This window comes from Salvelinus alpinus, chromosome 6, assembly GCF_045679555.1.
Source record: "Salvelinus alpinus chromosome 6, SLU_Salpinus.1, whole genome shotgun sequence".
Lineage (NCBI taxonomy): Eukaryota > Metazoa > Chordata > Actinopteri > Salmoniformes > Salmonidae > Salvelinus > Salvelinus alpinus.
In genome coordinates this window covers 62,219,829-62,281,228 of record NC_092091.1, presented here as the reverse complement: position 1 = coordinate 62,281,228, position 61,400 = coordinate 62,219,829, and the positions used below count along the sequence as shown (strand labels likewise).

Genomic DNA, 61,400 nt, shown 5'->3' with positions numbered 1-61,400 from the left:
CTGGTATAATCAAGCGCTTCCTGTAGCCATCGATGAGCTTCCTGCACCTCTGTACTGGCAGTTTGGCCCACTCCTCTTGCGTGCCATCGCCCAACTGCTGTTTTCAGGTCTCCACAAGTTTTCAATGGGATTTAGTTCTGTACTCATTGCTGGCCACTTTAGAACAGTCCAGCGTTTTTTCTTGAACCATTCCTGGGTGCTTTTTGAAGTGTGTTTAAGGTCATTGTCCTGCTGGAAGACCTTTGACGGAGACCCAGCTTTCTGGCACTGTGTCTGACATTGCGCTCTAAAATGCCTTGGTATTTTCCTGATTTCATGATGCCATGTACACGTTCAAGGCACCCAGTGCCAGAGACAGCAAAGCAACCCCAAAACATCACTGAACCTCCTACAGTTTGACTGTAGGGAAGGTGTTCTTTTCTTTGAAGGCTTAATTTTGTTCTCTGTAAACAGAGATGGTGTGCTTTACCAAGAATATCTAATTTGTTCTAATCTGCCGACAGTACATTCTCCCAGAAGGATTTTGGCATGTTATGGTGTTAGTGCAAATTGCAGTCAGGCTTTCTTATGTCTCTCTCTCAGCAGTTGGGTCCTCTGCGAGTTGAAACTGTTATACCTTGTGTCTGAAGGTCAGCTTGAAACTGTGTGGCAGTTTATCGAGGTGCTTTCTCCACCATTGAAACAATCCTTCGCTGAAATCTTCAAAGTTCTCTTGCGGCCCCTTCCAGGGAAGTTGGCTACAGCGGCATGGGCCTTAAACTTCTTGATAACGTTACATACGGTGGAAACAGGAACTCTGGAGATGGACTTGTAGCCTTGATTGTCCATGCTTGGCTACAATCTTGTGTCTGACCTCCTCAGACAATTCTCTGGTTTTCTTTATTTTCTCCATGCTCATTGCGGTACACACAGTGACAAAACAGGATACTGAGTCCTTTTCTCTATTCAAACTTCGTCTTCTACTATGGTATAATGGCGTTCACAACAATTATATGTGCATTCCGCCACCTACTGTGCAGGTAGATAATAAGGATCCCAAAAAGGAAAACGTTTCGGTAAAAATAAATTAAATATCATACAAACTACCAAAAAATAAATTAACTATACAAAATCAACCTGCTTTTCTATAAAAACCTCATTATATTCAGGTCCAACACAGGCTCAGAAGCCTCCTGTGAGGATGGGACAATAGTCCTTGGAGCCCCAAGTCTTTGAGCCTCAAAAACGTATCAGGCTGCAGATATGATGTCCAGCTTCTTGGACATCTTAGACACTTGTGCTGTACAATTAATCACTGTGGCTATAAATGTCACAACATACACCATCTTCACAATGAGTGTATCCAGATCACCTGATTGACTTAAAACACTATCAACTGGTTGCACTGAATCCACCACCATATCGCCAACACTGTTGCCCCTTGCCCCTATGACTCTCTTCACCGCCTCCACATAGGAGATCCGCTGCGCAACCCTGATCCTTGACACCTGGACCTCCTTTACCCTAGCAGGACACTCAAGAAAGTCCGGAGTATGATGCCCACCACATTTGCAACATTTTCCATTCACAGATTTTTCAATATGATACTTCTCCCGTCTGCAAACATTTGACACGTGACCATATCCTTTACACTTTCTACAATGATTGTGGACTACAGCAAAAAGAGGACCGAGCATGCCCCCATTCTCACCGACGGGGCTGTAGTGGAACAGGTTGAGAGCTTCAAGTTCATTGGTGTCCACATCACTAACAAACTATCATGGTCCAAACACACCAAGACAGTCGTGAAGAGGGCACGACAATGCCTATTTCCCCTCAAGAGACTGAAAAGATTTGGCATGGGTACTCAGATCCTCAAAAAGTTCTACAGCTGCACCATCGAGAGCATCCTGACTGGTTGCATCACCGCCTGGTATGGCAACTGCTCGGCCTCCAACCGCAAGGCAATACAGAGGGTATTGTGTATGGCCCATGTCATGACGTGGGGGAGGTTTATGACCCCCCATAAATGCCTTTCCCCTTTTTCCCTTTCTACTCTACCGATGTGACTCTTGAAATTCCCTTGGTTAACAGTGAGAGAGAGTCTGGTGACATCAAAAGATGGGAACGGAACCATGTTTTGGTAATCCAACCAGCTGAAAATATGTGTTGGTACTAAATGAATATGATGCCAGATCAGTTGGCGTCTGAGACATTATTACTGATGATATCACGACATAAACTGTATCTTGGAAAGTCTACACATTCTAGTTATCAGATTCACATGGAATTGTTGTGCAATTTAAATGTTTAAATATGAAACTATTTGTAAAAAGATTAAATGTAATTTTAGCTTCCAAATGAGAGAATTGGGTTTTCATGAGTGAACTATGCTCAACTCAGTGGCCCTGCCCATGTGAACAGACATTGGTTATAAACTATGAAACACGCCCTTCTCTCCCCTCCTATATAAAGCCCTTGACGAAAATGTAATTTTCTGTTCCGAGGACGTTAGGGCGACCGTCTTACGAAACCAGCATCGAATTTCAACGTGAAGATGACGGTCAACACGCCGAAAGGATGAATTTCGACTATACCAGCCAGAATATAGCATGAGCTTAAAAGTATGTCAACTTGGTATGAACTTTGAACTCTTATTCACTCCAGAAGTGATACCTCCTAGCCGTTGAGTTAGCAGCAGTCGCTAAACATGGGCTAGGAGAGGACGGACACAGTATCCATTCTACCACGCTCCAGTTCACCACTAGACAGTCTTCAGAGGACCAGAGATCCATGCTGGACAACCCGGCCTACGATCTACGACCAATCTACCGAAGCGCAGCTCAGAGTAAATATTTATTGCATTCTCCTTTTTCAAATGGGCGGTAATTTAGAATGCATAAGATACTGTATTTACGATAGCATAGCTTCTCCCTTTGTTACTCAGTCTTCCAGCTCTTTCACTCAAACCCAACCCCCTTTCTTTGTGTAACCAGCCGTCGTATCTGTTCCGTCCACCAGGGACGTTTTCTTTATGACATAATTTGTAATCAATGTATGATCCATTCTGTGTGATTATTTAGGTGTTTAGTAAATAAATAATTATACCAAATTTTGTATTACTGATTCAACTTGTTAGCCAGGGTTCGTGAAGATAACCAAGAATTTACAACTTTCAGATGAGACTAAATAAGGTGACGATTAAATATTGACGGCTATTGATGTAAAAGATGACCAGGTCTTTAAGAGCTTATTCGGAAGATAACAGCTCTATAAACATTATTTCGTGGTGCTCCGACTTTCTAGTTAATTATCTACCCGATTAGCTTAATCAGGTAATATTAATTACAGAGAAATTATTTTATAGAATAGCATGTCATATCACTTAATCCGGCATAGCCAAAGACAAGACACCCAGTACATCACTGGGGCTAAGCTTCCTGCCATGCAGCCTCTATACCAGGCAGTGTCAGAGGAAGGCCCTAAAAATTGCCATAGACCCCAGCCCCCCTAGTCATAGACTGTTCTCTCTGCTACCACATGGCAAGCGGTACCGGAGTGCTAAGTCTAGGTCCAAAAGGCTTAACAGCTTCTACCCCCAAGCCATAAGACTCCTGAACAACTAATCAAATGGCTACCTGGACTATTTGCATTGTTGTCACCCCATTAGTACTCATTAGTACCGTCAGCTGTGCTTAATTGCCTCTGATCACCTTGACTCACATGCCGGGCTGGGCTACTGTCCATGGGAGCAGTCTGCCCTCTGGTGGTCCTTCCACAACAGTCAGCAATCCAGTAGGACCTGGACTTGGTGTTGATGGCGGGAGAGACTGGACCTCTGGCCCCGGATTAGGATCCTGAATCAGAAGCCTTCGCTCTTCCTTCCCGAGTTGGAACCATGATCCAACCACGAGGTACAGTGACTTCACCAAAACCACCACACAGAACAACCAAATCACATTTTATTGATCACATGCTTCGTCAACAACAGGTGTATACTAACAGTGAAATGCTTAATTACGGCCCCCTCCCAAACAATGCAGAAAGATAAATAATATAGAAATAACACACAGTAACAATAACTTAGCTATATACACGGGGTACCAGTGGACAAGGGGAACTAAGCAACCAGTGGACAGGTGGACTGAACAACCTCAGTCCTGGTGGTCATCAGAGAGACGGAGGCTCCAGTCAGGGATCTAGTCTGCAACCCAGACCCTTCTCTTCTCAGTGCAGGGATGAAGCAGGGCCTGGGGCTGATAGAGATAGACCCCCCCTGTTCCTATGATTCAAACACCACAGTATCCATGATGAACAGAGCAGGTCACCCTGGGCTTCAGCCTTCACAGACAGTGGTGGGAGATCTAGTCTAACAGGAAGTCTGTCTTCTCTTTCAGGATCTAATGCTTGGTGAGTGACTTCATAGAAAACCTGGTTCTAGCCTTCCTCATTTTTTTTTGTTTTGTATTTTGTATTTATTAGGATCCCCAATTAGTTGCTGCCTCCTGGGGTCCAAACAGGAAAAAAAACACAACAAATAAAATGCATAATATAAATAATGACTTTAACAAACTTCTAGCATACACTGAGTGTACAAAACACTAGGAACACCTTCCTAATATTACCCCTTTCTTTGCCATCAGAACAGCTTCAATTCATTGGGGCATGGACTCTGCAAGGTGTCGTAAGCGTTCCACAGGGATACTGGCCCATGTAGACTCCAATGCTTCCCACAGTTGTGCTGCCAAGTTGGCTGGATGTCCTTTGGGTGGTGGACCATTCTTGATACACATGGGAAACTGTTGAGCGTGAAAAACCCAGCAGTGTTGCAGTTCTTGACACAAACCAGTGTGCCTGGTAACTACTACCATACCCCATTCAAAGGCACTTAAATATTCTGTCTTGCACATTCACCCTCTTAATGGCACACATACACAATCCATGTCTCAATTGTCTCTATAGGCTTAAAAATCCTTCTTTAACCTGTCTCCTCCCCTATCATCTACACTGATTGAAGTGGATTTAACAGGTGACTTAATTAAGGGATCATAGACTGACCAGGTGAATCCAGGTGAAAGCTATGTCATGGAAAGAGCAGGTGTTCCTAATGTTTTGTACACCACATAATCTCCTGTTTCTGCCTCAAGCGTCAGAAACAGGAGATGGCTCCTACCCTATTAACAGTTCCGGCTAGTGCAAGGCCCACCATTTACATAATACAGTACACAATACAGTTTAAATTACAATACAAAATGTATCAAAATGGCTGTGTCTTCACAGTCCCTGTTGTGCCGTAAGGTGTTCTTTTATCTGTTTTTTAAAATCTGTGTTTGTTGCTAGCTTGAGTTACCTGGGGTGGCCGAGAGCTCCATGTAGTCATGGCTCTATTTAATACTGTGTGTTTCCCAGCCTCTGTTCTGGACCTAGGGACTGTGAAGACACCTCTGATTGCATGTCTTGTGTTGTACCGATTAGTGTCCGACCTGTGTGCCAACTGCTTGAACAAACAGTTTAGTACCTTCAACACCTCGCACAAAGACCAATAGTGATGCAGTCAATCTCTCCTCAACTTTGAGCCAGGAGAGATTGACATGCATGTTACTGACATTCACCCTCTGTGTACATCTAAGTGCAATACGTGCTTCCCGACCAACTGCAATTCATCTATGTCCCTCTTTGCCGCACATGACCTCACAACTGGGCAGTAGTCCAGGTGCGACAAAACTAGGACCTGTCTGGTAGACGCAGATATCAAGAAAGCAGAGCAACACCTTATTATGGACAGACCTCTTCCCATTTTAGCAACCATTGAGTCTATATGCTTTGATCTTGCCAGCAGTTTAGTCTCCTCAACTTGCTCAATCACTACGTTACTCAATAATAGATCTAAATGAGGTTTAGCGTTGAGTGAGTGATTTGTCCCAAAAAGCAATGATTTTAGATGTTGTGATATTTAGCACCAGCCTATTGCTTGTTACCCATTATAAAACTGGCTGAAGCTCTATGTTAAGGGTGTCAGTTATTTATTTTACTGTCGTAGCCGACAAGTATACTCTTGAGTTGTCAGTGTACATAAACACACAGGCTTCATTCAAAGTCAGTGGAAGGTTATTATTGAAAACAATGGCCCAAGCCGACTGCCATGGGGTACACCACACTCAACCAAATTTGCATAAGAGAGGTTGCCATTAAAGAAAACCATCTGTGTTCTATTAGATAGGTAACTCTCAATCCATAAGGTAGAGGATGCAAATCCATAACACCTACGTTTTTTTCAGAAATAGGTTATGGTCAATGATATCAAAAGCTGCACTAAGTCTAACAAAACAGCTCCCACAATCTTCTATTAATTTGTTTCAGTTAATCATCAGTGCCGAGCATTTTGAGTGCCCTTCCTTGTAAGCATGCTGAAAGTCTGTTGCTAATTTGTTTTCTGTAAAATAACTTTGTATTTGGTTTAAAGAAATCTAAAAGCTTGGTAAGCACTGGTAACAGGATGATTGGTCGGCTGTTTAAACCATTAAAGGGTTTAAAGGGTGCTTTGCTATTCTTGGGCAATGGAATGACCTTTACCTCCCTCCAGGCCTGAGGGCACACACCGTCTTCTAGGCTTAAATTGAAGATGTTGCAAACAGGAGTCGCAATGTATTCCACTACCAACCTCAGCAATTTCCCATCCAGGTTTTCGGTACCAGGTGGCTTGTCTTTATTATATTATTTATAGCCACACCTTTTTCACCTCTTCCACACCCATTTTGCTGAACTCAAAACAGTGCTTGTCTTTCATTATTTGGTCCGTTAAGCATGAATATGAAGGCTCAGCATTTGTTGTTTGCATATCATCCCTAACTTTATCTTGTCAACAAAAAAGTTAGCTCATGGTTACCCCACGAATACAGACAGGTTCAGGATCTTCCAGCGCCGACAGAGATGGCCGCCTCGCTTCGCGTTCCTAGGAAACTATGCAGTATTTTGTTTTTTTTAGGTGTTATTTCTTACATTGTTACCCCAGGAAATCTTAGGTTTTATTACATACAGTCGGGAGGAACTATTGGATATAAGAGCAAAGTCGATTCACCAACATTACCAACATTACGACCAGGAATACAACTTTCCCGAAGCGGATCCTCTGTTTGGCCCACCACCCAGGACAATGGATCGGATCCCAGCCGGCGACCCAAAACAATGGCGCCGCAGAAGGGTCAGACGGAGCGGTCTTCTGGTCAGGCTCTGTAGACGGGCACATCGCGCACCGCTCCCGAGCATACTACTCGCCAATGTCCAGTCTCTTGACAACAAGGTAGACGAAATCCGAGCAAGGGTTGCCTTCCAGAGAGACATCAGAGACTGTAACGTTCTTTGTTTACGGAAACATGGCTCACTCAAGACACGCTATCGGAGTCGGTACAGCCACCTGGTTTCTTCACGCATCGCGCCGACAGAAACAAGCATCTCTCTGGTAAGAAGAAGGGTGGGGGTGTATGCCTTATGATTAACGAGATGTGGTGTGATCATAACAACATACAGGAACTCAAGTCCTTTTGTTCACCTGACTTAGAATTCCTCACAATCAAATGCCGACTGCATTATCTACCAAGAGAATTCTCTTCGATCATAATCACAGTCGTGTATATTCCCCCCCAAGCAGACACATCGCCGGCCCTGAAAGAACTTCATTCAACTCTATGTAAACTAGAAACCACATATCCTGAGGCTGCATTTATTGTAACTGGGAATTTTAACCAGGCTAATCTGAAAACAAGGCTCCCTAAATTCTATCAGCATATCGATTGTGCAACCCGGGCTGGCAAAATCCTGGATCATTGTTATTCTAACTTCCGCGACGCATATAAGGCCCTCCCCCGCCCTCCTTTCGGAAAAGCTGACCACGACTCCATTTTCTTGCTCCCAGCCCATAGACAGAAACTAAAACAGGAAGCACCCGCGCTCAGGTCTGTTCAACGCTGGTCCGACCAATCGGATTCCACACTTCAAAATTGCTTCGATCACGTGGACTGGGATATGTTCCGCATAGCGTCGAACAACAACATTGATGAATACGCTGATTCGGTGAGCGAATTTATTAGCAAGTGCATCGGTGATGTTGTACCAACAGCGTCTATTAAAACATTCCCCAACCAGAAACCTTGGATTGATGGCAGCATTCGGGCAAAATTGAAAGCGCGAACCACTGCTTTTAATCAGGGAAAGGTGACCGGAAACATGACCGAATACAAACAGTGTAGCTATTCCCTCCACAAGGCAATCAAACAAGCTAAGCGTCAGTATAGAGACAAAGTAGAGTCGCAATTCAACGGCTCAGACACGAGAGGTATGTGGCAGGGTCTACAGTCAATCACGGACTACAGAAGAAAAACCAGCCCCGTCGCGGACCACGATGTCTTGCTCCCAGACAGACTAAACAACTTCTTTGCTCGCTTTGAGGACAATACAGTGCCACTGACACGGCCCGCTACCAAAACCTGTGGGCTCTCCTTCACGGCAGCCAACGTGAGTAAAACATTTAAACGTGTTAACCCTCGCAAGGCTGCAGGCCCCGACAGCATCCCCAGCCGCGTCCTCAGAGCATGCGCAGACCAGCTGGCTGGTGTGTTTACGGACATATTCAATCAATCCTTATCCCAGTCTGCTGTTCCCACATGCTTCAAGAGGGCCACCATTGTTCCTGTTCCCAAGAAAGCTAAGGTAACTGAGCTAAATAACTACCGCCCCGTAGCACTCAATTCCGTCATCATGAAGTGCTTTGAGAGACTAGTCAAGGACCATATCACCTCCACCCTACCTGACACCCTAGACCCACTCCAATTTGCTTTTCGCCCCAATAGGTCCACAGACGACGCAATCGCAATCACACTGCACACTGCCCTAACCCATCTGGACAAGAGGAATACCTATGTAAGAATGCTGTTCATTGACTATAACTCAGCATTCAACACAATAGTACCCTCCAAGCTCATCATTAAGTCGATTGGGTCCTGTGCAATTGGGTCCTGGACTTCCTGACGGGCCGGCCCCAGGTGGTGATGGTAGGTAACAACATCTCCACCCCGCTGATCCTCAACACTGGGGCCCCACAAGGGTGCGTTCTCAGCCCTCTCCTGTACTCCCTGTTCACCCACGACTGCGTGGCAATGCACGCCTCCAACTCAATCATCAAGTTTGCAGACGACACTACAGTGGTAGGCTTGATTACCAACAACGATGAGACGGCCTACAGGGAGGAGGTGAGGTCCCTCGGAGTGTGGTGTCAAGAAAATAACCTCACACTCAATGTCAACAAAACAAAGGAGATGATCGTGGACTTCAGGAAACAGCAGAGGGAGCAGCCCCCTATCCACATCGATAGGACAGTAGTGGAGAGGGTGGGAAGTTTTAAGTTCCTCGGCATACACATCACGGACAAACTGAAATGGTCCACCCACACCGACAGCGTGGTGAAGAAGGCGCAGCAGCGCCTTTTCAACCTCAGGAGGCTGAAGAAATTTGGCTTGTCACCTAAAACACTCACAAACTTTTACAGATGCACAATCGAGAGCATCCTGTCGGGCTGTATCACCGCCTGGTAATGCAACTGCTCCACCCATAACCGTAAGGCTCTCCAGAGGGTAGTGAGGTCTGCACAACGCATCACCGGGGGCAAACTACCTGCCCTCCAGGACACCTACACCACCCGATGTCACAGGAAGGCCAAAAAGATCATCAAGGACAACAACCACCTGAGCCACTGCCTGTTCACCCCGCTATCATCCAGAAGGCGGGGTCAGTACAGGTGCATCAAAGCGGGGACCGAGAGACTGAAAAACAGCTTCAATCTCAAGGCCATCAGGCTGCTGCCAACATACTGACTCAACTCTAGCCACTTTAATAATAGAAAAATTGATGTTATAAATCTATCACTAGCCACTTTAAACAATGCCACTTTATATAATGTTTACATACCCTATGATACTTGATGTAATAAATGTATCACTAGCCACTTTAAACAATGACACTGTATATAATGTTTACATACCCTACATTACTCATCTCATATGTATATACTGTACTCTATACCATCTACTGCATCTTGCCTATGCCGTTCGGCCATCACTCATTCATATATTTTTATGTACATATTCTTATTCTTTCCTTTACACTTGTGTGTATAAGGTAAGTGTTGTGAAATTGTTAGGTTAGATTACTTGTTAGATATTACTGCATGGTCGGAACTAGAAGCACAAGCATTTCGCTACACTCGCATTAACATCTGCTAACCATGTGTATGTTACAAATAAAGTTTGATTTGATTTGGCATTCACCACGAGAGGTACAGTGCCTTCAGTAAGTATTCTTCATACCCCTTGACTTATTCCACATTTTGTTGTGAGCCTGAATTCAAAAGGGTTAAATTTGTTTTCTCACCCATCTACAGACAATACCCCATAATGACAATGTGAAAACATGTTTTTTAGAAATTTGTGCGCATTACTTGAAAATTAAATACAGAAATATCTCAAATATTTACACCCCTGAGTCAATACTTTGTATAAGCACTGTTGGCAGTGATTAAAGCTGTGAGTCTTTCTGGGTAAGTCTCTAAGAGCTTTCCACACCTGGATTGTGCAACATTTGCCCATTATTCTTTTCAAAATTCTTTAAGCTCTGTCAAATTGGTTGCTGATCATTTTCAGGTCTTGCCATAGATTTCTAAAAACCTGTTTTTGCTTTGTCATTATGGGGTATTACGTGTAGATTGATGAGTGGAAAATTTTAGAATAAGGCTGTAACATAACATGTGGAAAAAGGGGTCTGAATACTTTCCGAATGCACTGTATATGGTTGGTATTTACAGTTTTTATTTTCTGCCCAGCACAAACACCATGTTCAACTATTCATGGTCAACAATTTAGACCACAATTAGTTGAACGAGGTGTTAGTGAAAGGCTGGAACAGAATGTGTAAACTCCTGTCATATGTACAAAAAACCTGGGTTCGATCCCAGGCTGTGACCGGGAGTCCCATAGGGCGGCAGACAATTGGCCCAGCGTCGTCCGGTTTAGGGAAGGGTTTGGCCAGGCGCTCTAGTGACTCCTTGTGGCGGGCCGGGTGCCTGCAGGCTGACGACGGTCGTCAGATGAACAGTGTTTCCTCCGACACATTGGTGTAGCTGGCTTCCGGGTTAAGCAAGCAGGTATTAAGAAGCACGTATTGGCAAGTCATGTTTGGAGGACGCTTGACTCGACCTTTGCCTCTCCCGAGCACATTGGGGAGTTGCAGCAATAAGACAAGATCGTAATCGCGAAATTGGGTAGAAAAAGGGGGTAAAAAATGCATAATAACTAAGGGCTGTGTTTTGTGTGGGCTTAACCTGGCATTACGTATTAATAACTGTGTACAGTGCCTTCGGGAAAGTATTCAGACCCATTGACTTTTCCCACATTTTGTTACGTTACAGCCTTATTCTAAAACTGATTAAAAAATATATCCTCAGCAATCAACACACAAGACACTATAATGACAAAGCAAAAACATGTATTTTTTTTTGCAAATGTATTTACAAAAAAACAGAAATACTTTATATAATTATTCAGACCCTTTGCTATGACACACGAAATTGAGCTCAGGTGCATCCTGTTTCCATTGATCATCCTTAAGATGTTTCTTAAACTTGATTTGAGTCCACATGTGGTAAATTCAATTGATTGGACATGATTTGGAAAGGCACACACCTGTCTATATAAGGTCCCACAGTTGACAGTGCATTCTAGAGCAAAAACCAAGCCATGAGGTTGAAGGAGTTGTCCATAGAGCTCCGAGACAGGATTGTGTCGATGCACAGATCTGGGGAAGGGTACCAAATAATATCTGCAGCATTGATGGTCCCCAAATACACAGTGCCCTCCATCATTCTTAAATGGAAGACGTTTGGAGCCATCAAGACTCTTCCTAGAGCTGGCCGCCAGGACAAACTGAGCAATCGGGGGAGAAGGGTCTTGGTCAGGGAGGTGACCAAGAACCCGATGGTCACTCTGACAGAGCTCTAGAGTTCCTCTGTGGAGATGGGAGAAACTTCCAGATGGACAACCATCTCTGCAGCACTTCACCAATCAGGCCTTTATGCTAGAGTGACCATACGGAAGCCACTTCTCAATAAAAGGCACATGACAGCCCACTTGGAGTTTGCCAAAAGGCACCTAAAGATTATCTGGTCTGATGAAACCAAGATTGAACTCTTTGGCCTGAATGCCAAGCGTCACTTCTGGAGGAAACCTGGCACGATCCCTATGGTGAAGCATGATGGTGGTGGCAGCATCATGCTGTGGGGATGTTTTTCAGTAGCAGGGAAGACTAGTCAGGATTGAGGCAAAGATGAACGGAGCAAAGTACAGAGAGATACTTGATGAAAACCTGCTCCAGAGCGCCCAGGACCTCAAACTGGGGCAAAGGTTCACACTCCAACAGGACAATGACCCTAAGCACACAGCCAAGACAACGCAGGAGTGGCTTCGGGACAAGTCTCTGAATGTCATTGAGTGGCCCAGCCTGAGCCTGGACTTGGACACTATCAAACATCTCTGAAGAGACCTGAAAATAGCTTTGCAGAAAGGCTCCTCATCCAACCTGACAGAGCTTGAGAGGATCTGCAGAGAAGAATGGGAGAAACTCCCCAAATACAGGTGTGCCAAGGTTATAGCGTCATACCCAAGAAGACTCGAGGCTGTAATCACTGCCAAATGTGCTTCCACAAAGTACTGAATAAAGGGACTGAATACTTATGTAAATATTATATTTCAGTTTATTTTGTTTTCTAAATTAGCAATATTTTCAAATTTTTGTTGTTGTTGCTTTGTCGTTATGTGTAGATTGTTGAGGGGAAAATAATAAATAATTTGTTTGTTACAAATTTTTGTAATTTGTTTGTAGACTTTACTCTTTGCCAAAGTTTTAAAAACAATTGCTTTGTTTAGAATGAGTTATTGCACGAGCGCACTTCAGACTAGGCGTTCCCTAACGGAAATATGCAAATATATGCTAGAACGCACCAATAGGATCTCACTAGCTTGTGCTCGGCTCTGCCCACCTCCTGCTTGTTCTGCCCGCTATGATTTATTTGCTCCCATTGGAAACGACAGGCTCTATTCAATCTTGGGTTAGTTATACAAATATTGGTCTCCACTGTGGGGCTCTATGGGTGTAGGGTTAGTTGGTTGGGACATTTTCTTTCCTTTCCCCCATTTTTTTTTTTTGTATCACGTGTAATGGACTCACACTCCAGTCCAATTGGTGGCGGTAATGCACCTTTTTGGTTGCCAACCGCCATTTAAAAACCAGATAAGTATTGACGTAAACATGACCAAGAACAATTTTCTCGTTAGGATTTTTATTTAGACATTAACACTATGGAACTCAAAATATTACGAATTTAACTGCTCAGCATCACATACTTATGCCTCTTTAAATCGCGTTGGAGACAGGACTTGGTTGATATATGTTATCTATGTAACTCTAGCTTGCTAGTTGTTAGCAAACAATGGCCATGGTTTTTCACACTCAAATAGCCTCCATTATGGAGGTGCTAGCGAATGCAGCCGTGGCAGAGGTCTGTAAACTCGTAGACGACGACTATGCAGTGTTTCGTTTGGAAATAACTCAAAGCCAGAAAGAAAACAGGGGATTGCGGAGGAAACTACAGCTACTGGAGCTGAAGGTGTCACGGGAGCGCGCCGAGAGGACAACGCGAGAGCGAGCACACTCCAGTCGTCCCAGTAGTGTCAAGATTCTTGACCGATACAGAGGAATGGAAAGAGGTACATTTTGCAGAAGGCCGAGGCAGCGGGGCCCCCTCTGCACATGTGTGACTAGACGTGTTAACCAGAATTGGGTCTTGGACAGTTTGTGAATCGTTTGCAATAATTCCCCTGATTACTTAGCTATATTGCACAAAGACACACTATCATATTCTAACCAGATTCTTGATTTACTGCATTTACTATTATTTACTCATTAAAAACAATATGATGAATGGAACATAATCAATCAATCAATAAATAGTGTATCAAGAAGTTATGCAAAGTGTAATTTTACATCCTGGCCAATTCTAAACTGTCAATATTGTACAATATAGCGTTCAGTGTTGACAGTACCTAACCTAACCACCTATTTTCCCCCAATAACTCTCTCGAGTGAAGGACATCTCACTGGAGGCCACAGGAGCTTTGTGAAGCCAGCGGGACATAATACATGGAGAGATGACCAACCAATCACTGTTGATGAGGGGAGTGGAACCTCAACCCAGCACTTTATTGTGATAGAGGTTAGTGTTACAGTACATCAAATATGGTCAGTTCATTTCAGAAAGGCTCCCCTCAGCTATTCAAATCAAATTTTATTTGTCACATACACATGGTTAGCAGATGTTAATGCGAGTGTAGCGAAATGCTTGTGCTTCTAGTTCCGACAATGCAGTAATAACCAACAAGTAATCTAACCTAACAATTCCACAACTACTACCTTATACACACAAGTGTAAAGGGATAAAGAATATGTACATAAAGATATATGAATGAGTGATGGTACAGAACGGCATAGGCAAGATGCAGTAGATGGTATAGAGTACAGTATATACATATGAGATGAGTAATGTAGGGTATGTAAACCCTACATTCACTTGCTTACATCCTCATACATTCACTTGCGTACATCCTCATTTATCTGCCATAGAAGAGTTTGTGAGACTTCCCTACGACATTGTTATCCAATTCTACTCATGTACTGGTAATAACCTCTCCTCTTCTTGTGTCAGGATGCAGATACAGAGGCTGCAAGTCCTGGAGGATCGTCCCTGGTCAAGCAGGAGAGGACTGAAGAAGAGGACCAACGACACAGCATCACAGAGGTCAGTGGCACGCCGAACGCCATCCTAATGTCAGAGACATCTAACGGTAACACACAGGCTCTTGAGCACAGGATCTGACCACAGATCAGACCCAGAGGGGCTGGGCAGACTGGGCTGTCTTCCTGCTCCCGGCTCAGAGTATTTACTGGTATTTCACCAGAGCCAAAGGGCTGTTAATTCTTGTGTAGATGGTGATGCGTTACACACTGGAGGTGATGATCTGTCTTGTTCTTACGCTACAGAGATGGACCCTGGCAACATATCCTTGGGTTTAGAGACACAGACTGATCTGTCTAGAGAGGACTGGAACCAGTACAGTGGTAGTGTATACTCTGAAGGGTGCCTAGATAAGAAAGGTGAAGTTATAGTGGTAGATAAAGTGGAGGGTGACATTCCTTTCACATGGAATGCAGATAGTCACCTAGGAGACAGACACTCACAGGACAGAGACTTCTTAGATTACATGAAAAGCTTAGAGACAAATCCAAATCAGATCACAACCCAGTGTCCATGTCGATGGGGCCTTCCAATTCACACGGCCTTTTCGATCAGGTATTGAACTCAAATGACAGGGCTAGAGCCCAGGTTCAGGGAGGGGAAGACACATCGGGCGGTAGTAAAGAGAAACGGTTCCTCTGCATGTTCTGTAACAAAGGCTTTAGCTGCCTCCAGAAGGTGGTTCCACACGGGATAAATCCTTCAGTAGTACCCAGTGTCACATGCACTTCGCCCAGGCTGGCAACCTGAAGAGGCACCAGAGGGTCCACACGGGGGAAATCCTACACTGGCCCCCATTGTGAGAAGAGGTTCTCCCACCAGCACCATCTGAAGATCCACCTGAAGGTCCACACGGGAGAGAGGCCGTTCGCCTGTACACACTGTGGGAAGAGGTTCTCAGAGAGGAGCTACCTCAGGATACACCAGCAGAAGAACCATTCCACTCAATTCGTTCCTGATGTTTAGAATAAACCATTAAAGACAAATATACATTTTTATTGTTGTCAGCAGCAAATATCCACAGATACATTTGGAATAACAAGAGTAACAGATTTCAGTGTTCAATATTCCCGGGTATAATATTACATCCAGGCACTGTGTGATATATAAGGCATATATAACCCTAAAAAGTATGTTACATATTGTTTGTACTGTGTAACAATATGATGTTCACAAATGCGTATTTAATTACTTTCAGTCAAGTACTTACATTTTTTTTCAAGACACTTTTAATGAGAAAATTAATGGAGTTCATCAAGTTCATGCTGATTTTTATGGTGTATTTTTATTATTGTGTAATTTAAAACTTGTTTATGTTTTTTTTTAAACACAAAATGGGACTTTTTATTCTAAGACTTTCATTGAGACTTTCTTTAGTACACATCACATCCGATCTCACCCTATTCTGCATACACCCAACAGCGCTTTATAACCATTATAGACTTACTAAATATATCTACAAAAACCCACACACGAACAAACACCTACTGTACATGTCAGAATAGTTTAGTTGGCTTTGTTAGACATATTTATGTCCACCATGATGAATTTAACAACAATTACATCATTCTGTAACTACAGTATAGGACTCAAACGTAGTATGTGTACGTACCTGAGGGAGTGTAATCTGTATCAGCTGTCTCTTCCAGGAGGAGGAGGGTCCAGAGGGGCTGCTAGTGAAGGAGGAGGGGTGTGAGGAGGGTCTGGGGAACACTGAGGGGACCATGGTCATAGATGACAACCAGACTCCACCTCTTCCTGAACCCGCAGAGGAACAAGCTGAGCAGCACAGGACCACACACAGTCTCACTGAGGTGAGTCCACTGTGAACTACTGTCTGTTTGGCATTAGGTCAGGGCCCTTATCCACAAAGCCTCTCAGAGTAGGAGTGCTGACCAGGTGGGGGCCTGATCCTAGATCAGTACTCTTACTCTTAGAAGTCTTGTGAGTAGAAAATTGGTCGTAAGTGCTGAGACGAGAGACATGTTACTCCTATTCTTATGGTTAAAAAAAAAGCTATGCAGGAAGCCTCTTTAGTCATAAGAGTCCCACCTACTTGACAGATACTTTTGGTCATGTAGTGTAAGTGGCCACCTGATCGTCGAACATCTCATTTCAAAATCATGGGTATTAATATGGCGTTGGTCCCCCCTTTGCTGCTATAACAGCCTCCACTCTTCTGGGAAGGCTTTCCACTGGATGTTGGAACATTGCTACGGGGACATGCTTCCATTCAGCCACAATATCATTAGTGAGGTCAGGCACTGATGTTGGGCAATTAGTCCTGGCTCGCAGTCGGCGGTCCAAGTTTATTATTTTTTTATTTTAAATTTAACCTTTATTTAACCAGGTAGGCTAGTTGAGAACAAGTTCTCATTTGCAACTGCGACCTGGCCAAGATAAAGCATAGCAGTTTGACACATACAACAACACAGAGTTACACATGGAATAAACAAAACATACTGTCAATAATACAGTAGGGGAAAAAAGTCTATATACTGTGAGTGCAAATGAGGTAAGATAAGGGAGTTAAGGCAATAAATAGGCCATGGTGGCGAAGTAATTACAATATAGCAATTAAACACTGGAATGATAGATAGTAGAGTAGTAGAGCAAGTAGAGATACTGGGGTGCAAACGAGCAAGATAAATAAATAAATACAGTATGGGGACGAGGTAGTTGGATGGGCTGTTTACAAATGGGCTATGTACAGGTGCAGTGATCTGTGAGCTGCTCTGACAGCTGGTGCTTAAAGCTAGTGAGGGAGATATGAGTCTCCAGCTTCAGTGCTTTTTGCAGTTCGTTCCAGTCATTGGCAGCAGAGAACTGGAAGGAGAGGCGGCCAAAGGAGGAATTGGCTTTGGGGGTGACCAGTGAGATATACCTGCTGGAGTACGTGCTACGAGTGGGTGCTGCTATGGTGACCAGTGAGCTGAGATAAGGCGGGGCTTTACCTAGCAGAGACTTGTAGATGACCTGGAGCCAGTGGGTTTGGCGACGAGTATGAAGCGAGGGCCAGCCAACGAGAGCATACAGGTCGCAGTGGTGGGTAGTATATGGGGCTTTGGTGACAAAATGGATGGCACTGTGATAGACTGAATCCAATTTGTTGAGTAGAGTGTTGGAGGCTATTTTATAAATGACATCGCCGAAGTCGAGGATCGGTAGGATGGTCAGTTTTACGAGGGTATGTTTGGCAGCATGAGTGAAGGATACTTTGTTGCGAAATAGGAAGCCGATTCTAGATTTAATTTTGGATTGGAGATGCTTTATGTGAGTCTGGAAGGAGAGTTTACAGTCTAACCAGGCACCTAGGTATTTGTAGTTATCCACATATTCTAAGTCGGAGCCGTCCAGAGTAGTGATGCTGGACGGGCGGGCAGGTGCGGGCAGTGATCGGTTGAAGAGCATGCATTTAGTTTTACTTGCATTTAAGAGCAGTTGGAGGCCACGGAAGGACAGTTTTATGGCATTGAAGCTCGCCTGGAGGGTTGTTAACACAGTGTCCAAAGAAGGGCCAGAAGTATACAGAATGGTGTCGTCTGCGTAGAGGTGGATCAGAGAATCACCAGCAGCAAGAGCGACATAATTGATGTATACAAAGAAGAGAGTCGGCCCGAGAATTGAACCCGAGGCAACCTCATAGAGACTGCCAGAGGTCCGGACAACAGGGCCTCCGATTTGACACACTGAACTCTATCAGAGAAGTAGTTGGTGAACCAGGCGAGGCAATCATTTGGGAAACCAAGGCTGTTGAGTCTGCTAATAAGAATGTGGTGATTGACAGAGTCGAAAGCCTTGGCCAGGTCGATGAATACGGCTGCACAGTAATGTCTCTTATCGATGGCGGTTATGATATCATTTAGGACCTTGAGCGTGGCTGAGGTGCACCCATGACCAGCTCTGAAACAAAATTGCATAGCGGAGAAGGTACGGTGGGATTCAAAATGGTCGGTAATCTGTTTGTTAACTTGGCTTTTGAAGGCCTTAGAAAGGCAGGGTAGGATGGATATAGGTCTGTAGCAGTTTGGGTCTAGAGTGTCTCCCCCTTTGAAGAGGGGGATGACCGCGGCAGCTTTCCAATCTTTGGGAATCTCAGATGATACGAAAGAGAGGTTGAACAGACTAGTGATAGGGGTTGCAACAATTTCGGCAGATCATTTTAGAAAGAGAGGTTCCAGATTGTCTAGCCCGGCTGATTTGCAGGGATCCAGATTTTGCAGCTCTTTCAGAACATTAGCTATCTGGATTTGGGTGAAGGGGAAATGGGGGAGGCTTGGGCGAGTTGCTGTGGGGGGTGCAGGACTGTTGACCGGGGTAGAGGTAGCCAGGTGGAAAGCATGGCAAGCTGTAGAAAAATGCTTATTGAAATTCTCAATTATAGTGGATTTATTGGTGGTGGCCGTGTTTCCTAGCCTCAGTGCAGTGGGCAGCTGGGAGGAGGTGCTCATGGACTTTAGTGTCCCAGAACGTTTTTGAGTTTGTGCTACAGGATGCAAATTTCTGCTTGAAAAAGCTTGGCTTAGCTTTCTTAACTGCCTGTTTATTTAGGTTCCTAACTTCCCTGAAAAGTTGCATATCATGGGGGCTATTCGATGCTATTGCAGAACGCCACAGGATGTTTTTGTGCTGGTCAAGGGCAGTCAGGTCTGGAGAGAACCAAGGGTTATATATTTTCCTGGTTCAATTTTTTTTTAAACGGGGCATGCTTATTTAAGATGGTGAGGAAGGCATTTTTAAAGAATGACCAGGCATCCTCTACTGACGGGATGAGGTCAATATCCTTCCAGGATACCCGGGCCAGGTCGATTAGAAAGGCCTGCTCGCTGAAGTGTTTTAGGGAGCGTTTGACAGTGATGAGGGGTGGTCGTTTGACCGCGGACCCATTACGGATGCAGACAATGAGGCAGTGATCGCTGAGATCTTGGTTGAAAACAGCAGAGGTGTATTTGGAGGGCAAGTTGGTTAGGATGATATCTATGAGGGTGCCCGTGTTTATGGATTTGGGGTTGTACCTGGTGGGTTCATTAATAATTTGTGTGAGATTGAGGGCATCAAGCTTAGATTGTAGGATAGCCGGGGTGTTAAGCATGTCGCAGTTTAGGTCACCTAGCAGCATGAGCGCTGAAGATAGATGGGGGGCAATCAGTTCACATATGGTGTCCAGGGCACAGCTGGGGGCAGAGGGTGGTCTATAGCAAGCGGCAACGGTGAGAGACTTGTTTCTGGAAAGGTGGATTTTTAAAAGTAGAAGCTCGAATTGTTTGGGTACAGACCTGGATAGTAAGACAGAACTCTGCAGGCTATCTCTGCAGTAGATTGCAACACCGCCCCCTTTGGCAGTTCTATCTTGTCGGAAAATGTTATAGTTAGGAATGGAAATTTCAGGGTTTTTGGTAGTCTTCCTGAGCCAGGATTCAGACACAGCTAGGACATCCGGGTTGGCAGAGTGTGCTAGGCCAGTGAATAAAACAAACTTAGAGAGGAGGCTTCTAATGTTAACATGCATGAAACCAAGGCTTTTACGGTTACAGAAGTCAACAAATGATAGCGCCTGGGGAGTGTAGCTAGGCACTGCATGGCCGGGATTAACCTCCACATCACCAGAGGAACAGAGGAGGAGTAGGATAAGGGTACGGTTAAAGGCTAAAAGAACTGGTCGCCTAGTACGTTCGGAACAGAGAGTAAAAGGAGCAGATTTCTGGGCACGGTAGAGTAGATTCAAGGCATAATGTACAGACAAAGGTATGGTAGGATGTGAATACAGTGGGGGTAAACCTGTGCATAGAGTGACGATGAAAGAGATTTTGTCTCTAGAAATATCATTTAAACCAGGTGATGTCATCGCATGTGTGGTAGGTGGAACTAAAGTGTTAAATAAGGCGTATTGAGCAGGGCTAGAGGCTCTACAGTGAAATAAGGCAATAAATACTAACCAAAACAGCAATGGACAAGGCGTATTGACGTTAGCGAGAGGCATGCGTAGCCGAGTGAATCAAAGGAGTCCAGTGAGTGGCTTCAGGCAGCTAGCAAGTTAGCAGAAAGGCCTTGGAGGGACGTCGCGACGGACAAAAGTCTGTTGTGGCCCCCTCGTGCTATTACGTCGGCAGACAGATCAGCAGGGCTCCGTGTGGTAAACCAGGCCAATTGGCAAAATAGGTATGGTGGCCAAAGAATTTGTCCGATGGGCCTCTTAAGCTAACAGTCCGATGTGTTCTAGACAGCTAGCAGGCCGCGGCTAGCAGGCTAACGGATGGGCATTCAGGGGATGACGCGACGGTGGAGCCAGTTGAGAAAACCCTCTCGGGCAAATCACGTCGGTGGTCCAGTCGTGATGGGTCGGCGGGGGTCCGGGCCAGTTGGCAAAATAGGTATTGTAGCCCAGGGAGTAGCTGATGGGCCTCTTTGGCTAGCCGGGAGATGGGCCTGGCAGGGCTAGCTCCAGGCTAATTGGTTCTTGCTTCGGGACAGGAACGTTAGCCAGGAGTGGCCACTCGGATAGCAGCTAGCTAGCTGCGATGATCCATGTGAGAAAAAAAATAGAAAAGGTAGGAATCCGGAGATATGGAGAAAAGTAAGTCCGATTTGCTCTGATTTGAGTCGTGCTGTGCAGACTGGCGAAAGTTGTTCGTGCTAGAGGTAGCTGATGACCGCTAGCAGTGGCTAGCTGACTACTAGCTAGTAGCTAGTTAGCTGGCTCGCTTCTGTTGGGGTTCCGGTTCAGAAGACTTCCGATACTTCCGGTTCAGCTGACTTCCGGTTCAGAAGAATTCATCCCAAAGGTGTTCGCTGGGGATGAAGTCAGGGCTCTGTGCAGGCCAGTCAAGTTCTTCCACACCGATCTCGACAAACCATTTCTGTATGGACCTTGCTTTGTGCAGGCTGAAACAGGAAAGGGCCTTCCCTAAACTGTTGTCACAAAGTTGGAAGCACAGAATCGTCTAGATTCTTTCTATGCTATAGCATTAAGATTTCCCTTCACTGGAACTGAGAGGCTTAGTCCAAACCATGAAAATCAGCCCTACACCATCATTCCTCCTCCACCAAACTTTAAAGTTGGCACTATGCATTTGGGCAGGTAGCCTTCTCCTGGCATTTGTCGGACTGCCAGATGGTGAAGCATGATTCATCACTCCAGAGAATGCGTTTCCACTGCTCCAGAGTCCAATGGCGATGAGCTTTACACAACTCCAGCAGACGCTTGGCATTGCGCATGGTGATCTTAGACTTGTGTGTGGCTGCTCGGCCATGGAAACCCATTTCATGAAGCTCCAGACGAACAGTTGTTGTGCTGACGTTGCTTCCAGAGGATGTTTGGCTTCCGGCGCCGACCGAGATGGCCGCCTCGCTTCGCGTTCCTTGGAAAATATGCAGTATTCTGTTTTTTTATGTGTTATTTCTTACATCGGTACCCCAGGTAATCTTAGGTTTCATTACATACAGTCGGGAGGAACTACTGAATATACGATTAACGTCAACTCACCATCGTTCCTACCAGGAATATGACTTTCCCGAAACGGATCCAGTGTTTTGCCTTCCACCCAATACAATGGATCTGATCCCAGCCGGCGACCCTATGCGACGCCGTAAAAGGGGCAAACGTAGCGGTCTCCTGGTCAGGCTTCGGAGACGGGCACATCGCGCTCCACTCCCTAGCATACTACTCGCCAATGTCCAGTCTCTTGACAATAAGGTTGATGAAATCCGAGCACGGGTAACATTCCAGAGAGACATCAGGGATTGCAACGTGCTCTGCTTCACGGAAACATGGCTAACTCAAGAGACGCTAACGGAGTCGGTGCAGCCAGCTGGTTTCTTCACGCATCGCGCCGACAGAAACATACATCTTTCTGGTAAGAAGAGGGGCGGGGGGGTATGCCTTATGATTAACGAGACGTGGTGTGATCATCATAACAACACACAGGAACTCAAGTCATTCTGTTCACCTGATCTAGAACTCCTCACAATCAAATGTCGACCGCATTATCTACCAAGGGAATTCTCTTCGATCATAATCACAGCCGTATATATTCCCCCCCAAGCAGACACATCGATGGCCCTGAACGAACTTTATCTGACTCTTTGTAAACTGGAAACCACACACCCTGAGGCTGCATTCATCGTAGCTGGGGATTTTAACAAGGCTAATCTAAAAACAAAACTCCCTAAATTCTATCAGCATATCGATTGTGCTACCAGGGCTGGTAAAACCCTGGATCATTGTTATACTAACTTCCGCGACGCATATAAGGCCCTCCCCCGCCCTCCTTTCGGAAAAGCTGACCACGACTCCATTTTGTTGATTCCAGCCTACAAACAGAAACTAAAACAACAAGCTCCCGCGCTCAGGTCTGTTCAACGCTGGTCCGACCAATCTGATTCCACGCTTCAAGACTGCTTCGATCACGCGGATTGGAATATGTTCCGCATTGCGTCCAACAACAACATTGACGAATATGCTGATTCGGTGAGCGAGTTCATTAGGAAGTGCATTGACGATGTCGTACCCACAGCAACGATTAAAACATTCCCAAACCAGAAACCGTGGATTGACGGCAGCATTCGCGTGAAACTGAAAGCGCGAACCACTGCTTTTAACCAGGGCAAGGTGACCGGAAACATGACCGAATACAAACAGTGTAGCTATTCTCTCCGCAAGGCAATCAAACAGGCTAAGTCCCAGTACAGAGACAAAATAGAGTCGCAATTCAACAGCTCAGACACAAGAGGTATGTGGCAGGGTCTACAGTCTATCACGGATTACAAAAAGAAAACCAGCCCCGTCGCGGACCAGGATGTCTTGCTCCCAGACAGGCTAAATAACTTTTTTGCCCGCTTTGAGGACAATACAGTGCCACTGACACGGCCCGCTACCAAAACCTGCGGGCTCTCCTTCACTGCAGCCGAGGTGAGTAAAACATTTAAACGTGTTAACCCTCGCAAGGCTGCAGGCCCAGACGGCATTCCCAGCCGCGTCCTCAGAGCATGCGCAGACCAGCTGGCTGGTGTGTTTACGGACATATTCAATCAATCCTTATCCCAGTCTGCTGTTCCCACATGCTTCAAGAGGGCCACCATTGTTCCTGTTCCCAAGAAAGCTAAGGTAACTGAGCTAAACGACTACCGCCCCGTAGCACTCACTTCCGTCATCATGAAGTGCTTTGAGAGACTAGTCAAGGACCATATCACCTCCACCCTACCGGACACCCTAGACCCACTCCAATTTGCTTACCGACCCAATAGGTCCACAGACGACGCAATCGCAACCACACTGCACACTGCCCTAACCCATCTGGACAAGAGGAATACCTATGTGAGAATGCTGTTCATCGATTACAGCTCAGCATTTAACACCATAGTACCCTCCAAACTCGTCATCAAGCTCGAGACCCTGGGTCTCGACCCCGCCCTGTGCAACTGGGTCCTGGACTTCCTGACGGGCCGCCCCCAGGTGGTGAGGGTAGGTAACAACATCTCCACCCCGCTGATCCTCAACACTGGGGCCCCACAAGGGTGCGTTCTGAGCCCTCTCCTGTACTCCCTGTTCACCCACGACTGCGTGGCCATGCACGCCTCCAACTCAATCATCAAGTTTGCGGATGACACTACAGTGGTAGGCTTGATTACCAACAACGACGAGACGGCCTACAGGGAGGAGGTGAGGGCCCTCAGAGTGTGGTGTCAGGAAAATAACCTCACACTCAACGTCAACAAAACAAAGAAGATGATTGTGGACTTCAGGAAACAGCAGAGGGAGCACCCCCCTATCCACATCGACGGGTCAGTAGTGGAGAAGGTGGAAAGTTTTAAGTTCCTCGGTGTACACATCACGGACAAACTGAATTGGTCCACCCACACAGACAGCGTTGTGAAGAAGGCGCAGCAGCGCCTCTTCAACCTCAGGAGGCTGAAGAAATTCGGCTTGTCACCAAAAGCACTCACAAACTTCTACAGATGCACAATCGAGAGCATCCTGTCGGGCTGTATCACCGCCTGGTACGGCAACTGCTCCGCCCACAACCGTAAGGCTCTCCAGAGGGTAGTGAGGTCTGCAGAACGCATCACCGGGGGCAAACTACCTGCCCTCCAGGACACCTACACCACCCGATGTTACAGGAAGGCCATAAAGATCATCAAGGACAACAACCACCCAAGCCACTGCCTGTTCACCCCGCTATCATCCAGAAGGCGAGGTCAGTACAGGTGCATCAAAGCAGGGACCGAGAGACTGAAAAACAGCTTCTATCTCAAGGCCATCAGACTGTTAAACAGCCACCACTAACATTTAGCGGCCGCTGCCAACATACTGACTCAACTCCAGCCACTTTAAAAATGGGAATTGATGGAAATTATGTAAAAATGTACCACTAGCCACTTTAAACAATGCCACTTAATATAATGTTTACATACCCTACATTACCCATCTCATATGTATATGTATATACTGTACTCTATATCATCTACTGCATCTTGCCATCTTTATGTAATACATGTACCACTAGCCACTTTAAACTATGCCACTTTATGTTTACATACCCTACAGTACTCATCTCATATGTATATACCGTACTCTATACCATCTACTGCATCTTGCCTATGCCGTTCTGTACCATCACTCATTCATATATCTTTATGTACATATTCTTTATCCCTTTACACTTGTGTGTATAAGGTAGTAGTTGTGGAATTGTTAGGTTAGATTACTTGTTGTTATTACTGCATTGTCGGAACTAGAAGCACAAGCATTTCGCTACACTCGCATTAACATCTGCTAACCATGTGTATGTGACTAATAAAATTTGATTTCATTTGATTTGATTTGATGTTTGGAACTCTGTAGTGAGTGTTGCAACTGAGGACAGACTATTTTTACGCGCTACACGCTTCAAGCACTCGGCGGCCCGTTCTCTGAGCTTGTGTGACCTACCGCTTTGCGGCCGAGCCACTGTTGTTCCTAGACATTTTCACAATAACAGCAATTACAGTTGACCAGGGCAGATATTTGATGAACTGACTTGTTAGAAAGGTGGCATCCTATGACGGTGCCACGTTGACAGTCACTGAGCTCTTCAGTAAGACCATTCTACTGCCAATTTTTCTCTATGGAGATTGCATGGCTGTGTGCTCGATTTTATACACCTGTCAGCAACGGGTGTGGCTGAAATAGCCAAATCCATTCATTTGAAGGGGTACCACATTCTTTTTTGTATATATACAGTGCTATCAGAAAATATTAAGACCCCTTGACTTTTTCCAAATTTTGTTAAGTTACAGCCTTATCCTAAAATTATTTAAAAATAAATAAATGCTCATCAATCTACACACAATACTTTACTCAGACCCTTTACTCAGTACTTTGTTGAAGCACCTTTGGCAGCGATTACAGCCTTTAGTCTTCTTGGGTCTGACTCAACAAGCTTGGCACACCTGTATCTCCCATTCTTCTCTGCAGATCCTCTCAAGCTCTGTCAGGTTGGATGGGGAGCGTTGCTGCACAACTTTTTCAGGCCTCTCCAGAGATGTTCGTTCGGGTTCAAGTCTGGGCTCTGGTTGGGGCACTCAATGACATTCAGAGACTTGTCCCGAAGCCACTCCTGCATTTTCTTGGCTTTGTGCTTAGGGTCGTTGTCCTATTGGAAGGTGAACCTTTGCCCCAGTTTGAGGTCCTGAGTGCTCTGGAGCAGGTTTTCATCAAGGATCTTTCTGTACTTAGCTCTGTTCATCTTTCCCTCGATCCTGACGAGTGTTCCAGTCCCTGCCGCTGAAAAACATCCCACAGCATGATGCTGCCACCATCATGCTTCACTGTAGGGATGGTGCCAGGTTTCCTCCAGATGTGACGCTTGGTATTCAGGCCAAAGAGTTCAATCTTTGTTTCCTCAGACCAGAGAATCTTGTTTCTCATGGTCTGAGAGTCTTTAGATGCCTTTTGGCAAACTCCAAGCGGGCTGTCATGTGCCTTTTTTACTGAGAAGTGGGTTCAGTCGGGCCACTCTACCATAAAGGCCTGCTTGGTGGAGTGCTGCAGAGATGGATGTCCTTCTGGAAGGTTCTCCCATCTCCACAGAGGAACTCTGGAGCTCTGTCAGTGACCATCAGGTTCTTGGTCACCTCCCTGACCAAGGCCCTTCTCCCCCGATTGCTCAGTTTGGCCGGTCGGACAGCTCTAGGAAGAGTCTTGGTGGTTTCAAACTTGTTCCATTTAAGAATGATGGAGGCCACTGTGGGGATCTTCAATGCTGCAGAATTGTTTTGGTACGCTTCCCCAGATCTGTGCCTCGACACAATCCTGTCTCGAAGTTCTACGGACAATTCCTTCGACCTCATGGCTTGATAGTGCTCTGACATGCACTGTCAACTGGTGGGACCTTATATAGACAGGTGTGTGCCTTTTCAAAATCATGTCCAATCAATTGAATTTACAACAGGTGGATTCCAAGTTGTAGAAACATCTCAAGGATGATCAATGGAAACCGGATGCAGCTGAGCTCAATTTCGAGTCTCATAGCAAAGGGTCTGAATACTTATGTAAATAAGGTATACTTTCCGAAGGCACTGTAGTGTATTAAGGACACCTCTTGAGCTGTCCTAACCAGTTAAGCGGTACCAGCCGGTGCCTTGATAATAGAAAAATGCAGAGTCAGTGGTTCCTGCTCCACATGCAATTTGCTTTGGAGTTGTTGATTTTTTTTTTATTGGTACATCCATAAATAATCTAGACCTACATGCATCAATATCTGTTGTGTTTTAGGGAGTTTGCCCTATTTCACATGATATGCCTAAATTCTTATAACCACATGTTATTCTTTATTAGCCTGTTTTTTAGTTATTATTTAAGTAACCTACATCATGCTATTTCAAGATATCCCTTTGGAGCCCAATATCAGGTTGTTAAAAAATATACCTAAATGGGGAATGCCTTTTTTAACTTGTGCAATTGAAGACATCTAGGGCCTATGTTAACTTTGTGTTCAATGAGAATTATAGATCTTTCAAACGTTTTATGCAACACTATCGGCAAGTGATTTGATGCCAACTGAGCCTATGCGAGTTGTTAAACAGGAGTGAAGAGTGTGTTCATATAACGGTATAATTATAAAAATTCTGCTTCAACCATCAGGTTATGCATGCTAACATATTTGCCAAGAATTAAGAGTAGGCAAATTGATTGTGTCAGGCAAAAATGATATCAAACGTTTTATCATTGCAACATGAGTAAAATAAACTCAAAAGTTTCTCAGCTAGTTGTCACGACAGTTTGAGTTACTGCAAAGGAAAGATGATGATGCTCATTAACATTGTTGCAAATGATGGGGTATAAACTATCGCAATGAGGCATCGCCAGCTTTGAACGCTTCAGACTACAACAGTGAATGTAACTTTACGTCAAATGTTGCAATGGTAAAACGTTTTATATAACTTTCACCTGACACGATAACTTTGCCTTCTCTTAATTTTTTCCTAATGTTGGTGTAACGGATGTGAAATGGCTAGCTAGTTAGCGGGTACGCGCTAATAGCGTTTCAGTCGGTTACGTCACTTGCTCTGAGACTTGAAGTAGGGTTTCCCCTTGCTCTGCAAGGGCCACGGCTTTTGTGGAGCGATGGGTAACGACGCTTCGTGGGTGTCAGTTGTTGATGTGTGCAGAAAGTCCCTGGTTCGCGCCCGGGTCGGGGCGATTCTGATATTTTTTATAATGTGATAGGCATATTGCACTGAATCATATAGTATGGTTGTTAAAAGTAGAATTTGGATAGCTATTATATCAACACACGCGTACTCCCGTTCAACAACTCTCTAAATTACTTTTGGCACGGTAGGCTAGGCATCAACTCGATAATGTTGCTTAAAACGTATGAAAGGTCTATCATTAATCACCAAACCGTAGGCCCTAGATGCTGTCAACTGCTTATAAATCAATTGCCCAACTCATAACTTAAAATAACATGATGTATGTCAATTCAATAATCAAAAGAAAAATGTTATTATTTATTAGCCTTGTGGTTATAAGTATTTAGGCGTATCATGTGACTTAGGCCTCATGTAAAGTCATTGTCAAAAGCGCAAAAGATAGCCTACTGTTGCATGTAGATCTATATTGAACAAAAATATAAACACAGCATGTAAATTGTTTGTCCCATGTTCCATGAGCTAAAATTAAAGATCCTAGAAATTTTCCATATGCACAAAAAACTTTTTTCTCTCAAATGTTGTGCACAAATTAGTTTACATCCCTGTTAGTGAGCATTTCTCCCTTGCCAAGATAATCCATCCACCTGAAAGGTATGGCATATCAAGAAGCTTATTATAAACAGCATGTTCATTACACAGGTGCACCTTATGCTGGGGACAATAAAAAGGCCCTATCTCTAACATGTGCAGCATTGTCAAACGACACAATGCAACAGATGTCTAAAGTTTTGAGAGAGCGTGCAATTGGCATGCTGACTGCAGGAATGTCCACCAGAGCTGTTGCCAGAGAACTGAATGGGAATTTCTCTACAATAACTCGCCTCAAACGTCTTTTTAGAGAATTTGGCAGTACGTCCAACTGGCGTCACAACCACAGACGATGTGTATGGCGTCATGTGGGCGAGATGTTTGCTGATGTCAACGTTGTGAACAGAGTGCCCCATGGTGGGGTTATGGTATGGGCAGGCATAAGCTACGGACAATTAACACAATTGCATTTTGTCAATGGCAATTTGAATGCACAGAGATACCGTGACGAGATCCTGAGGCTTATTGTCGTGCCGTTTATCCTCCACCATCACCTCATGTTTCAGCATGATAATGCACAGCCCCATGTCACAAGTATCTGTACACAATTCCTGGAAGCTGAAAATGTCCCTGTTTTTCCATGGCTTGCATACTCCCATTGAGCATGTTTGGGATGCTCTGGTTCGACGTATACAACAGCGTGTTTCAGTTCCTGCCAAAATCCAGCAACTTTACACAGCCATTGAAGAGTGGGACAACATTCCACAGGCTACACTTAACAGCTTGATCAACTCTGTGAAGGAGATGTGTACATGTTTTTGAAAATGTTGCATATTGCTTTTTTTTTTGTTCAGTGTAGATTATTTATGGGTTGATCATATAGAAATATCAAAACATTCTCTGAACTCCAAAACAATTGCATGGGGTACAGGAGCCACTGACTCTGCCTTTTCTTATAATCAAGACACTTGCTGGTAACTCTTAATCGGTTAGGACAACTCATGAGGGGTCCTAAATATCTGTCGACTAGAAGAGGCTTCACGCATAGCTTTTATTTTTACCCATAAGAGTAGTAGTAAAATGTCTCTTTTCTCAGCACTTACGACCAAATTTCTAGTCTAAGACGCTTTGTGGATACAAGCCCTGATCTTGATTCATTTTGTCTTAAGTGTGGGACCATGCCTTTGAATTAGCAAACCAATAAAGAATATCAAGTGATCAAATCAACTAGCATGTTTGCATAGTATTCATAGCAATCACTAATTTTCTAATCAGAAGATGCCCCAAAGCAGGGTGCTCATATCAGATTTCTTGATCCAAACCTTTCACTCTGTATCTCTTACAGTCAGTAGACATGGAGGATGGGAAGCCTGATCTGCTGCTGGTCAAAGAGGAGACGATAGAGGACGGACCAGAGAGCATTGATCTGCTGAGTGGACTAAAGATGGGGGAGCAAGGTAAGAGAGAAATACATATAGCCTACATACTAATAGTAATAGATCTTCAGTGGGAATAGTGATGCACCTGGCTATTATTATTTATTTATTTTCTTCATTAATAAAATTAAATCAATACAACCCTATGTTTAAATACAAAACACACATAATGTATGAACTTGACCAAGTAATTGAGTCAAACTCCCTATGTAGTTTTCTCTGCCATGTTTTTAAGATCTATTTTCTAACCTCTTCCTGCAGGTGGGTGGCTGGAGGCTAACAGAGGAGACTGGGTGGCCATCTTGGATTCCCAGACCCAGACGGGTGCAGTCAATGGCCCGGGGGATGACATCACTGAGCAGGCCAGGACCAGAGGCGACATAGTGGAGGTCAGTGGATGGGACAGCGTCTTCAACTCTGGGCTGGGGAACAACAATGTTAACCAGAAACAGACTGTCGAACACAAAACGACAGCTGAATTTAGTCTCCATGACAACATACTGGCTGAGACCAGGACGAGGCGTAGATTTTGTCTGCGTGGACGGGGAGGTTTCGGTATGCGGCTGGAGAGAGAAGAGACTGACTCGGCTAGCGATGCTCCGTCCTGCTCCTATAGTTGTGAGTCAGAGAGACTGATGGCACCTCAGGTTAACCCCTTAACAGGTGCTGCCTTCAGCCTGCCTTCTATAGGCTCTATCAACTGGAACATGGACCCTGCGACAACACAGACACTCCCTGTCCTTCATCCTCCTCACACTCTCCTTATGTTAAATCAGACCTCAGACAATGCCAGTTCCTCAACACTAAATGGCTACACAAGCCCATTGACAAATGACAGTAGTACAGATGGAATCAGTAAAGGTGGCGGCGCCAAAGAGAAGCGCTTCCCGTGTTCGTTCTGTGGGAAAGCCTTCCGTTTGCCCAAACAGGTGGAGATCCACCAGAGGATGCACACGGGGGAGAAACCATTCGGCTGCCACCTGTGCCGGGCCAGTTTTTCAGACTCGTCCAACTTGAAGAGGCACCAGAGGGTCCACACAGGGGAGAAACCCTACAGCTGTCCCCAGTGTGAGAAGAGGTTCTCCCGCCAGCACCATATGAAGATGCACCTGAAAGTCCACACGGGAGAGAGACCATTCGCCTGTACACACTGTGGGAAGAGGTTCTCAGAGAGGAGCTATCTCAGGATACACCAGCAGAAAATGCACACAGCCCATGTATAGTGATATGTAATGTAGTATTAGTTAGTTTGTAGTTAATTCTGTTGGTTTTGGATGTAGTAGGGAACTGGATGAGAACTGAAGAAAGAATGAGTATGATGAGACAGAGAAGATCAGGGGTTATCAACAGGATTTGGGGGATTTTAGTTTTTTTAGTTGTGGTCATTTTGCAGTGTACAAATTCTAATTATTCCCCCCCCAACCATTCACTCCGACAAAGATTCTGGCTGAATCTAGTTGCTTACCCCTGGAGTAGATGATATGGTGATGGTTGGTGTCTGCTAAAATGCTTCACTGATGAATGGGACAACCTTGTCCGGTTGTTTTGATGCTGGTGTTTTATAATAAGGGAATTATAATGCCTTAATTCATGTTTACTTATACTAATCATGACAATTGGGTGAAACTCCTGGACATCAGTTGTGATAGTCCATTCCATAATGTCCATTTTACTTTGACCTGTCCTGTTTTTAGGATATGTATCTTTGTTAACATGACAGCTCATTTTTTATTTTAATTGAGCGCCATTTAGGTTAGGCTATTTGATCGGAGAAACCTGCATGATGTAAAAAGTGTCCGTCTCATTACATTGTCATACATTTTATCACCATTCTGTAAACTACAGAAAAGGCAACGTACTCTTTCTACAATATCCTATATCTGCTACATGATTTGTTAGTTCATTTTTTGGACTGAACGTTGGTTGAGCGCTGCAGAGATGCATCTTTCCAACATCACCCTGGAGAGGCACGCTGGGAATGAACAAGCAACATATTTTGCGCCCCTGCCTTTGACATAGTGGGCACTGCTTATCAAAGTGTGGCATCACCGCTCACCTAAAAGCCCATATACCACTGGTTGATAGAAATTGTCATTGTTTTGGGGCAGAATTATGAGGTTTTATGTGTTGGTATTGGAGGTGCGTCTTGGTCAGTTTAGCTCAGAAAATGCCGCCTTCGTCAATCTGCCCCACTAATCCTGCCTAATGAGTGGGCAGGCCATGCCTATAGCATATCATAATTGCATCAATGAATTATATATCAATGGTTATAACAAACTCTGAACACCGTAACACCAAAATGGATGCAGAGGACATGACAAATAAACTCAAAAGGGGGGAATATTTACAGGTTGCTCAGGAGGTAAAGGGAAAGTGGAATAAATGTGACTAGTTATGGAAAATACTGGAGATCAAAAAGGAGGTTAAGGAGACAGCACTGCGTGTATATTATGTGTAATAAAGTATAAGCATACCAGAGAGTATGTTGTAATGTTTTTTGCAAGCCTTAATTACAGCAAAGTCTAAAAACAGTCAAATTAATTTGTGAATGCAATTTTCGAAATGGAACGGTTTATTTATTGTTTAAGCTAATTATTCAAGACTTGCTTTATTTTATTTTAAAATGCTTGATTGCATTTCAAATCATGAATGACTCATGTGATGACATGAATGAATGAATGATTGATTGATACAGTAGCCTATAGAAGTATTGAAATATAGTCCTAAGTAAATGACGGTATTAAGACTAAACAGGATGTGTTTTTAGGTCTACAGCTCAATGGTGGTTATACAAGGTTGCTATACTAAGCCTACCAATCGATAATGACTTATTATTATTATAGTAATAATAACAAGGAGATCTAGATTTTAAAAAACATTTGGTACAGTGTAAACACAAAATAAATGATAAATAATACCAGAGGCTGTTCTAACAAAAAAAGTGGAAAGCCTTTGTTACAGCAAAGCAAAGATTAAAAACAGACGGATTTGTGAAATGGTTTGCTTGGCATGTCGTTGCGTAGCCTCATGGAATCAGTAGGCTATTAAACGGTCAAACAGGTAACAGAAGCAGGATTTGTCTTATTTCTGTAGGTATATTGATGATTTATAAAGCCAGGCACATTTCACAGTTAGGCTATTGATTATAAACCTAATTAAGTTTGGGTTTCCTCTCCTCACTTTTCTTAGACAATAAGTCAAGGGCTGTTTTCTCATCTCCTCATACTGCTGCTGCCTCCGGCATTGTTCTCAACACCAATATGCTGGTTAACTTTGCTATTATGCACATAGCAACATGGTCTAGGAAAAGGCGCCAATTCAATCCAATTCATGTTTCAAAACCATGGACAGCAACCGCTATCCAACAAGGGAGAAAGCGCATGTTATTATTTTTGTTAGTGTTGCACCATTGTTTGTTATATAACCACATACAATTTCAGTAACACATATCTTTGACTGATGGACTGTGCCATTCCCACGGCCTCCACAATGGATCAATCAGGTGTCTTTTACACCATGAGATATACAGCACCAGTCAAAAGTTTGGACACACCTACTCATTCCAGGGTTTTTCTTTATGTTGACTATTTTCTACATTGTAGAATAATAGTGAAGACATCCAAACTATGAAATAACACATATGGAATCATGTAATAACCAAAAAAGTGTTAAACAAATCAACATATATTTTATATTTTTCAAAGTAGGGGGGTGGGGGTATTAGTAACGGTGTTCCTAATGTTTAGTATAGTCAGTGTAAGTATTCATGTATTGCCACTACTGTACTGTCAAAGCAATTATCTAAGTAAGCCTCAGTGATGGCCAATATAAAGTTTGCAATATATTGATTTCATTAACCTTATTTCTGAGGTTATATATTAATATTTTTTCTATTTGGGTGGGAGAGTGAATGCACCTGGGCGGCATGTAGCCTAGCAGTTAGAGCGTTGAGCCAATAACCGAAAGGTTGCAAGTTCGAATCCCCGAACCTATAAGGCAAAAAAAATGTAATCTGCCCTTGAGCAAGGCACTTCATCCTAATTGCTGCAAGATCACCGTCAATAATGTCTGAACCCCTGGCTGCGACTCCACTCTCCGATGGATGTAACTTTTTTATTTATCCCTTATTTTACCAGGTTGACTGAGAAAACATTCTCACTTACAGCAACAACCTGGGGAATAATTACAGGGGAGAGGAGTGGGGATGAATGAGCCAATTGGAAGCTGGGGATGATTAGGTGGCCATGATGGTATGAGGGCCAGATTGGGAATTTAGCCAGGACACTGGGGTTAACACCCCTACTCTTACGATAAGTGCCTTGGGATCTTTAGTGACCACAGAGAGTCAGGACACCTGTTTAACATCCCATCCGAAAGACAGCATCCTACACAGGGCAATGTCCCCAGTCACGGCCCTGGGGCATTGGGATAAAAAAGAAATTGACCAGAGGAAATAGTGCCTCCTATTGGCCCTTCATCACCACTTCCAGCAGCATCTGGTCTCCCATCCAGAACCAACCCTGTTTCGCTTCAGAGGCAAATCAGCAATGGGATGCAAGGTGGTATGCTGCTGGTCTCAGGGGGAGTTGGGATATGCAAAAAAAAAAAACATGTTTCCAATTCACACCTCACACTCGTACAGGTTACCCACTTATACATGCAGTGAAACAGGACAAATATAACACTCCCTATTTGACCTTTTGTATCGGATGTTAACAATGTCCCCATGATCCCTGGCAGCCTTCATTGCTGGGATCAGTTATTTTCTCCTCTGGAGCACAGCTTCAGAGTAGTCCTCGTTTAGGAAGATAGGAAGATGTTGGTTCCTCTCAAGTTCTTGGTTCTCTCCAGAACAGCCACTTTGTCCTTGTTCCTCAGGAACTTAATCACTACTGGTGATATATTTTCCAGTCCTGTGGGCGTGCTTGACCTCAATCTTTCTTGATCCAAATGCAACTTTTCATCAATCATTTTCCTCACTTTCTCCTCAGGGTTCGTCCAGGTCTCATGTGGAGACTATGTGATTACATCCACAACGATGTCATTTTGCCTTGATTGTCCTTCTAGGTACTCCCATTTCCCTGTCATTATCAACATCGATTCACAGACAGTGTTGTTGTCTTTTCTCTTGGAATCAGAGTTAGTTATGTTGCTGCCGTCTTTTTTTCAACTCATCAAGCTCTCCCTAGGAGAAATGCAGACTGTTTTTCAGGCCGTGGACCTCTGGTCAGATTGTCCATTCTTGGATCTACCAATATTCGGACTAAGCTATTTTCCTGCAGTTGTAACAGATCCTTGTAGAATTATTTTTGTTGGTTTAAAAAATCCTTCACCTGCATAAGCGTGACGTTGTCCTCTTCTTTGTTTGTCATAATAGCAGCGTAGGCTATCATTGGTATACCACGTAGTTCCAGCCCCGTCAGTTCACCCTTCACACGCGCACTTACAGCCCAGTTCAGTCTGTTGACTGTCTATCTCCTTTTTCTAATTGGGGGAAATCCCGTGGGATCTGTTCTCTACAACAAAGAGGAATGTGAACTAAACTATCTTTCATGACCACATGCTCTGCTGAAATGCAGTACATTTAGCAAATTCAACTATCGGAATATATAATTTGTTGCCGTTTTGCATTGTATTGTAACATGCTGTTAGATACCTGCAAGGGATAAGATAGTTGGGTGTGGATAATCTTTCTACAATGAGTAAGCAAGTCGGAAATGTCAGAGTTTGCTAGTGCCGATTAGCACCTGAACACTGCATTATTCTTGCTAGGTCTTGCTTATTCTTGCTGGCTTCTCAGAGGTCTGCTAACGTTAGCCAACAATGGCTAACTGTATGATTTCTCACTCAAATAGCCTCCAGTGTTTTGTTTGGAAATTTCTCAAAGCCGGAAAGAAAACAGGGCAGAGCCCCACCTGTTTTGAGTCCCACCTGTTTAGCAAAAACAGTTGGGCTCTTTTTTGTGCCTGTTTTGCATGTTATTTTGGCATTAATACATGTCACACATCAGTTTGCAAACAATGTAAAATAAATAAATAATTGAGTTAATAAATCCGCATACAAACATGATCTCTTTTTTGCTTTCTTGAGTAAGGCAGCTCCAAAATGCAGGTGTTTCAGCCTAGCTCAGTGCTTTCTGTGATGGTGGGTCAGCCAGAAAATACGGAGCGTAGGGGTTGGTAATGTTCTCTAGTTGCGCTGTGATTGGCTCAGTGTTCTGTAACTCATGGGGACACTACGTCACCGCACAATCTAAGGGTAGAGCTAAAAAATGTAAGCCCCTTGGGTGCTGCCATAGAGTTACATTAGATGTACCCATGCAAGAAGGCTCATATTAAGAGAAATAATGAAGAGAAATGGTTGGAAGGAATTAGTGGCTAACTGCAAGCATTGCAAAGCAATCACTATTCAGTGGAGTGGGTATGTGGTCCAAGTCTGGGTTTAAGGGTCTCTTTACCAAGCTTAAAAGGATAAACATTCAACATTGGCCATTCTGGCAATTCAGCATGACTTCTGTGGCGCTGGAAACTCAGAACTGGGAAGATAACTGGGAACTCTGGAAAAAAACTAGCTCTGACTGGGGAAAATACATTTTGAATGGTCATCCAACTCGGAATTGCAAGTCGGGAACTTGGGCATTTTTCTAGAGCTCCAACCTGAAGATCACTGATGTCCTCATGACATAGTTTTTTCCCGAGTTCCCAGTTTTCTTGAAAGCACCATAAATCCAGAGAATGACGACAAAGTTTGATGACAACATTTTCCCACGAAAGACCGCTGTGCCACCTTCCTGTGAGCACAGCACAACAAGGTGAGTCCAAAAATGTATTATATGCTGCTGCATAAATTTGAAATATGCCAGGGAGATATGTATACTGTAGTTAAGAAAGTAATACTTAGTGTATGTTGTGTAGTAAGCTGTTAGTAGCCTATGTGCCTCACCCTAATAATTTGGTCCCTTTTCCCATCATAATTTAGCCTACTGTTTCTGACTTGGTGGTGCATATGTAGCCTATAGCCTGTTTTAGAGAAATGTAATAATCAAATATGGTAAGAGCTTTCATTGTCTGCTATATGCCCCCTTTATTTATCCTACAGTTCTGACTTGGTGTACAGGGAGAATACTGTAAGAACGACCCATGTTCTGAATTCTGTCACTACATTTCAAAAGTGCTGAACAAATAGTTAAATTGACTATGTCCGTACTAGCTCGCTTATTATTGTCTTTAATCGAAATTACAGATTGCCTCTTATACGCTCGTCGTCCCCTTATGCCATAGTTTGTACATCTCAATTGTCTGTAGAAACCACATTTGTTTAAGCAAGTCAGCCATATCAGCTATGTTTAAAAAAAAAAAGGCAGTACATGAGGCTGAATGAACTGTTTCGCTGCCAGACAAGGCTCCGCTGATAGCCAGGTGTAGCAGTGAGAAGGTGTTGGGACTGCTGTTGGGACAGCTTTGTGTAGGCCCTAACAGTTTGTGGGCACCGCTTGTCACCGTTATAGTGGATTTAATGTATTGTTTAGTGTTGTGTTGTGGCTTTGCTGGCATGCATTTTTTTTTTTTTGCCCCACCAAGATGTACATGCTAAAATCTCCACTGGAGACAATATATCCACAAAAAAAGTATAATTACATCAACTTTTCAAAGCGCTGGTAGTGCATTCAGATTTCTAGCACCTGAAGTATGCGCAGAACCATGTAAGCACGCGCACGATCTCATGCATGTATTTTCATATTGTGCGCATGTTTCAGGTGCTAAAAATATGTACGCACTACCAGCGCTTAATTTAGTGAGCCACCTACTGTGTTGGATAGAAACAGGATTCCAAAAAAACAGAACCGATGTTGTGGGTGATAATCATACAAACAACAGAAAAATAAATGAAATTAAACACATTTATTTTTTAAACATACTTGTATTTTTTTATTCAATTATGTTTAAAAAAAGAAACACATTAAAATCCAAAACAGAATGTAAGTATCCAGTTTCAGTTGTGCAAAATCATATATACTGAACAAAATTATGAACACAGAATATAAAGTGTTGGTCCCATGTTTCATGAGCTGAAATAAAAGATCCCAGAAATGTTTCATACGCACAAAAAGCTTATTTCTCTCAAATGTTGTGCCAAAATTTGTTTAGCAGTGAGCATTTCTCCTTTGCCAAGATAATCCACCCACTTGACAAGTGTGGCATATCAAGAAGCTGATTAAACAGCCACACTTGTCAATGTGCAGTTTTGTCACAGAACACAATGCCACAGATGTCTCAAGTTTTGAAGGAGCGTGCAATTGGCTGGCTGACTGCAGGAATGTCCACCAGAGCTGTTGCCAGAGAATTTTATGTTAATTTCTCTACCATAAGACACCTCCAATGTCATTTTTGAAAACGTGTAACTACGCCAGCCCAGCACCTCTCCATCTGGCTTCTTCACCTGCGGGATTATCTGAAACCGTGGGTTTGCACAACCAAAGACTTTCTGCATAAACTGCCAGAAACCGTCTCAGGGAAGCTCATCTGCGTGCTCATCGTCCTCACCAGGGTCTTGACCTGACTGCAGTTTGGCGTCGTAACCGACTTCAGTGGGCAAATGCTCACCTTCGATGAACACTGGCATGGTGGAGAAGTGTGCTCTTCACGGATTAATCCCAGTTTCAACTATACCAAGCAGATTTCAGACAGCGTGTATGGCGTGGTGTGGGAAAGCAGTTTGCTGATGTCAACGTTGTGAACAGAGTGCCCCGTGGTGGCGGTGGGGTTATGCTATCGGCAGGCATAAGCTACGGACAACAAACACAACTGCATTTTTTTATGGCAATTTGAATGCACAGGGATACTGTAATGAGATCCTGAGGCCCATTGTCGTGTCATTCATCCGCCGCCATCACCTCATGTTTCAGCATGATAATGCACGGACCCATGTCGAAAGGATCTGTACACAATTCCTGGAAGCTGAAAATGTCCCAGTTCTTTCATGGCCTACATACTCACCAGACATGTCACCCATTGAGCATGTTTGGGATGCTCTGGATCAACGTGTACGACAGCGTGTTCCAGTTCACGCCAATATCCAGCAATTTCGCACAGCCATTAAAGAGGAATGGGACAACATTCCACAGGCCACAATCAACAGCCTGATCAACTCTATGCGATGGAGATGTCGTGCTGTTTGAGGAAAATGGTGGTCACACCAGATACTGACTGGTTTTCTGATCCACGCCCTTACTTTTTTTAAAGGTATCTGTGACCAACAGATGCATATCTGTATTCCCAGTCATGTTAAATCCATTTTTTTTATTGACTGATATCCTTATATGAACTGTAACTCAGTAAAATCTTTGAAATTGTTGTATGTTGTGTTTATATTGTTGTTCAGTACACTTGGTGTTACCTTAGATTTTAAACTGTCATGGTCAAAACATATAGATTCAATGGTTGTAAAGATGGAGAGAGGTCTGTCTGTGATAGAGATGCTTTCCTTTTTTGACACCACACTCCACAAAGCAAGTCCTGCAGGCTCCAATTTGATCTTATCTTGATTATTGTCCAGTTATATGGTCAAGTGCTGCAAAGAAGGACCTAGTTAAGCTGCGGCTGGCCCAGAACAGAGCGGAACTTTTTGCTCTTCATTGTAATCAGAGGGCTAATATCTATACTATGCATGCCAGTCTCCCTTGACTAAGAGTTGAGGAAAGACTGACTGCGTCACTTCTTGTTTTTATGACAGAAAATGTGTAAGGAAATTCCAAATTGCTTGCATAGTAAAATGACACACAGCACTGACACACACACTTACCCCACCAGACATGCCACCATGGTTCTTTTCACAGTCCCCAGGTCCAGAACAAATTCAAGGAAATGTACAGTATTATACAGAGCCATGATTGCATGGAACTCCATATAGCGCAAGTGAACAGCAAACCTGGCTATCAAAAAACAAATAAAGCAACACCTCACGACACAACGCCTCTCCCCCATGTGACTTACTTGTTGTGTGGATGTACAAACGTGTGTGTAACTGATACACTAACTAACACACACACACACATGTTAATGTTTTTAAATATATGTAAATTGTCTGTAATGTCTTTTTTGTTATGTGTCGGACCACAGTAAGACTAACGTTCGCCATTGGTGTCGGCTAATGGGGATCCTAATAAAATAAAATAAAATCCTCTTCATGACAACTACAGTATCTTTCAAGCTGAGAGCAGACTTGTTTAGAAAGAACAGTGTGTCCGTAAGAATAGAGTAGAAAAGAGTATGACTTTATTCCATCTTCACCTCAGTAAGGTAAATATTCAACTGTCCTTGTTTTAGCCTAGATTTACTGTCTCTCTAAAAACAGTTCACACAAACCCATTTCAAATGACAAGTTAACAAAGGGTTAATGAGAGGCATGTGGTTAATTACCCTCCTAAACAGTCTGTAGAGCCATCCAGTCAGTAATCTCAAGTACAGGTGCACATTCGTTCATGTTTAATATTTTACCCCAGTCATCACAAGACCTTATTAAGCCTTCAGGCCATTGACATGGTGACATACGGCAGTATAAATACAGTGTGCCTTGCTTTGCTTGGCTACTCAAACTTCTTGCTCCGGCCAAACACTATCAGAGTACCTCCCTGACGATTTCTAAAACGCAAACATATTCTAACCATTCTGATTGGTCGCAGAAACCGATGGGTCAGGACAGAGCCAGAACACACATTGGGTAAAGCTACGTTTTGAAAATTCGTCATTGGCTTTGATACCGATTGGTTAGAAATGATCCAATCGCCGATGACTTTGTTTTGTAAAACACCCCTCACTTTGATGTCACCACAAACGACTTCAATGATGGCCGTCTCAGACTGAAGTACGTAGCGAATGATAGAGCAGCGGAATAATTCAGTTTGATTCGTCAGGCAATGACTTGTGTGGCTGGGGAAGTCAATTATTGAGTGGCAATGTTTGCTACAACCATGGGAGATGCATAACAATAATACACATAACAGATATGGAAGATGATAGAGGGGAGGATGAAAAATATCTGATTAAGGAGAACTCATACCTACTACCCAGTGCCATGGGAGGGCAATAGGGGAAAGGGACACAGTAAAGGGTTGTTTTTGGACCTCTTCCCCAATGAAAGCATGACCTCGGGGTCATGTCATCTCAGCAGACCTGGCTTGTTATAAAGGTGTTATAAAAAGAGGGTGTATTTTGATCACCTATTTTTAGTACATAAAGGAACAGGTACAACCTGAGTGTGTGTGTGTGTGGGGGGGGGGGATAAAGGTGTTATAAAAAAGAGGGACATATTTATTATGAATAGAACATAGGCAAAACCAAATTCAGAGGGGGAATATAGTGTTACTCTTCAGTAACATGACAGTGTTTTGGCTATGCAAGCACACCAAACAAGTCTATCATGTGAGAATGTGAGTTTACCCAGATGCTCAACTGAGGGACTTGGTAATCCCCCCCAAAACTCCAGGACATTTCACATGATAACTATAATATTTCAGCTAAATAATAGTTTCCAGATATCTCCTGTGTACATCTTAAGACCCAATGCTATGATTGCTCCCTGTTGTGGACACTCCTATGTCTGATAAGGTAACTCAGGAATGAGAAGCTCTTGTAACACAGCTTACACTTGAAGGGCCTCTCCTTGATGTGAATGGTCTGGTGCTTCTTCACGTAGGTCGCCTTTGCAAAGCACTTCCCACACGTGGGGCAGGAGTATGGCTTGTCTTCGTCTGTGCTAATGCTTGGCATCCCACGTTGTGACCCAATGACACCAGAGGAGGTAGAAGCAGGAGTCTTTGAGCTTCCTCCTTGACCTCTAGCCATTGTTTGGGTGTTGTTGGGATTGTGTGCTGTGTTATAGGCTAGATACCTCTTGTGGTGAACACCCATCCTGACCCTGTCTGTATTGGTGGGGTAACTATGAGGTAGCTGAGGAAGGCTAGACACAGGTCCAGACCCAGGACTGCTATGAACCCAGTCACCAGGCATTAGACAAGACCCTGAAGGTGAAGACAGACTTGCTGCTAGACTATCACCAGGGGGATCTCCCACCACTCTCTGTGAAGGCTGCAGCCCAGGGTGACCTGCTCTGTTCATCATGGATACTGTGGTGTTTGTATCATAGGAACAGGAGGGTCTATCTCTATCAGCCCCAGGCCCTACTTCATCCCTGCACTGAGACTGTGAAGAGAAGGGTCTGGGCTGCGGACTGGATCCCTGACTGGAGCCTCTGTCTCTCTGATGACCACCAGGACTGTTGTTCAGTCCACCTGTCCACTGGGTGTGTTCTGTGTGTTGGTGGAGTCTCGGTCCCTCGCGATTCCGTCCCCGTTCCGACTCGGGAAGGAAGAGCGACGGCTCCTGATTCAGGGTCCTGATCAAGAGCCAGGGCTTGTGACCAGCCACCTCAGAGGCCCAGTCTCTCCTGCCAGCAACACCAGATATTAGCAGGTCTTCATGGACTCCAGACTGTAAACACAAATTGTACAGAAGAGCATTTAAAAGTTTATGAAAGAAACTCTTTGCTGTACACACAAAAACATGACATGATAATTATCAAATGTTAACCACAGTTAAGTCTGTCTCGAACACTGATTCAAGTACCTAACAGTATGGAGCCAAAAACGGTCTATATGCGTTGATTCAAGAATGAAGTATAATGTTTTGGTTCGACTGATAAGGGAAACTCAGTCCCTGCAATAATACAAAAATAACCAAGTCTGTCAGCACAGAGTCAATTTTGTATTTAATTTAAACAAAATGGTCATACATTCAACTTTGAAGTACAGTACTTTTATTGCACAAAACGATATGTGACAAGAGGAATAACTTTTCTCACTATGATAACACTTGACTTTTTCTGTAAATCTGTTACCCTCGCTTTGATAAAATTAATTTTAGAATACGTTGGAAAAGGTTCACCATTATCTTGCACACATCTTCACTACATCATGTCAAGTAAACACATGAAGGCACTATCATTTCCTCATAAAACACCAGCATCAAACAACAGGTCAGGGTTGCCACTTTTCAATAGTGAATCATTTTTACAGACACCATCACACCAACCACCATATCATCTACTCTTCCACATCATACTCATTATTTACTCAATTCACCTAGATTACATATCACTATAATCTATACATGGGCCGTGTGCATTTTCTGCTGGTGTATCCTGAGGTACACTACATGACCAAAAGTATGTGGACACCTGCTCGTCAAACATCTCATTCCGGAATCATGGGCATTAATATGGAGTTGATCCCCTCCTTGCTGCTATAACAGTCTCCACTCTTCTGGGAAGGCTTTCCACTAGATGTTGGAACATTTCTGCGGGGACTTGCTTCCATTCAGCCACAAGAGCATTAGTGAGGTCGGGCACTCATGTTGGGCGATTAGGCCTGGCTTGCAGTCGGCGTTCCAATTCATCCCAAACGTGTTAGATGGGGTTGAGGTCAGGGCTTTGTGCGGGCCAGTCAAGTTCTTCCATACCGATCTTGACAAACCATTTCTGTATGGACCTCGCTTTGTGCATTGTCCAGCTGAAACAGGAAAGGGCCCCAAACTGTTGCCACAAAGTCTAGAATGTCATTGCTGCAGCGTTACAATTTCCCTTCACTGAAAGTAAGGGCCTAGCCCGAACAATGAAAAACAGCCCCAGACTATTATTCCTCCTCCATCTAACTTTACAGTTGGCACTATGCATTGGGGCAGGTAGTGTTCTCCAGGCATCTGCCAAACCCAGATTCGTCGTCGGACTGCCAGATGGTAAAGTGTGATTCATCACTCCAGAGAACACGTTTCCAGTGCACCAGAGTCCAATGGCTACGAGCTTTACACAACTCCAGCAGACACTTGGCATTGCGTATGGTGATCTTAGGCTTGTGTGCGGCTGCTCGGCCATGGAAACCCATTTCATGAAGCTCCCGAAGAACAGTTCTTGTGCTGACGTTGCTTCCAGAGGATGTTTGGAACTCGGTAGGGAGTGTTGCAACTGACGACAGATTAATTTTACGCGCTGCGCGCTTTCAGCACTTGGCAGCCCCGTTCTGTGAGCTTATATGGCCCACTACTTCACGGCTGATCCGTTGTTGCTACTAGAAGTTTCCACATCACAATAAGAGCACTTACAGTTGACCGGGGCAGCTCTAGCTGGGCAGAAATTTGACGATTTGACTTGTTGGAAAGGTGTCATCTTATGACGGTGCCATGTTGAAAGTCACTGAGCTCTTCCGTAAGGCCATTCTACTGACAATGTTTGTCTATGGAGATTGCATGGCTGTGTGCTCGATTTTATACACCTGTCATAACGGGTGTGGCTGAAATAGCCTAATCCACTAATTTGAAAGTGTGTCCACATACTTTTGTATGTATAGTGTAGCTCCTCTGAAAACCTGCAGTGCCTACAAGCGAACGGCCTCTCTCTCGTGTGGACCTTCAGGTGCATTTTCAGCTGGTCGTGCTAATGGGAAAACCTTTCCTCACACTGGGGCAGCCTAAGGGTTTCTCCTGTGTGGACTCCCATTTGCCTCTTCAGGTTGGACGAGTGTGAAATACTGCCCTGGCACAGTTGGCAGCCTAACCAGGGAGTGAATATGCTGTCGCAGGGTTCATGTTCCAGTTGATAGATCCTGTAGAAGGCAGGCTGAAGGCAGCATCTGTTAGGGGGTTAACCTGAGGCACCATCAGTCTCTGAATCACAACTATAGGAGCAAGACGGAGCATCGCTAGCCGAGTCTGTGTCTGTTCTCTCCAGCCGAATACAGACACCTCCCCGTCCCCGCAGACAAAATCTATGCCTCGCTCTGGTCTGTTTTTTGTGTTTGACTGTCTGTTTCTGGTTAACAGTGTTGTTCCCCAGCCCAGAGTTGACGACGGTGTCCCATCCACTGACCTCCACTATGTCGCCTCTGGTCCTGGCCTGCTCAGTGATGATATCCCCTGGGCCCTTAGCTGCACCCGTCTGGTTCTGGGAATTCAAGATGGCTGCCCAGTCTCCTCTGTTAGCCTCCAGCCAACCATCTACAGGAAGAGGTTAGAAAATAGACTAAAAACATGGAAGATAATGCTACATAAATGTTTTTATAACATACATTATAATGTGTGTTTTTGTATGTAAACATAAGTTGTATTGATTTCATTTTATGAATGAAGAAAAAATTATAGCCAGGTGCATCACTATTCCCATTGAAGATCTATTACTGTATGTAGGCTATATGTATTTCTCCATTACCTTGCTCCCCCATCTTTAGTCCACTCAGCAGATCAATGCTCTCTGGTCCGTCTTCTATTGTCTCCTCTTTGACCAGCAGCAGATCAGGCTTCCCATCCTCCATGTCTACTGACTGTAAGAGATACAGAGTGAGAGGATGTTGGATCAAGAAATCTGATATGAGCACCCTGCTATGGAGCATCTTCTGATTGGGCAATGAGGGATTGCTATAAGTACTATGCGAACTTGTTAGTTGATTTGATACTATGCAAATAACTTGATTACTTGACACTTAATGTTATGGTCATTCAAAGGCATGGTCCCACACTTAAGACAAAATTAATCAAAACCTGGGGCCATATCCATAAAGCGCCTCATAGTAAGAGTGCTGATCAAGGATCAGGTCCCCATATGTCTAAATCGGTCTTATTCATTATTATCTAAAGGGGTTAAACTGATCCTAGATCAGCACTCCTACTCTGAGAGGCTTTGTGGATACGGGCCCTGACCTAATATCATTCAGACAGTAGTTCACAGTGGACTCACCTCAGTGAGACTGTGTGTGGTCCTGTGTTGCTCAGCTGGTTCCTCTGTGGTTTCAGGAGGAGGTGTAGTCTGGTTGTCCTCCATGACCATGGTCCCCTCAGGGTTCCCCAGACCCTCCTCCTTCACCAGAAGCACCTCTGGACCCTCCTCCTCCTGGAAGAGACAGGTGATACAGATTACACAGACATACACTCCCTCAGGTACGTACACACAGATAATAAACACACTGTCAACATGGAGTGTTTGCCCATCCCCACTATGTTTGAGTCCCATACTGTAGTTACAGAATTACTTTGATGTTAAACCCATCATGGTGGACATAAATATGTGGGTAAAAATGAGTCATCATCAGGCAAACCTGACTAAACTATTTTGACGTGTACAGTAGGTTTGTTAGTGTGTAGGTATATTTATTTATATTTAAGTGTATATTGGTTATAAAGCGCTGTCAGGTGTATGCAGAATAGGGGGAGATCAGATGTGATGTATACTAAAGAGAGTCTCAATGAAAGTCTTAGAATGAAAAGTCCCATTTTGTGTTTATTAAACATAAACAAGTGTTAAATACACCATGTGAAAACCACACAAACACGTCTCTCTGCGTGCCTGGCAGACATCTCAGCTTGGATGTCAGCCCACGACCTCAAGTTTAACCTCGACAAGACGGAGCTGCTTATCTTCCCGGGGAAGGCCTGCACGCTCCAAGACCTCTCCATCACGGTTGACAACTCCACAGCGTCCCCCACTCAGAGTGCAGAGAATATCAAAGCAATGGCTCACTCCTTCAGGTTCATGCTCTGACAAGTGTGACCATTCCTCACACAGGAAGCTCCTCAGGTCCTAATCCAGGCTATTTTCATCTCCCTGTTTACACGACTGCAACTCTCTGTTGGCTGGGCTCCCTGCTTGTGCCATCAAACCCCTGCAACTTATCTAGAACACTGCAATTTCCCAAGTTCTCCCATGTCTCCTCGCTCCTCAGCACACTCTACTGGCTTCCAGTCGAAGCTCACATCCACTACAAGACCATGGTGCTTGCCTACAGAGCAGCAAGGGGAACTGTCCCTCCCTACCTTCAGGCTATGCTCAAACTCTACACCCCAAATCGAGCACTCCGCCACCTCTGGTCTCTTGGCCGTCCCACTAAACATGTCAAGCAGATCAAGAGATACAGTGCCTTCAGAAAGTATTCATACCCCTCGACTTATTCCACATTTTGTTGTATTACAGCCCACATTCAAAATTGTTTAAATAGATTTTGTCTCGCACATCTTCACATAATGACAGAGTGAAAACATGTTTTTAGACATTTTTGCAAATTTATTGAAAATGAAATATCTCATTTACATAGCTGTAATTGCTGCCAAAGGTGATTATAACATGTATTGACTCAGGGGTGTGAATACCTGAGTCTTTCTGGGTAAGTCTCTAAGAGCTTTCCACACCTGGATTTTTATTTTCAAAATTCTTCCAAGCTCTGTCAAATTGGGTGTTGATCATTGCTAGAAAAACATTTCCAGGTCTTGTCTTAGATTTTCAAGTAGATTTAAGTCAAAACTACAGTAACTCGGCCACTGAGGAACATTCACTGTCATCTTCTTCGTAAGCAACTCCAGTGTAGATTTGGCCTTGTGTTTTAGGTTCTTGCCCTGATGAAAGGTGAATTCTTCTCCCGGTGGTTGGTGGAAAGCAGACTGAACCAGGTTTTCCTTTAGGATTTTGCCTGTGCTAAGCTCCATTCCATTTTTTTTAATCCTGAAAAACTCCCCAGTCCTTAATGATTACAAGCATACCCATAACATGAAGCAGCCACCACTATGCTTGAAAATATGGAGAGTGGTACTCTGTAATGTGTTATATTAGATTTGCATTAAACATAACACTTTGTATTCCGGACAAAAAGTTAATTGCTATACCACATTTTTTTGCAAGATTACTTTAGTGCCTTGTTGCAAACAGGATGCATGATTTTGAATATTTTCCTTCTTTTCACTCTGTCAATTAGGTTAGTATTGTGGAGTATCTACAATGTTGTTGATACATCCTCAGTTTTCCATCACTGTCATTAAACTCTAACTGTTTTAAAGTCACCATTGGCCTCATGGTGAAATCCCTGAGTGGTTTCCTTCCTTTCCGGCAACGGAGTTAGGAAGGCCGTCTATCTTTGTAGTGACTGGGTGTATTGATACACCATCCAAAGTGTAATTAATAAAGTCACCATGCTCAAGGGGATATTCAATGTCTGCTTTTTGTTTTTACCCATCTACCAATAGGTGCCTTTCTTTGCAAGGTATTGGAAAACCTCCCTGGTCTTTGTGGTTGAATCGGTATTTGAAATTCACTGCTCACCTGAGAGACCTTACAATTATCAGTATCTGTGGGATAGATGAGGTAGTTATTTAGAAAATAATGTTAAACACTATCATTGCACACAGAGTGAGTCCATGCAACTTATGTGACTTCAGCAACACAAAATGTACTCCTGAACTTATTTAGACTTGCCATAACAAAGGAGTTAAATACTTATTGGCTCAAGACATTCAGCTCTGATGCAATTCTGATCGGAGTAGTAGTTTGATATTGTGATGTGTGTGATTTCTTTTACTTGTCCATTTGGACACCTTAAATCTATATTCCTCTTGTGCGACAATTTTTGACTATTTATTTTACTTTATTTCCCAGACGAGGACAAGCGTGAAAAAGCAACTGCCCCTAAAAAGCAACTAATCCCTTTGAAAACAGCCTGTGTGGTATCGATATGAGTCAGAAACATTTATTCTAGTGTCAAAATTGACTACTAAGTAGGATAGTTTTGGTCCCGAGTGGCGCAGTGGTATAAGACACTGCATGAGGCGTCACTGCAGTACCTGGTTCGAATCCAGGCTGCATCACATCCGGCTGTGATTGGGAGTCCCATTGAGCGGTGCACAATTTGCCCAGCGTCGTATGGGTTTGGCTGGGATAGGCCATTATTGTAAATAAGAATTTGTTCTTAACTGACTTGCCTAGTTAAATAAAGGTTACATTCATCTCTTCTAAAACAGAGTTTAGAAGCTCATCTTAAAAATTTATTGATATGTTATATTTTTTTGCTTTTTGGTCTTAATTTAAGGTTAGGGTTAGGCAAAAGTTTAGCATTGTGGTAAAGGTTAGGTTTAAAATCACATTTTAATAAAAGATACATTTTAAAAATAGGCTGGGTTTCTGACTTTGTGGCTGTGGTAACTAGTGACAACCTAGAATTAGCTTGACTCCGAGTTAATAGCCTGGTGACAGACTGCTTCATCAACAATGGTAAATGTGTGATATGTGAAAAGAAATGGTAAATGTGTGATATGTGAAAAGATGTATAAAAAAAATACCCGGTTTGATGAGCTAGTAGGTTAATTACTCAGCCAAGCAGATATAAGTAGTAGATCATTTTGGTTGTGAAGTGCATTATCAAACGTGTTCTCCTTTCTTCTCCTTTCTTTATAACAAAATGCAATTAACCCCGTGGCTGTCTATTGTATAACGCTGTCACAGGCTCTCCCAGTCAACACCACCTCATGATATGAGGAAGTAAATTGTTTATAAGGATTGCCTGCTGCAGTTGTTTGAGAGATGTCCAGTTTGCAGCCGAACAGCCAACATAGAGAAGACCAGCAAGGGGACCCTCAACATCACGCAGACATGCACTCGCTGTGAGCATTCCTATAAATGGAACAGGGAGGACACTTGAATCAGGTTGGTCAAATTTGACCTGGTCAAAACAGTTATCAATTTTTTTCCCCCAATTCAACATCATAACCTAGCCTGGTGGAACCAGCCTGATCGCTGCGTTTACCATTCTATTTCACTTCACATATCATGATATCTGAAGTGAAATAGAAAGGCATACTCAGCGATCAGGTTGGTTCCACCACGCTAATCATAACTACCATTGATAATGTAATCAGTGCTCTGTGTGCGTTTGTATCAATGGAGGCTGCTGAGTGGAGGACGACTCATAATGGCACGAATGGAAAGTTTGATGTATTTGATACCATTCAACTTATTCCAGTCCAGCTGTTACCATGAGCCCATCCCGCCAATTAAGGTGCCACCAACCTGATCTACAATGGCAAAGACCTCACCTCCAGCCTCACCTCGTTTGCGCAACAACGATTGTCGATAAGTAGACCAGAATTAGGTAGGTTTAGTCTGACCTGTTAAAACTTCAACACAGTATGTTTGTCAGATATCACCAATCCTAACTGCCATTGGTAATAGAACAGTGACTGTGTATATGTTGACAGATGCATCTATGGAGCCAGCACTTGGAGACTTGCAAGGTGATGTGATGGAGTCCTGACCGACAGACAGGCTCGAGTCTCTGAATGGAGAGACCTGGCACTCGGCATAAACATGTTACTAGATAACTTTTCCTTGCATTGTCTTTTTTTTTTTATTGAATTAAATGGTATCACTCAATACGGGGAGGGAGAAACTGTTTATTCTGCACCAGGATCAGGGAACTCCTGTTTTATACGGGACACAACACAGGAAGGTATGACCACTGATATGTTTGCTAAGGCAGCCCCATTACCGCCAGACAAAATGCAGATAGGCAGAGTATCTGTATCGGCTGGGAATGACAATGAAAGGTCAAAGGTTCACATTGTTATATTAGCAGAACACTGCTTCTATGGTATTATGTAAAGTGTTGTTTATTCTACATGGACCTGTTACTACATTTGAAAGTTATCAAAATACTTAGTTTAGAATATTTACATAAATTTAGCAATCACATTCTTGTCGTTTTTACACTGTAGGCTACTGACCTATTCAAAGCTTCCTCCGGCATCTCACCATACATCTAGCATCTGCCTGTAGTTATTGTACTCAACAAGCAGAAGGTTTGTTTGTTGTGACTGAGTGGGGGGGGGGGGGGGGGGGCTGCTGCAGGCAAGGTTCTGACATATGGGTGTGTCTTGGTGGTGGCAAGGACAAACACGAGAGAGGTGAGGTATTTTTCCTTTATTCATGTATTTAATCTGATACTGTTATAGCGCCGGCAAAACTGTTTATGTATGTAAGCACTTCAGAGTTATACCAAGCTAATAAGTCACTCGTAAGATAAGGAGGTTGTAAGAGTGTGCTTAACTGTATTTTCTTTTACTTTATAGTTCTCACGAAAGGTGATAATTCTGAGTATCTACAGAATAAAGCCGCCAGTTAAAATCAAAAAACGGTTGTGCTCGTGGTTACTAGAGGGAGCTACACCCACATTAAACCACACCCCCACACCCCAAGCCAACTCAAGTATGGCTTCTGTCATGGCCGACAGCATTTCTTGAGGAGCAAGTTCAGAAACGACGCCAAATTAGCAGCTGCAATTCCCCCTGAATGTTGAGCCCTGATTTACTACGACTTTGATATGTGGTTCTCACCCAGCCATCTTAAGATGAATGCACTGATTGTAAGTCGCTCTGGATAAGAGCATCTGCTAAATTACTAAAATGTAAATGTAATGTCTCAACTCAAACTCTGCACAAACTTGATAAACTCCATTTATTTTCTTACTAAAAAGTATCTTGGGGTAAAAAATTAAGTAGTTGAACGGAAGTAATGAAACAGGCATTTGTGAACATCATATAGCAGAGTACAAAAATAATATGTAACAGTCTTTTTAGGCTTATACACTGTGTACAAAACATTAGGAATACTCATTATTTCCTTGACAGACTGACCAGGTGACTCCAGGTGAAAGCTATGACCACTTATTGAAGTCACTTGTTAAATCCACACCAATCAGTGTAGATGAAGGGGAGGAGACAGGTCAAATAAGGATTTTTAAGCATTGAGACATGGATTGTGTAGGTGTGCCATTGAGGGTTAATGGGAAAGACGAATTGAGGCTGTTCTGAGGGCAAAAGGGGGTGCAACTTAATATTAGAAAGGTGTTCCTAATGTTTTATACACTTAGTGTATATGCCTTATGTATCACAATGTCTGGATGCAATATTCTACCCAGGAATAGTCGACACTGAAATCTGTTACTCTCGTTATTCCAAATGCATCTGTAGATCTTAAAAAAAGAAAAAGTATCTTCTTTATGCAGGGTTTGATCTAAACGTCAGAAGCTATCGAGTGGAATGATTATTTTCTATGTTATAGAGTAGAATGTGTTTTCTGCTGGTGTATCTTGAGGTAGCTCCTTTCTGAGAACCTCTTCCCACAGTGCGTACAGGCGAACGGTCTTTCTCCCTTGTGGACCTTCAGGTGCATCTTCAGGTTGCCAGCCAGGGAGAACCTCTTCTCACACTGGGGGCAGCTGAAGGGTTTCTCCCCTGTGTGGACCCTCTGGTGCCTCTTCAGGTCACCAGACTGGGAGAACCTCTTCTCACACTGGTTACAGCTGAAGGGTTTCACCCCTGTGTGGACCCTCTGGTGGATCTCCATCTTCTGGGGGCAGCTGAAGCCTTTGTTGCAGAACATGCAGAGGAACCCCTTCTCTTGACTATTGTCTGATGTTGGTCCCCCTCCCCACGCCCTTTGGTCCTTTGAGTTCAATACCTGATCGAAAAGGACACAACCGTGTGAATCGGAAGGTGCCATTGATGTGGACACTGGGTCGCGATCCCTGAAAGAGTGTAAAGGGGAGTTGGTGGCAACAATATGATTTGTCTCTAAGATTCCCCTGTAATCTAAGAAATCTCTGCCTTGTGAGAGTTGTTCTAAGTCAGTCTCGTCTACATTCCATGTCAGAGGAGCGTCGCCCTCCACTTTCACAGTTACATCATCTATCAATGTAACCTCTCCTTTCTTATCTTGGCACCCTTCAGAGTAAACACTACCACTGTACCGGTTCCAGTCCCCTCTAGACAGAGCAGTCTGTCTCTCTAAACCCATGGGCATGTTGCCACGGTCCATCTCTGTAGTGTAAGAACAAGACGGATCATCACCGCCAGAGTGTAATGCGTCACCATCATCACGGGAATAAACCATCCTCTGGCTCTGGTGAAATACCGGTAAATACTCTGAGCCAGGAGCAGGAGGACAGCCCAGTTTCCCCAGTCTGTCTGGGTCTGATCTGTGATCAGATCCTGTTGGTAATAGCCTGTGTGTTACAGTTAAAGTCTCGGCGTCCCTCTCTGACTTGAGGATGGTGTTCGGCGCTCCACTGACCTCCGTGACGCTACGTCCGGTCCTGGGCTGGGGTGAGCTGGCGGTGGTGAGGTCCACCGTGGCTTCAGGTGGTGCCACAGTAGCCACTGCTCTAGTTTGGGTGTCTCCGCTGTGCCGTGGGTCCTCTCCTTCAGTCCTCTCCTGCTTGACCAGAGACGATCCTTCAGGACCTGCAGCCTCTGGATCTGCAGACTGACACAAAAGAGGAGGTTATTACAGGTACATAATTTGAATAGGATAACAATGTCATAGGGAAGTCTCACAAGCTCCCCTATGGCAGATAAATTAGGATGTACATGTAAGCAAATTGGGATATGTATATGTGGGATATGTTCCGGGATTCATCTGATAGCATTCAGGAGTTTGACACATTAGGCACGAGCTTCATCTATAAGTGCATAGACGAAGTCGTCCACAGTGACCATACAAACGTATCCAAACCTAAAAAAAACATTGATTACATGCAATATCTGCACTGGGATAAAGGCTAGAGCTACTTCTTACATGGAATGGGACACAGACATGGACACATACAAGAAAGCACGCTACGAGCTTGGATGAGACATTAAACATGTAAAAGGACAATATAGGAGGAAGGTGGAATCCTATTCCACCGGCTCTGATGTTCGTCGTATGTGGCAGGGCTTGCAGATGATAACGGATTACAAAGGGAAACCCAGCTGGGAGACGCCCAGTGATGCAGAACTTCTAAACGAGCTAAATACCTTTTATGCTCGCTTCAAGGAATACAACACTGAGTCTTGTGTGAAAGCCCCAGTTGTTCCGGATGACTGTAATCTCGCTCTTTGTGACTGATGTGAGTAAATATTTTAAACAGGTCAACACTCGCAAGGCCTCCGGGCCAAATGGAATCTTCTCAAAGCATGCACAGACCAGCTTGCAAGTGCCTTCTGACATTTTCATTCCCAGTCTGTAATCCCAACATGTTTCAAGCTGACCACCATTGTCTCTGTTCTCAAGAACTCCAAAGTTACCTGCCTAAATGACTATCGCCCAGTAGCACTCACACCTGTAATTATGAATTGCTTTAAAAGGCTGGCCATGCCACAAACACCATCATCCCAGACCACCTGGACCCACTCCAATTCGCATACTGCCCCAACAGATCCACAGATGACACAATCTCAATGGCACTTCACACTGACCTCTCCCACCTGAACAAGAGGGGAAATAAGTATCTGAGAATGCGGTTCATGAACACCGAGCTGTAGTCTAACACCATAGTCCCCTCCAAGCTAATCCCAAAGCTGGGGACACTGGGACTAGAGGCCTTCATGGGTCCAAAAAGTTGGACCCATTCTGAATTGGACCTGGGGCTTTTCCAACCTTGACCGGATATGCATAATTTATTTTTTAATATATAGAGGCCCGTTCCGAACTAATAGCTGCCATAGGTTTTTTATCATGCAATAGGATTTTGTAGTGGCTACCTGTCTTGCATCAAACCGGGAGAAGCTAGTTAAGATAGCTTTGCCCCACACAGAGAAACTATGACTGTAACCTATTGCCGTTTTGATGACTTATGTTTGGTCAACAACAAGTCACATGCGCCACTTTCGTGAAAAGCAAAGAGCAGATGCATAGATTTCTCTACCGCAGCAGTCTCGTTCGGATCCTTCCGGACAAGTCAGTTAAAATTAAACATACCCGAGACAATTTCAGATCCGACCCAGACCAGTGACATTATTTAGAATTCTGGATCCGGAACCGCTCGGGTATTCAGGTACAGGTGGATCCGTGAAGACCTCTACCGGGAACTGGACACTTTCCTCTGCAACTGGATCCTGGCCTTCCTGACGGGCCGGTACCATGTGGTGAGGGTAGGCAACAACACCTCTGCCACGCTGACCCTCAACAAGGGGCTTCTCATAGGTGTGTGCTTAGTCCCCTCCTGTACTCCCTGTTCACGACTCCAACACCATCATCAAGTTTGCTGACGACACGGTGCTAGGACAACAAAATCTCCCTCAATGTCAGTAAAACCAAGGAACTGATAATGGACTACAGGAGAAAGAGGGTAGAGCATGCCCCCCCACCCACCGACGGGCCATAGTGGAGCGGGTCGAGAGCTTCAAATTCCTTGGCGTCCACATCACTAACGGCTTAACATGGTCCATACACACCCACACAGATGTGAAGAGGGCACCATAGCACATCTTCCCCGTCAGGAGGCTTAAAAGATTTGGCATGGGCCCTCGGATTCTAAAAAAGTTCTACAGCTGCACCATTGAGAGCATCTTGACTGGCTGCATCACCGCTTGGCATGGCAAATGCACTGCCCTCAACCGGAAAGGGCTACAGAGGGTGGTGCGGAGAGCCCAGTCAATCACTTGGGCCGTGCTCCCTTCCATCCAGGACCTCTATATCAGGCGGTGCCAGAAGGCCCGAAAAATTGCCAAAGCCTCCAGCCACCCAAGCCAAAGTCTGTAAACGGTACCAGAGCGTCGACTCTCGGACCAACAGGCTCCGAGATACTGTAGCTTCTACCCCCAAGCCACAATACTGCTAAATAGCCATAAGAGTGCTAAATAGTTCATTAATTGGTTACCGGACTATCTGCACTGACCCTTACACGTGGTCTGCCACTGCGAGGACGATCAGTTGTCCATCCTGTCTCCCTGTAGCGCTGTCTTAGGCGTTTCAAGGTACAGACATTGCAATTTATTGCCCTGGCCACATGTGCAGTCCTCATGCCTCCATGCAGCTTGCCTAAGGCACGTTCACGCAGATGAGCAGGGACCCTGGGCATCTTTCTTTTGGTGTTTTTTTACAATAAAGATCTGTGAAGTTATTTGGATATTTACAAATTATCTTTGAAAGACAGGGTCCTGAAAAAGGGACGTTTCTTTTTTTGTTTAGCTCCATTTTAGTATATTTTATTCCTCGTGTTACTATTTTCATGGTTAAGTCTACACCCGTTGTATTCGGCGCATGTGACAAATAAAATGTTATTTGATTTTAATAGCTGAGTGGACCATTTCTGAAATAAAATGGGCCACATTTGATGTACTGTAATTTCTAATGTTACACTATGACACTGACCTCTATCACGATAACATGCTGGGTTGAGGTTCCACTCCCCTCATCTATAGCTATGGGTTGGTCATCTCTCCACGCATTGGGTCCCACTGGCTTCACAATACTCCTGTGGCCTACAGTGAGATGTCCTTCACCTGAGTGATTGGGGGAAAAGAGGTGGTTGGGTTAGGTACTGTCAATGCTCAACGCTATATTGTACACTATTGACACTGTTTACAATTGGCAAGGACGCAAGGTAACACTTCTCATAACTTTTTGATATACTATTTATTGATTGATTGATTGATTATGTTCCATGCATCACGTTGTTTTTATTGAATATGACAATAAGTAATTCAGTAAATCAGAATCTGGTTAGAATATGATACTGGCAGTGCCCGAAATCTGGCTTGCCTACTACTTAAACTGCATACTAATCATACTATATATTATTTAGAAAGTACTGTTTAGTAAAAACGTATGCCCTAAACAACAAGTACACTAGGCTCATCCATACTGACAATGCTTCATCTAATGCGCAATTGCGCTGTTCTGCGCAATTCGTTCATTTTGGTAGCACAACCCATACTTGAATATCAGCTATTTTTTACTACTATTCAGTGATGTAAAGTACTTAAGTCGTTTTTGGGGGTATTTGTACTTTACAATTTATATTTTTTTACAACTTTATACTTTTACTTCACTACATTTCTAAAGAAAAGTATGTACGTTTTACTCCATACATTTTCCCCTGACACCCAAAAGTACTCGTAACATTTTGAATGCTTAGCAGGATAGGAAAATGATCTAATTCACACAATTATCAAGAGAACATCGCTGGTCATCCCTACTGCCTCTGATCTGGCAGACTCACTAAATACATGCTTAGCTTGTAAATTATGTCTGAGGGTTGCGGCATGCCCCTGGCTATCCATACATTTTTAAAGAAAACAAGAAAATGGTACCGTCTGGTTTGCTGAATATAAGGAATTTGAAATTATTTCTACTTTTACTTTTGATACTTAAGTATATTTAAAACCAAATACTTTTACTCAAGTAGGATTTTACTGGGTGACTCACTTCAGTCATTTTCTATTAAGGTATCTTTACTTTTACTCAAGTATGACAATTGGGTACTTTTTTTTCCACCTCTGCTACTATTTATAGGTGACGCGACAAACAATGGACGCTATGTGAGAATTCTATACTGAACAAAAATATAAAAAAACGCAACATGCAACAATTTCAAAGATTTTACTGATTTACAGTTCATATAAGGAAATCAGTAAATTGAAATAAATTCATTCGGCTCTAATCTATGGATTAGAGCCGAATCTGCTCTGCAGAGGCTGTATTGTGCAATCCAGGAATTTTGTGATTGATGGTTTTATTTCAAATGTGTCCCATCTATCTTGCTGTGCAGGTGGCTAGCAGGAAGCTCACTGTCTCAGCCTGGGCTAATTATAGGCTGGAAACGGTGCAGTTTATCCTCCCATCACTATAATAACTCATCAAGACCAACACATAACATTACAATGTAACCCAACTATGTTTTCTATCTTCTTTATTCTCCAGGACATATGTATATAACCTGTTACCAATGCTGCTACTGTTCGTCATGTTTGCACTGTTACTGTACACTTGACCATTTAAGTCACCCTTGCTGCACTGTGTACCATATTAATGCACCTACATACCGATATTTGATGAGAGAGTGAGATGCCCACATTGGTGTGTGTGCATGTGTGGGGAGGGGGCTCTATTTTTCTGGTCTTAATGTTCTGACAAAAAAACTCCAATCTGCTAGTGTGATGTCTCAACTTCCTGATGTCTTTGAGAAGGTGGCAATTAGGCTACACATGCAGATATTACAGTAATGGCACAGGAAGTGTTATAGGCAGTATTGCGAACTGCAGTATTCCAAGTTCATTTTTTAACTATTACTTTGCCCACAAGAGACAGAGATCCGCTTGACTGTTTTAAAATTAGTTTGGTGTGTCTAGCTTAAAAGGTGTAAATAAAATCCCATTGAAGTGAATGGAATGTTGCAATTCACTAATTATCTGGTATTTCTTTATGAAATTGTTACAACCTCCCAGTTCTTCATAAAACAAATATACACTGTGTCTACAAAACATTAAGAACACCTTCATAATATTGAGTTGCGCACCCCCTTGCCCTCAGAACAGTCTCAATTCGTAGGGGCATGGACTCTACAAGGTGTCGAGAGCATTCAACAGGGATGCTGGCCCATGTTGACTCCAATGCTTCCTATAGTTGTGTCAAGTTGGCTGGTTGTCCTTTGGGTGGTGGACCATTCTTGAAACACATGGGAAACTGCTGTGTGTGAAAACCCCTGCTGCATTGCAGTTCTTGGCACAAACTGGTGCGCTTGGCACCTACTACCATACCCCATTCAAAGGCACTTCAATCTTTTGTCTTGCCCATTCACCCTCTGAATGGCACACATACACAATCCATGTCTCAACTGTCTCAAGCCTTAAAAATTATTTTTGAACCCATCTCCTCCCCTTCATCTACACTGATTGAAGTGGATTTAACAAGTGACATCAATAACGGGTCATAGCTCTCACCTGGATTAAACAAATACAGCATGTTAAGCCCATTTATTTAAAGGTGGTCATATTAACATACACCGAGTGTACAAAACATTACGAACACTATGCGCTTTCCATGACAGACAATGTCACACACCAGCTAATCCAAGAAGTTAACAATATGACCCCCTTACTTTAAATAAACGGGCTTAACATGCTGTATTTACCTAATTTGCATTGTAGTATAAAAGTTGCATTCGAACTTCCTAAATTGTTAAACTCAGTTTTGCATAAGGAATTAAGATTTGTTAATAACATGACCACCCTACCTTAAATTATTGATTATACGTTACTGTAATTATGCATCCCATACTGCCTCATTTGGATATTAAGTCGACCTTAGCATAATATTGAAGTTTAACCTCATACTTTTTACTTTAATTTGAATTAACTCTACATCAGCCATGAAAATGGCATAACAATATGACAACACGATCTTGGGATATTGGACAAAACGTGTTGAAATTAATAATCCAGACAGGTGATTTGGTGCCATTATTGAATAGGGCAAAGGTGTCAAACTCATTCCACGGAGTGCCGAGTGTCTGCGGGTTTTTCGCTACTCCCTTGTAATTCATTGACTAATTAAGGTCACTAATTAGTAAGGAATTCCCCACACCTGGTTGTCTAGGCCTTAATTGAAACCCCTGGACTAGGAATTTACCTTTTTCGATCACTTGGAAAATACGACATTTTAGCAATGATAACTCCTATCCTCATGAAATAAAGTGTTCTGTGTTCCTGAGAAGCTTCTCTATAACATGGAATACAAAGTTTAACACCAGAAACAGTTTCATTTTGACCTCTAACAACCTACTATTTAGAACGCAATAATGGGTATTCGGAAAAATGGCCATCGTGTCTCTGTGCAATAATGTTTTCTTTATTTTACCAAGCAGGTAAATTTAAGGTAAAATAAATAAAATATTACAAGATAGCTTAATAATCTGGGTAACTATTGTATACTATCCAAAAACTGACTAAGACCCAATTCTGGGTAACACATCTGAACACATGCCCAGAAAATAACCGAACAGGCACCTCAGCCTTCACCAAAAAGTACCTCTTGCCATTCCTCTGTATCGGTCGAGGATCTTGACACTACTGGGACGAATGGCAAGGACGCGCTCTCGTATTGTCCTCTCTGCGCGCTCCCGTGCCACCTTCAGTTCCAGTAGCTGTAGTTTCCTGCGCAATCCCCTATTGTCTTTCTGGCTTTGAGACATTTCCAAACGAAACACTGCATAGTCGTCGTCTACGAGTTTACAGATCTCTGCCACGGCTGCATTCGCTAGCACCTCCATAATCGAGGCTATTTGAGTGTGAAAAACCATATCGTTAGCCATTGTTTACTAGTATCGTTAGATGTTTTCTAGGTAACGCTAGCTAGCTGCTATCAACCAAGTCCTGTCTCCAACGCGAATTAAAGACTACCCGAGTTAAGTACGTGTTGTTTTGCAGTTAAAATGAATCGCATTGAGTTTCAGGGTGTTAATAAATGTCTAAAAAACAAAAAGGCTAACGTGGAAATTGTTCTCGATCTCTACTCACTTCCGCTTATTACTTACATTTGTATTGACGCAACCAACTGAAAGGTGCATACATCGCCACCTACTGTACTGGAGTGTGAGACCGCTCTCCAATTATTCTCTTCACTAAACCTGAGCTGTGTTCGAATACTCATACTAACCGTATTATTGGTGACGTGAATTGAGTATATAGTATGCTTATTGGTAATAGTGTGGATATAGTTTCTATGCCAAAAGTTCTTGGATGACATACTAAATTCGACAAAATACGAAGTGGACACTTTTCCCGTGCTTTTAGGGCCCATAATGCAATTTTTCCGAAAATAGGCGTGGCTCACATCGTTTTCAGATTTGAAGAAAATGGCGAAAAATACAAGTTGAGCAATGTAATGACTTTTCAAATAGGTTACGTTACAGGTTATGTTGGCTGACAGTTTGTTAGCTACACTATCCTTACACACCGCATAGAATTACAGTAACCGGTATGTTAGCTAGGTACCTAACGTTAGTTGGCTACTAATACATCAAATTTGCCAGGCAGTAATATTAACTATCTGCTATCTAACTAACTACCCAACGTTTATTGACTTGATTATTCACATCATTCTTAGCTAAATGGTAACGTAAACTCGTACATCGCCTTGGTCCGTACAATTGCCCTTATTTTAGCGCCCCAAAAACCTAATACTTCCAGATCAACTGTAATGTTAATACCATTGTAAAGCACAATTTCTCCCCTTTCCAACAGAATCAATTA

The 61,400-nt window shown here is 43.6% G+C and overlaps 2 protein-coding genes across 3 annotated transcripts; one reads left to right on the top strand and one right to left on the bottom strand.

Moving 5' to 3' along the window:
* The first annotated feature begins 13,234 nt into the window (after positions 1 to 13,234).
* LOC139577679 (uncharacterized) lies at positions 13,235 to 33,008 on the top strand. Its single transcript, XM_071404847.1, has 6 exons — positions 13,235 to 13,787; positions 14,169 to 14,293; positions 14,783 to 14,875; positions 16,522 to 16,686; positions 30,438 to 30,549; positions 30,790 to 33,008. Exons 1-6 carry the CDS (start codon positions 13,511 to 13,513, stop codon positions 31,749 to 31,751), a joined length of 1,734 nt encoding a protein of 577 aa, XP_071260948.1. The 5' UTR covers positions 13,235 to 13,510; the 3' UTR covers positions 31,752 to 33,008.
* A 7,777-nt stretch (positions 33,009 to 40,785) lies between these two features.
* Positions 40,786 to 60,774, bottom strand: LOC139577667 (uncharacterized). 2 transcript variants are annotated; one of them, XM_071404826.1, is made up of 7 exons: positions 60,683 to 60,774; positions 56,521 to 56,651; positions 53,458 to 53,649; positions 46,309 to 46,461; positions 45,784 to 45,895; positions 45,445 to 45,572; positions 40,786 to 43,016 (listed from the first exon to the last, which is right to left on the bottom strand). In XM_071404826.1, exons 1-7 carry the CDS (start codon positions 60,717 to 60,719, stop codon positions 42,093 to 42,095), a joined length of 1,677 nt encoding a protein of 558 aa, XP_071260927.1. In that variant the 5' UTR covers positions 60,720 to 60,774; the 3' UTR covers positions 40,786 to 42,092. The 2 variants fall into 2 exon arrangements, with proteins under 2 accessions (XP_071260927.1, XP_071260926.1); XM_071404825.1 differs by lacking the exon at positions 60,683 to 60,774 and adding an exon at positions 60,178 to 60,676.
* Between the last annotated feature and the right edge of the window lie 626 nt (positions 60,775 to 61,400).

Excerpts from the sequence above, each read along its gene's own strand:
- LOC139577679 (XM_071404847.1), top strand. The coding sequence starts at position 13,511 with ATGGCCATGGTTTTTCACACTCAAATAGCCTCCATTATGGAGGTGCTA. Across the intron at positions 14,294-14,782 it reads AGCACTTTATTGTGATAGAG|GATGCAGATACAGAGGCTGC; the intron begins GTTAGTGTTACA and ends TTCTTGTGTCAG. Across the intron at positions 14,876-16,521 it reads AACGACACAGCATCACAGAG|GAGGAGGAGGGTCCAGAGGG; the intron begins GTCAGTGGCACG and ends TGTCTCTTCCAG.
- LOC139577667 (XM_071404825.1), bottom strand. The coding sequence starts at position 60,460 with ATGGCTAACGATATGGTTTTTCACACTCAAATAGCCTCGATTATGGAG. Across the intron at positions 45,896-46,308 it reads CCACACACAGTCTCACTGAG|TCAGTAGACATGGAGGATGG; the intron begins GTGAGTCCACTG and ends TATCTCTTACAG. Across the intron at positions 43,017-45,444 it reads CCAGAGGCGACATAGTGGAG|TCTGGAGTCCATGAAGACCT; the intron begins GTCAGTGGATGG and ends TTGTGTTTACAG.